This window comes from Amia ocellicauda, unplaced genomic scaffold, assembly GCF_036373705.1.
Source record: "Amia ocellicauda isolate fAmiCal2 unplaced genomic scaffold, fAmiCal2.hap1 HAP1_SCAFFOLD_84, whole genome shotgun sequence".
Lineage (NCBI taxonomy): Eukaryota > Metazoa > Chordata > Actinopteri > Amiiformes > Amiidae > Amia > Amia ocellicauda.
In genome coordinates this window covers 258,297-319,397 of record NW_027103010.1, presented here as the reverse complement: position 1 = coordinate 319,397, position 61,101 = coordinate 258,297, and the positions used below count along the sequence as shown (strand labels likewise).

Sequence of the window (61,101 nt, the reverse complement as noted above, 5' to 3'; positions counted from 1 at the left end):
AAGGCTGTAGAACACTGCTACATTATGCATCTTGCACTATGGTGTCGGTAATATAGTTTTTTCGTGCAATACTTATTTATATTGTATTCATAATTCGTTTTGTCACTTGTTTCTTGCATACTGTTTTTATTTTGTGTGTTTTTTTCTTGTTTCAAACATAAAGAAAATCTAAGACATGAAGCTATGCAGTTTCTGTGTAAGTGTATGAACACAATGATCGGTGGTGGAATTGGCTGCGATGCAAGGGGACCAGCTAAAATCTTGCCTAGGGCATCAAATTGGTCAGGGCCGGCCCAGGGCGGAATGACTGATGTGAGTAGATAGTAGGTTTTTTTGGGCGCGGCCTATTTTGTTATGACGTATGCCCTAAGCTTATTAATATTCCTACGTCATAATCGGGGGGCGTGATTTTAGAGTTATTTCCTTAATTATTCCTACGTCATATCCGTCAGAAAGTGTACACCCCTAAAACCCTGAACAACAAGGCCCCCCATAACCGGTTGTTCTTGTTGTTCTTGTAGGTCAACTGTAGAGTGTGAATGGGTCGGCTCTTCCTGTAGCGGTTGGGGGTCTTTTTTAAATATACATGTAAGGGGCCCAGGTCTTAACAATGCCATTTTGAATAGTGCGTTTATCATATTCACACTGTCTCTGTCTCTGTCTCTGTCTGTCTCTCTCTCTCTGTCTCTCTCGCCCAAGCATTTTATAAGATCAACAAGTTCTGTTGTCTGTAATGGTCCCAGGTCTTAACAATGCCATTTTGAATAGTGCGTTTATCATATTCACACTGGCTCTGTCTCTGTCTGTCTCTATATCTCTCTCTCTCGCCCAATCATTTTATAAGATCAACAAGTTCTGTTGTCTGTAATGGTCACAGGTCCTAACAATTCCTGTTATGCATAGGGTACTTATGTTAACCCCAATGTATATGGCTCTGTCTCTCCCCTCAAATTTAATTAAAAATAAAATTAAAAAAAAGAGGGTGTGTGTGTGTGTGGGTGTTTGTGGGTATAGGTTAATTGTATTTGTAAAAAAAAAAAAAAAAAAAAAAAAAAAAAAAAGCTGTGGTTATATTTTATCTCACACATAATGTGTTCATTCGTTTTACTTAAATACATTCTAGGGTCTTAAAGCTCATAAGAGTTAGACTTAAGATAAGGATATGTTTTTAAGGTATTTTTGCAGGCTCAATCCCTGATGATAAGGAATCATTTAAAAAATAAAAACAACTGATCACTCAATGCTAAATAGATCACAACACTCAAGGCTAAATCACTCACACCACGGGGGACGGGGGTGGGCTCAGACAAACGTAGGCATGGCGTGTGGTCTCAAAACATTCAGAATACTTTTAAACTATATAATTTATAAGCTTTGTAAAATAAACCCAAATATCTCTTTTGTGGGGATAAACGCTGTTCTGAGTAGTTTGTGACTTGTTTAATACCAAACAAAGCATCGCTATTAAAAAAAAAAAAAAAAAAAAAAAATCACTGTAAAAGCGCTACTTATTTTAGATCTTTATAGTTATTTTCTTGGCTCAGGTTGTTTTTTAGCGCGTATAAAGGCCTGAAATATTCTTAGTGTTTATTGACTATAGGTCTTGATGCTTAAAAATGTTTTTTTGAGAGACCAAAAGGTTCTAATAAAAGTTTAGAGTAGAGAGGAGAGAGATCGTCGCCATCTTGGTTTCTATTTGAAATTGATGCAGGGTCATTTTATTGGTTGGTTTTGATATGTTAATTGATAACAGGACGGCACAAAGGCCAGCCCAGAACAATGCCTTACAAGCAGATCCGGCATCCGGCCATCAGTATAAGTATGAAGGTCTGGTCTTCAGCTCGACAGACTCATACTGACCTTTCGATTTAAGCCTAAAGATCAACAATGTCCGGAAACAACATCAACGACTTCGATTTAAACGAGTTTTTAGGTAAGTCTTCAGATTATTTTCATTGACTCAGAGCGTGGGCATGTATTGTAAATAAGGTTATAACATCTGTTTTAAGTTCTGTAAAATTATTTTTCAGCCAGTCAACAGGAGTTAATTCCCAACGCTGAGGAGATCATCTGGAACAACGACGGTAAGATTTTTGTGTTTGCGCTCAAGGGTTCTTATGTATGGGTGTGTGGTTGTGTTTTGAAGCGGCTCATTAGAGTTATGAAAACGTTTTAATATATATTAATGGCGGTCTCTTTAATTACACAGAAACTATCGAAAGGCCTGTGATTAATGTCTCCGAGGATCAACCAAGAGAAGTGGTTGTCCCTAGACAGGCTGTCTGCCGACCGGGTAAGAACTAAACCCCTGTTTGTTTGTATAACGTTTCGGTAAGATGTTTGAGGCCCGTTTTGTTAATTTAAAAAAATATCCTTTCTAACAGTATTAAGAAACGTGGTTCGAGACAACGAAAGGCCTTCCACATCGAGGGATTGTTTCGTTTTACCTTCGAGAACCGTAACCTTTCAAGAATCTGAAAGGCCGTCAGCCCCTGTATCTGATAGCGGTGAGTATATATCTGCCGCTTGTAAGAGGTTAAAGCTTTTTATAAAGAGGGGTGGTTAAAGGTTAAACATGTCTCTTACCTTCACAGAAGTGCAAAAAGCTAAATCAGCTGAAAAACATAAGAAACGATTATTCTTTGGAGGTAAGTAAGATCTTTCAAACTTTAATGTTTTTAAAAGGGTTTTGTTTGCCCGTTGAGGGCTAATATTTAAGCGAGGGGTGTCCATTTCCTGTAGGTCTTGGGGGTTCTGGGAAAGATCTTTAGAAGTCCGGACAGGTCTAGGCTTGTTTCTGGGGCATGTGTTTAGAAATGACCGATTGCCCGACCGTCTGGTTAGGAAGTAAAGCTGTCCGAAAGGTTTTAGTAAGTTGTTTGGCTTATCTCCCGCAATTATACTTCTGTTTTAAAGTGGCTGTAGGAAAAGGCTTGAAGGTGTTCATTGTATTTAATATTTAAACAGATCGTGAAAACGTTTGTGAAACAGGAAGTCCCGGGATCAGGAAGCGTTTACACTTGGAAGGTTCGTTTAAAAATGAAATGTGGTGTGTGTGTGTATAAAAAGTGTTTTATTAACAATATTACATTTAAGAAACAGTTTATTTACAGAGGCTTCTCTGTTTTACATTTATTATCAAGTCCTAATAAATATATTGTCTGTAAATAATAAGGCGTTGTAGTGAATGTCTAAGCCTATTTTCAAAGGTCTAAAAAAGCTAAAGGTTTTGAAGGTCCTGGACATGTTGTTTTAAGTTTGATTTCTGTCGCCGTTTAAAGATGTAAATGTAATGTATATTTTTATTCTTCCCAAGACTCTTGGGATAGTCATTCTGTGGATGAGCTATTGAGGACAATTACCCCGTCTAAGTGGGATCAAACATCTTCCCTGGAGAGATCACCGAGAGGATCCCCCACGGTGGTCTTGGAGACCCCCCAACATCTACTCAGGCCACAGCCTTCTGGGGGTAATTCAACAATCCAGATTCAGCCCGCCGCATTGTCGGGCGGAACAAATACAGGCAACCAACAACCTCAGGGGTCGCCGTCAGTCAGGGTTGACACACCACCCAACGACGGACTGGTTTCAACATCGTCCCCCCAGCCCCGTTTCTTGGCTACAGAAACGCTGAACAGTACACCGCGATTGGCCAGGGTGTCACCGCAAAGGCCTTCTTGGTCTCCGTCCGTGAGTATACGCTCGCTCCCTGCCTCCTTCGACCGAGATTTACCGGAGCGACCATCCTTTGCAGCTGAGCCAGGACACCATCCCCCGGAGCTACTTCCTGAAGGTCGGCATGAGTTGCTACATACCTTGTTACTAAATCAAAGACTTGTGTTAGTGGGGCAAAACCTTGTGATAGAGAGTCAAAACACCCTTATTAATACCCTTACTAACGAATTGTACCGTATTTAATGTTTTAATAGATACAAAACGCCTTACTATTGTGGGTTGTTGGAAAAATAAAAAATAAAAAAAAATGTCCGGACTTGGTAAAAGAACTCACAAACTAAAGGATTATGAACAAGTTAGGGCCCCAAAAAGACCTTCCCGAGAGAACACCCCCGGCCCTGTTGTGAACTCCTCTGATGTCCCAATGAACCAGGAACTATTACAAATGATAAATGATTTAAATAACCCCCAATCACCACCGATATAATGTGAATTACCAGACTTACCGGTGAACCCCGACCTGTTACAGATGGTCAATGATCTAAATAACCACCTCCCAACGGTAGCGCTTATAGAGGTTCAACCCCTAGTTCACCCCGATTTGTTTGAAATGGTGGAGGCTTTGGAGACGCTACCCCGACCAAATTCTGCCCCTATTATAAATGATTTGAGACCATTAGAACACAGTACGGCGGCAGAAGCAGCCGTCACTATAGAGGAGGGTCTTGACATTAACCGGGTGGATATCTTTGAAGGACTTTTACAGGCTTTAAATGAGCCTCCTCAAAAAGGGGGTTTTGTAGATGTCAGCGGTGGGGGTGTTCGGAATGTGGAGGGTTCTGAGACTGATAAGGCTGTGGATGACATGCTCTGTGAGAATGTAGGGGTTGAAGGCTTTGTTCAAAATGATGATGTGTCCAAGAGTACCAGTGATCCCGTGATTATAGATAGACCGGCCTATAACAATTTTGAAATGATTCAGCGTTTTAATTTTGCAGAACTTTTAAATTGTGACAATTATGCAGAAATATTTGTCAACATACACGAGGCCTTGCAAAACATGCTTGAACAGGTTGCTGAAAGGGTCAGACCTCGAGATGTTGTACAGTTAGAACTCAGAGGGGATGATTTGTTTAGCAACCTATCTGTAATGCTGAGTGGAGATAATTTAGATGTTGATGAATTTCTGGCTAAAATCGAAGCGTTATTGCAAAGTAACGCATCCATCTTAGCTGATGAAAGTCTGTCTCTGGTAATGAATGTGGTTCGTAACCCTGAGGGTGTGGCGCTTAGAAGACTGTCGAAATGCTTGAAGAACGACATAATTAGGAACAAGCTCAGGCAATTAGTGGTGAGTTCCAATGGTGACAATAAGCTCTGTTTTGCTTACAGTTTAATAAAACTACTCACCCCCGACATGCCTGAACCCCAAGCTATGCAAGAGGCTTTAATGCTTCATCAGAGGGCCGGCTTAAACTCTCAACAGATGGTTGCCTTTTCAGACATTGCCATGTTTGAGGAGTTGTTGTCTTTAAAAATTGTTGTGTGGTACCGTTGTGAGGTAAAGGAAGTATTTGTGAAATTTCAGACACATCCTGAAACCCATACACAGACACTGTTTCTCTTCCTAAGTGATAGTCATTACTTTGGAATAAAGAGTTTGACGGCTTTTTTGGGTTGTTCGTATGTTTGTCATTGGTGTTATAAGGCCTTCAATGATAAGCTTAAGCACCGCTGTGACGGTTACTGTAACGTCTGTTTCAATCCGCAATGTCGTAAGGGTTTGGCCCCTACCATTCGATGTAAAGATTGCTTAAGGATTTGTCTCTCCGCGTTCTGTTTTTCCGAACATAAGGTGCAGAGGGCCGCTGCTGAGGGGGTTAAAAAACGGAGTTATTGTGATCAAACTAAATATTGCCCGCAGTGTTGCCTCCAGTACCGTTTTCATGAGGTTAAACCACACAAATGTCTGGAACCGAGATGTAGGATCTGTAATGCGGATTTAACCCCGGGGTCTGAACACCAGTGCTTTATTCAGCCGGTTAAAAAGGAGCCGCCGCACAACCGGTATGTCTTTTTTGATTTTGAATGCCGGCAAGAAAACGGGGTCCATGTTGCTAATTATATACACTGTATTGACATGTTGGATTGTGAGTGGTCAGCTAGCTAGTCCAAAATACCTCAATTACACATTTATTGCCCACAATGCTAAGGGTTATGATTCTTACATATTGATGAAGTATCTGGTGGAAAATGGGGTGACCCCAAAAATAATAGCTCAGGGTAGCAAGATCATGTGTTTCACCGACGAGGCTTTCAACCAACGTTACATAGACTCGTTAAATTTCCTCCCCATGAAATTGAGCGCTTTGCCTAAAGCTCTGGGTTTTGAGGCTCAGAAGAAAGGTTGGTTCTGCCATTTTTTTAATACTAAGGACACTCAAAATTATCGAGGGTCCTACCCGCCCGCCTCTTATTATGGGGTTGATACTATGATGTCTCATGAGAGGGAGGAATTCTTTAAATGGTACAATACGGTTAAGGGAGGTGTTTTTGATTTCCGAGAAGAGATGGCCGCTTATTGTAAAAATGATGTGGTGATCCTTAAAGAAGCCTGTTTGCGTTTCCGCGCCGAGGTTATCAACACGTCGGGTCTCGACCCTTTGCAAAGTGTGACCATAGCGTCTCTCTGCATGAAAATGTATCGATCCAATTTCTTGCAGAAAAACACTATAGCGGTCACCACTTCTGACAACTATCGTGCTAGACAAAAGAACTTTTCGACTGTCTCCATACAGTGGCTGGAATATCTGAGTGCCCGGGATAACATCTTCATCAGACATGCTTTAAATCAAGGGGAAGTCAAAATGGGTCCTTACTACTTAGACGGTTTTAGCGACGTGTCCGGGCGGCGTACCGCTTATGGGTTTGCTGTTTGTATTTACCAGGGCTGTCCTCAGTGCTTCGACCCAAACACCTTTAACCCCGTAACACAAAAACTCTGCGGTGATATGTACTATGATTTCCAGGAACGAATTGAAACTTTAAAAAACACCTATGGTTTGAATGTACTGGTGATTTGGGAACACGCGTGGATGACCCTGAAGCAACAGGATGTGGGGGTACAACGGTTTATGGAAACCTTGGACTTTCCTGAACGTCTAGAGCCCAGGGATGCGTTATTTGGGGGTCGTACCAACGCCCTCTGTTTACATTATGAGGTAAAGGAGGGTGAGAGAGTAGATTACTATGATTTCACCAGTCTGTACCCTTATGTCAACAAGACCAAAATGTACCCGGTGGGGCATCCAACCATTGTTTATCGTGACTTTCTCGAAATCGGACAGTACTTTGGTTTGATCAAAGTCAGCATGTACCCTCCTCGCGAGCTGTTCTTACCCGTGTTGCCTTACAGGTGTTCGGGAAAATTGATGTTCCCTCTGTGTAGAACGTGTGTGGAAACTGAAAATCAAAATACCTCTTGTCTGCACAGTGATGACGAGAGAGCGCTGACGGGTGTCTGGTGTAGCATTGAGCTTGACAAGGCGGTGGAGAAAGGTTACAGAGTCGGTAAGGTGTATGAGGTTTGGCATTTTTCTGAAAAATCTGATACTCTTTTTGCTGAGTACATTATGACCCATCTGAAAGGGAAACAGGAGGCATCGGGCTATCCCTCATGGTGTGTTGACTCCGCTGCCAAAGAGCGGTACGTTCAGCAATATTTTGAAAAGGAAGGGATCCGTCTAGAGCCGGGGAACATAACTGTAAACCCCGCCAAGAGACAAATGTCCAAACTGATTTTAAACAGTCTGTGGGGTAAGTTTGGGGAAAGAAATAACCGTCTAAACACAACCTTGATTAAAACCCCTGAACAGTTTATAGAATTTATGTTTTCCAAACAACATGCAGTATCACACTTTCAATTCTTAAATGACCACGTGGCACAGGTCCAGTGGAGGGCCCCTAAAGATTTCCCCACCAAACAGGGAAACGTTAATGTTTTCATAGCGGTTTTTACCACGGCTTACGCCCGGCTTGAACTGTACAACTTAATGGATCAGCTGCAGGAACGCACGCTCTATCATGATACTGACTCTGTAATCTTTGTCACCAGGCCAGGGGATTGGGTCCCTCCCCTCGGGGACTACCTTGGGGAGTTAACGAGTGAGCTAGATCCTCAGGACCACATAGTTGAGTTTGTTTCAGGGGGTCCTAAGACTTACGCATACAGAACGGCTGCGGGTAAGACCTGTATGAAAGTTAAGGGTTTCACTCTGAACCATTGTAACAACAAGCTCATTAACATCAAGTCTCTGACGACCCTGGTACAAAGTTTTGTAACCGAGAAAGACGCGCCTCCTCGCGAGATTATTACAGCCGGAAATCAGATCTATCGCAATAAAAAGGGGTACACATTGGAAAATAGATCACTAAACAAACGGTTCAGGGTGGTGTACAATAAAAGAGTGTTGAAGACTGATTATACCACTCTGCCTTATGGATATTAGCGGTGGTTTTGATAACAGACTTCAACACCCTTTCTCCTGTATTATAGCCGGTCCCTCCAATTCGGGTAAGAGCTATCTTATAAAGAACATCATAGAAGATGTGGACGCAACCGTGTCCCAAGCTCTTGACAACATAGTGTGGTGTTACTCTTGCTGGCAACCTCTCTACGATGATTTGGCATCAAAAAAAAATAATCTGAAATTTGTGCAAGGTCTCCCCGCCTCGTTGTGTGACGATGACCTGTTCCCGCCCGGACAAACTAATCTAGTGATCCTTGATGACCTGATGGAGCAGGCCGGTGACAACAGTGAAGTGGAAAAAGCTTTACAAAAGTACACTCATCATAGGAATTTAAGTATTATTTATTTAGTTCAAAATCTATTTTTTCAAGGTAAAAAAAGCCGCACTATTAATTTAAATGCCAATTATATAATTCTTTTTAAAAACCCCAGAGATAAACTACAGGTCACCGTCTTGGCTCGTCAAATGTACCCTAACCAGACCAAATTCTTTTTGGAGGCATTTGAGGATGCCACCAAAAAACCCTACGGGTACTTGATTGTGGACTTAAAAGCACAAACCCCAGAAGACTTTCGCCTCAGAACAGGTTTGTGCCCGCCCGATTGGCCGGCAGTGTATGTGCTAAAGAAAAGGAAATAAATAAGAATGTCTGTTCGGATTAAAAGAAATCTGCCGCTTTTGCAAATGTTATTTGAGGGGAGCCCGTGCCATAGGAAAGCTGTGCTGGCAGGGGCCCCCTCGGATTTGATCGAGACCCTGTGTGAAATAGCTTTTAACATCTTACGCGGTAATATACCCCTAACCCCTTCTCAACATTCTAAACTCAAAAAACAAAAAGCGGTTATCAAGATCATCGCTAATAAGAAGTATTCTATTAAAAGAAAAAGAAAGAAGATTAATCAAACCGGAGGTTTTATAGGACCGCTGTTGAGCATAGCCGTGCCTTTCCTAACCAGTCTTCTAGCTTCCAGAGTGGGTTAATAATGGAATATGCTCAGAAAATGTTTTTGATCCCTCAGGAGCAGCTTGAGAAACTGAGAAAAAATGTTGTCGGGCCAGAGCCCATTAGACAAACGGCCGAAAACAACCTGGACTCTGAAATGAAAGCTATACTGGCCAGGGCCGATTTAAATCAGTATTCCAAAGCCCAGATGTATAGCAACACGTTACAGCTCTACCTCCGTCTGGTTAGACAGGGTGAAAAAGATCAAAACATTTTAACTTTAACCATGGCCTCTCAAGAAAATGGTTCTGGGACTGATGCGGGGGGTACGGTTGATAAAGATGTTGCGGTGCCCGAACCTGTTGAGAGTTCAGAGGGAGATGTTGTAACGGATGTTTTGAGAAACATGCCGGCCAGAAGCAAAAGACATGCAGAATATATTCTGCACAAAATGGTTCAGAAACCGCGGGTAACGACTTGGAATGAACAGGGTGAATTTGCTTTTAAAGGACAACTGCTCAAAGGTTCACACATGTTTGATTTGTTGAAGAGTGTCACTAGCACTAATAAGGTACCCGATAGTCGCCGACCTGTAGGCTGGAATGCTTTCCTACAGGCGATGGCCTGTCTGAACATACCCCAATCAACAGTCCCTAACCAGGAAATGCGACAAAAAATCCGTCTGTGTAAAGAGGTGGTGACTGATCTGACGCCGATATCTCATTACTCTGACCGTGTTGAGCAACCCTCCTCAGGATCTATCCATCGTTGGGAAGCTTATTAATCTCATGTTTTTATTTGTCTCCCCTGTAAATAAGGAACCGACAAACCATTTTTTTATTTTTATTTTTTATTTTCAAATGTTGTACATTTATTTATAACATAACCCTGCTTTGTATAAGATTTGTGCTGAATAAAAACAAAACTAATGATTCAAAGGCTGTTTTCATTATTTTTTCACTTTAACACGCATGACATCTTTTAAAATCCTCACAAGAACACCCCATCTGTATACATGGCTGGCTAGGGTCGTAAGTAATTGTGTTATAAGGGGGGGTCCACAGTGTCCTGACAAACTCTGCCACTTTTTTATCATTTTGGCCTAAATCCTCACTGTACAAGGACATAATATCGGGGTATGACCTTCCTTTAGATCTATGATATAAGAAAAACACACAGTGTTGACCACAAGTGAAGGTCTGAAGACTTTGTACTTGACGACCGCTGTAAATGGTTTCTTGACAGTTGTTGAGCAGAAAGTTATTGATCTTCCGAGGGAAAGGTCTGAAATCCGGGGGGTTTCCATAGGAATCAAAAAATTCCCTTACGGCGGTCCTCCCTTAGATAAATAGCCAGCCAATGTTCTCCGGGCATATTTTTAGGGTGTGTGTTGATTATGTACATTGCAGGTAAATTCTTGATCTTAAATTTAGGCAGCTGGTCGCAGGCGTAGACTCCTTGAAACACTTTCCGTGAGCCGTCCAGGGCATTCATGATGTGGTTGAGCTCTCTGGTGTTCATTTTAATAATAATCATACAGAACGTTTCTCCTCTGATTCACCTCAATAATGTTGTCAAACACAGCATACACGACCATATTTACAGTGCGTGGTAGAGGCTGCTTGAAACGCATCTCCAAACGCATATTGCCCGTCTTCATCAGTGAAAAATGTTGTCCACACTCTTCGTCAGGGGTCAGGTTGAAACCGTACAGGGTGTAACCGCTGCAGTATTCCCGGCGATCGATCAGCAGAGGTTGATCCTTGAGATGGCGACCCGTAGCCAGTACTAGACTGTAATATTCACGAACCGCGTTGCCGTTTTCAAAGTCAGGTTGAAAAGGTCTGGATGGAACCTGCACACCATCGACGTACAGTGCTATAAATTCCGCGTTATAATGTTTAAAGTTAAAGGGGTTCTTGTTGTAAACCCCGGTAAATGCATCATTATCCACGAGACCTATAATAACCTGTTTTGGGAGCTGGCCTAGAAACAGATTTTCCTGGTTCATCACCCGTGTCCCTGCGGGGATACTGTGGACTTTCATATAGACTCTTTCGATCGGGTACTTGGCGTTTGCCGTCATTAAAGCCTGCGCATGTCCTAGTTTAACCGCCGGGGAGACGGATACTTTTTTCACAAACAGCGAGGCCGATAATATGGTCAGTTTATATTTTTCAGTATCAGGGGTCATCAGACAAAAAGCACTTTTACTACGGATCATTTTAATTTTAATGTCTACCCCGTTGAGCATGAGTTTTTCTTGGAAAAATATGTCTGCATGAATATGTCCCATTAGCTTAAAGGTCCTCCCTTCTGTTGAAAAGGCCGTTCTTTTTTGCAAACCCTTATTGAGTCCCTCTGGATCCTGGTCGTCCATAGCTTCCGGGGTGTCTTTGAAGAAAAGGCCGGGGCTGAACTGTTTGCTTAGGGTCTCCTCACTATAATTAAGGATACACTCCATCATGGCCCTATAGGGGTAAGTATTGCTGCTTTGACTAATGAGCCGATCTCCCAGGGTCACATCCACCTGTGAAAACATGGTGGCCACCGGGTAATTGATGACCCCAGCGTTGGCCGTCTTCTCGATTGCATCGCCATCCTCATCAGTCACTTTACAGTTCATTAAAATAAATGTGTTATTCAAATCAATATAATCCTCGCCATTGCCAGCTATAAAAAACTCCAGAGGGGCCGTATCTGAAATTGCGGAAAGAGGGGGTATCTCTACATATATGCTCTTATCTATACTCGTTTGAGTGTATGGAACTGTAAACAGATCCAGTTCTGATTTGACGCATTCTTCCGATAGACTGTGGACAAAAGACATTTTTAAAAGATGTATCCTGAGGCTCTATTTGTCTTTCTTTGAGACTTTCTTTTTGCAGGTTTTTTCTTGTGCTGCTTCCTTCTCCGAGTGTTTCCACGATATGTTGGAGAATGAGAGCTTCTTCGTTTTTTGTTAGCCACGGATCTTCGTCGCCCTGGTGGACACATACTGTTTCTTCTTTTACCCCCCCTCCTCGCCATTACCATGAGACCCGAACCCTCCTGCTGCTCATGGCTAGCTGCCCGGTTCATAACATTGGTGAACACGTCACTAACAATATTTTTAGCCGCTGATTTCAAGTGGGGTCTGGCTATAGCAAAGCCTCTCTTAAGCATGGGTACGGCCATTCTAAAGAGACCACGAAAGAGTCCTCCTAGACCGGCTCCATACATTGTGGGGGCTCCTACAAAACCGGGCAAGCCGTTCCCGGCTTGCATCTTGTAATAATCCACATAGGCGCTAGGATCTACATAACCCCTCGAGGTAGCCATTTTAATAATGTACACACTGTTTCAGGGGTCGAAAATGTAGTTTGACAATAACTTTACCGAAGCGGAAGGGTACGTTGATATTCTGATCCGATTTTACTTCGATCGTGATGTTGTCAAAGTGGGTCTTTGAGACTGGTACGTAGTGTGGCTTGTCATAAGTAATTGTGACCATGTCATTGCTTTTACCTTTAATAAGTACATTTCTCAAAAGGGGGACATAGCTATCCCCGACCCTCTGGTGTGTTATGATATCCGTATACACATAAAGAGTGTAAAAGCCGCCCCTGATGTCAGCCGGGAAGGGGGCCACCACTTCTGAGAACCTGCTCTCTGTGTCAGAATAGAACCCTAATATACGCCCCAGTTGTCCTTTGGTTTGAATGCTAATACCAGGTTTTGACACCTTGTACACTCTGTTTTTAATAGGGTTGTAATATAGCTTGATGTTGGGGGTGCCTTCTGAGAACTGTTTATGCATCTCATCTAATATTGTATCCACATTGTCATAATAACCTCCTTGCATCGTGAATGTCCATTGACTCTTTTTAACATCGTCAAAAATGGCGAAGGTGGCATCCTTATCTTGTAAAACAGCCCAAGTGTAAGGATACTGTATTTCCGCCAACCCCACTTCCCACGACCCCCTTAGATCTATAGATTTTCCAAATTGTACCGTGTAACTGGATATTTCATTTTTAGGGTATATATCGAGAGAGGCGTTACTGGGTAGAGTCACGTAGAAGCCTCCTGATTCCATCTTGAGTATCGAATGTAATGACCCACTCACACCGGCGGGCATGTTGTTATAAGGCTTGAATATCACAAACCTGTTGTTCAGGGACCCAACTATTGAACTTTTCAGGCCATCCAAGCCATTTCACCAACACATATTTTTTCCGGTTCTGGGTTTTCTCAGCTAATATCTTTTCAACTCTGTATACAATGTCTTTACCCACAATAATTTTTTGTAACTCGGCTTCGTAAAACGTTCCTTCTATATCCTCCCCGTCATAGTCTTTTAACCGGTACACGGGGGGGTCTCTAGCCACCTGTTCGGTAACTGTAAAATATTCGTCAGAAAATGTTTGTTCATAATCTTTGGCAAAAGTACTCCTTAGCTTTGAAACGCGAACCACATCGCCGATGTTGAACTTATAAGTAGTTTTCCCCTTCTTAATAAATGGGCCGTATAATTTTTTATAGACCTTAAAAGAATTACTTTGATCAACATCTATAGGCTTCATTTTAATACTGGCGTGATACCCTTGGTTGTAAGCATCGATAAAATCCTGAACTTTATCAAAATACTTGAACGTGTTGACCGCTGTAAAATATCTCCACATTTTGGTCTTTATGGTGCGGTTAAACCTCTCCACCACCGATGCCTTAAGCTCATTGCCGGTGGTGAAATGATGTATTTTGTGTCTCTTCAGTAGATTCTGAAATTCTCTGTTGAGAAACTCTTTTCCTTTATCAGTCTGCAGTTTTTTAGGACATCGTCCCTGGGACAATATATCCTCAAAGGCCCTTGTCACCGCCCGACCTGTTTTATTATGTAGAATGCGAGCCCAGGCATATTTTGATAACACATCGATACACATCAACATAAATTTGTGACCATTGTTATGTTTTGATAAATTTGACATATCGACTAGATCCATTTGCCATTGTGAGTCTATGTCAGTTGCATATACACGGTTTCTTTTAAAGTTAATCCTGAGAGGTTTATGTAAGGTATAGGCGTCTTGTTCCCGTAACCATTCTGAAACAACCACATCATTAACCTTCACACCGGCCTCAGCGAGTCCCCTTTGAAAACCCTTCTTACCCGCCAAACCCCCAATCGTGGCTGGGTTGTAGTATAGTTCATGCATTTGGGGAGCTTGCCGAGTCATTCTGCCAAATAAACACACAGACCCACACTATGCGCAAAGTTTTTATACAAGGTTTTTTATTCAACTTCAGGAGAGCAGATACCCCTTTTTAGACATTTGAGAAAAGTATAACATACACAACAATTTTTTCTACGGTCTAGACAAAAAGAAATCAGATGATTGGTTACTTGATCTATATCAACAAATACCTGTTTCTTTATCTTGTAGGCACACACCTCAGTTACATATGTAAATAAAACAACAATATGACCTATTTTAAAAGTAAACAGAGGGGTATTAAACATGCTCAGTAAAAGGTCATACAGATGTTGATGAAATGGCCTAATATCATTCTTGGCCCCCTTGAGCGCTTCATCCCAGTGTTCATACCCCCCGGTCTTTGTTACAGCAACCATTAACTTTTCCAGGTTTGAAAGTTGATCCTCATCGATGGTTAAATCTGTAGAGAAAAGGCTCGCGTTGGCTACTTTTCTGTCAAGCACATGGTGTAATAGCGCTCTCAGGTTAGCTGCAGAGTGTTGATGACAGAACCAGTTGCAGCAGCAGTCCAGAACATTCCCCATGTTCAAAGTCCCTTAGTTCAGGTCAGAGTCTGAATCAGTGGCGTAGATGTCGAATTCTTCGTCGCTGCCCCCAGCTTTAACTTCTTTACGGAAGAAATAAGCTTTTAGCTTGCCAGCGGTTTTTCTACTTGGCTCATCCAGGTCATTGAGCAGCTGCCCAAGTTTCTCTATTATAAACGGCTCCTTTTTCAGCTCCAGCAAAATCTCATCTATGATTTTCTGGACTTGTCCAGCAGTGACATGTATGTGGGAGTAAGACAGAGCCTTGATTAGTGCCGGTTTCAGCCACGGTTTGTTCAGTCTTCTGTAAAACACGTTGAAATAGAACAGGAAATAGTAACGGTCTGGTTCAAACAAACAACTGTGTCTCAACTGACTGGGGTGATTCACTTCACACCCCCGACAGACTTCTTTCAGAGCTCGGTCGATGAGAGCACTCAGAATATACACCAGGGTGCTTTTAACCACTCTGCTTACTTGGACACCTACCCCGGGCATAAATCCTGCGTCTTCATCACGCCCCCGAGACAGTCCGATGCTCATTGGGTCGCCTGGTGGTTTGTGGGGTGTTTCTACATCCATTGGACTGACCCCCTCCTGAGACGCACAGACGGTAGACAGTTTGGCAAAATCGAGGCCCTCCATGAGCTCCAGAGGCTGGGGATCCCCGAGACTCATTTGGACATCCATCGCTCCGCATGTTGTTTCGTCCTGAGGGACCGGGGTCTGAGGTCTTGGAGGGTAACCGCAGTCAGAGGGTTCCGGAGTGTATACAAAATCTGGGGAATAGAACCAGGGGTGATCCCGGGTTTGAAGAGGCCTGTAGAGCCTGTCGACGTCCGCAGCTTTCGGGTAAGACATTCTCTTTAATTTTAAACCATGAATGAATTGTTGCGCCTTTTATCCTATCTCTTCACTACGTCACGACACACCGCCCTCTTAGAAGAGAGTAGACCCTGAGCCGTCAGACCCCCCTCCAACCCCCCACAGGTCGTCTGTTTTATCATCGTCGTCGTCATTCAAGGGGGATATATAATCCATAATCCAGCATATTCAACTTCTAACAGAATCCAGTTGTGAACATTTGGTCAAGATGTCAAAACCATCATTTATACAGTTTATGACCTCTTTCAAGAACGGCCAGTCCACGGCGTCAAACATAATTTCAGTAACCTGTTTTTCTGGATCCTCCACAACCCCTTCAATAGGGTTTGTAATCAGGGTACTGCTAAACAAAACCTTACGATCAGTAGTTAGAGATAGACTCTTCACCACTGTACCGTAGTTCTGCAAGCTTTCCCATTCACACCTTTCAAAACTCTGAGTCGGAGACTCCGTTTCGCCTTCTCTTGGACCCTCTTGCAAGCCTTCTAGAGTCTTATCCACAAGCCCCAGGTCTCTCCATGCCATCACCTTCAACCAGTCCTCAAAAGAGTATTCAATCACCGTCTCAAAAGGTTCCAACGTACCCTCCTTCTCTCCCAAAGCAAAAAGCTCCACTCCAACATAGCTGGGATCCCTTTTAAAGCGGTAACCCCGTCGACCCCCCCAGAACAACACCCAGGAGCGTTCAATCTTCAAATTGGTGAGTACAGGAACCCTTGCCCGGGATTGTTTCTTGCGGGGTTTCATGTTGATGTCGCTGGACATGTTGAAGAAGCGGGATGTTTCAGATGCTGAGAATTAAAGAGGTATTGCCTAAAAGCAGCGCGGGGTCTTAAATAGAGAGGAGAGTTTCGGGGCGTTGCCTTCAGAGGGGGGGGGGGGGTCTTTATGGGTGGCCTTGTTGTTCAGGGTTTTAGGGGTGTACACTTTCTGACGGATATGACGTAGGAATAATTAAGGAAATAACTCTAAAATCACGCCCCCCAATTATGACGTAGGCATATTAATAAGCTTAGGGCATACGTCATAACAAAATAGGCCGCGCCCAAAAAACCCTACTATCTACTGATGTGCGGTCCTAATTAATCGGCTACGTAAATCATTCCTTTCCGACCGAACCTGTAACGCTCAAATAAATAATCTGTATAATTTATTTAGCCATCTAACTTCAAGTTAACCTGACACTGAGCAGGTTTGATTTTTGTTTGTCTGTGTTCCACCTCGGGGGGTAAATTCAATAAACTATGCGCTAAATAAAAACTGACCTTTAAATAAACAGTATTCATCTATCGAGAATCTATGTTCATGGTTTGTATAGAAGTATTTCCACATATGCATCTGGACACTCGGGCAAGCCAGCTGAGAAGTCGCTCAAGTCGCCGCAGCTAAGTATCGCCTTTTTCTCTCGCGTTTCCTAGTTTAGTTAAGAGTTACATTGATTGTTTACGTGGTTTGTTTAGCTAAGAATGATATATCTTGCACCTGTTTTGTAGTAAGAGCAGCGACTGTTTGTTAGTGAATTTAGCAAGTTACTTAGCACACTCAACACGCCCTGTCTGTAATCAGAAGCTTTACACTGTAGGCTGTGATTATTCGCATGTATCTAGTCAGATGAATGATCTGAAATGCATCAAAAGTCATGGAATGAGAGACTTTCTGGGCGTTGGTGGTATAGTGGTGAGCATAGCTGCCTTCCAAGCAGTTGACCCGGGTTCAATTCCCGGCCAACACAACGTTTTCTTTCTAGGCTTCCGCCAATAGCCATCATTCAAGCTATTGCGACCCTACTAAGCCTGCACTTACCGCTGTTTTCACTAACACACTTCTGGTGAACCGTTGCGCATGAACAGATGACGAATAAATGGCCTTACACTAGTATCCCACAGCACCAGCTTCGTCTGTAGAAAAACAAAGGTTCCTCTGCCTGCTGCAGGATACCCACATCACACTTGACTCGCAGACCTTTACTGCGCCCTCTTGCTTGACGTGGGCCGTGCTCCCAGAAGCGCTGTAACATACATGTGCACTTGCGTGCAAAAGTATTCGGTATTACATTTATTTGACGTGTTCATTGCTTGAATATACTTTAAAAGCTAATACACTCCTCTCCATGCTCACCAACAACAATGTTGGCGACGATGACGGCTAAAGTAAGGAGAAATAGAAATGCCACTTCCATTCACTCCAATTACTATTGTTGTTATTATTACAAGGGAAAACTATGACCCTTGGTCATCAGTGTCTTGGGCGGACAGTTATGTCATTTAACAACATCCAAGATACCCGAGCCATCAGTCATGGCGGCAGTCAGACACTCATGCAATGTTTGAAGGAGAAAGTGTTCAAATAGAGGAGCGCACAACTCTCTACGTGGCACCGATGTTAACTAGTTTTCACAGAAACCTGTGCTATGTGGCTCGTTGGTCTAGGGGTATGATTCAAAGGGTTCAAATCCCGGACGAGCCCTTTGTTTTAGTCTTCTCTCATTCATTTTCATTTTGACAGGGTACTTTTGCCAACATGAAAAACATTTCCTTCATGTATCATGACTTCATTATGGTAATATCTCATTTCGTATGTTTCCAAATAGGCCTCTTAACAATCATCTACAAGCCTACATATACCAGCATGATTTCATACAATGTGCACGATATGTAGTCCATGTCTGTCTCTCTGTCTCTCTAGATATATGTTTATAATTGAGTTGATGATAGTTGCATCTGTGCGCCAAACTGTGTCTGAGCAGCAGACTGTAACTTGAAATAATTGCATGAAAATGTCTGTATCTTCTTAATTTTATGCAGGTTAGTTCAGCTAGTAAGAAAGGTCACTATCTTTTTTTTATCTTTTTCTGTAACTAAACCATTCAGTCTTTCTACATGATGCCGTAAATCCAACATTTCCCCAATTCGCTCCCTGCGAGAAGACAATGCGGTGTGCAATGAAAGTGATAGCCTGTCACTTGGCACTTCAGTTCTGCGTACCACCAAGTCTTATTAGACTCCTTAGTTCTAACTGCAAGTTCCCTGCCATGTCCATGAAAGGGGATTAAATCCGTATTGAACCATTATCTAAAACACAAAACTATGAGAAAGCTTTCGTGATCTATTGGTGCGCATCGCTACCTTCCGAGTAGTGGCCAGTACTACTACTACTAAAGGTAATTATACTAAGGAACGAATGAACGAAAGAGAGAGTATCATTACTCAGTACACTTAGAGGCTATGTGTGTACTAGTAACTTGTTACTTGATTTAAGTCACGAAAAGTCGCATCCAACGTCAGTCCCATCCTATGTAATGTGTGATGTCCAGAGCCGGCCCTAGCCATTTGGGGGCCATATGCGAGATTTGATAGTAGCCCCAGAACCATCCCCCCTCTCGATGAAAAACATTTTAGTGGTGCCCATGTTTATGGCGTATAGAGAATGTTTAGTTAAAACTAAAATAAACACAAACATTTAAATAATGCACATCACAGAACATGTATTGCACTTTAACATACACTGTACTTGTTGAAGAAATTGATGTAATAATCAATACAAATGTAAATAGTGCACTATGCATATTGAAATCAGAGCAATAACTAATAAACTGTTTAGGTAAAATAACATCCACACCAAAAATACTCAATACTGAAAATACTGTAGTGCACAAAAAACTGAATTTAAATAATACAATACTATCAAAAATCATTAGCTGACAACTGGCAAACTACTGCAGTACTTAACTACTAGCTGATCATTATCATCATTTGGATGGCAACTGGCAGTAGGCTAGCTAGCAAAGTGAGCTGGATTATTACTTTATAATGATATATAATTTATAAAGACATGTAAATTCCTCACAAAGTTATGACTTAAAGTCCCACTGCTTGGAATTTAGAAAACACAGAATATCACTAAAGTTCACCTGACATTATGTTTATGAACTCCACCACAATATACATTATATCCATCATATTTACATTACATTTAGCATACATATCCCTGACGCGTGTATTGACCTCACTGGAGACAATATGCTCGAGTCACAGATTAAATGCCCCTCTCCCTCTCGGGTTTACATGGTCTTAGTTTATTGCACTAGAGACGAGTTGTTTACCCGCAGCACTGCACAGGGCAAAGGACTGTCTTGTGCATTGCGCCTTGTTTAATACTTTGTTTTAATGATCTTACCGAGTGGTTTTTTACGTCACTGGTGGGGCTACAAAGCCATGAATCGAAGTGTTTTATCAAGTTAGGATTAAAACACGATGTACAGTACTGAACAGTGTACAACAGACCCACAACAATTTAGAGAGCATAATGATAAAGGAAACCACTGATCCGCATTAACCATGAAACGTCCATCAGCAATGTACTTTACCTTGAAACCCACAATAAATGGACCAGACCGTTACCTTGCACTTTTAAAATGCGTCCATTTCGGGAATGTTACATGGATACCATCATCTCAGACATTAGATTTTGCACGTAAACTGTGGGCTTAGATCGTGGAAAATTGTGCGTGTTTTCAAAATTTCTACGCCATTAACTGGTGTTCTTGGGATGCTCCTTCTGTGTGACCGTATACCTCGAGTAAACGTTTACTCGGTCTGCTTGAGCAAGTGGGTTGAAATGACGTGTGTAAGCCGAAAGCCAGTAATGTATTTTGATACCAGACATTACAGCTTTCATGACCAGGGGCGCAGCGAGGATTTCAGGGCCCCATGAAAGTAAAAAAGGTAGCTACCGAAGTGTGACCCATCGGGAGGATAGCTAAACCCGGGGGTTATGCCTGTGAGGAGAGGTTGAGGGGTGGATGAGGAAGCTCGCCACTTGATAGGTCCGGTCGTTGAGGTAGGAGGAGAAACAAGTGAGAGCAGTCCCAGAGATTCCAAGGTCAGCGAGGCAGGAGAGGAGGATGGAGTGATCGACGGTGTCAAATGTTGCGGAGAGACCAAGGAGGATGAGGATTGAGGAGAGGGAGGCTGCCCGAGCACAGTTGAGGGAGTCAGTGACTGCCAGGAGAGCAGTCTCACTGGTGTGAGAGGTGTTTGGAAGGCGGATTGCAGAGGATCAAGAAGTGAGAGATGGGAAAGGAATGCAGAGAGCTGACAGTGGAAAGTGAATAAATAAAACAAAACAAGAAGCAATAAAAAACACACAAAACAAATACCAAAATAGGCTAACGCCCATTGCTTGTGATGCAATAAAGGGACACTGTTTGGAATGAATGAGAATTGTGCATTCTTACAGATGCCCCACAACGATCACACCTTTTGATCGATCAGCTATTTAACTCTTTCATCAACCTCCATTACCTATAACATAATTCTGAGAAATGTACTTTTTCTTTCAAGTGTGCTGCAGGAAACATCCACTTATTTATAATTCGTTTTATGTCACTTGTTTGCTGCAAGAAAGGCAAGGCGAGTAAGGCTGTAGAACACTGCTACATTATGCATCTTGCACTATGGTGTCGGTAATATTGTTTTTTCGTGCAATACTTATTTATATTGTATTCATAATTCGTTTTGTCACTTGTTTCTTGCATACTGTTTTTATTTTGTGTGGTTTTTTATTGTTTCAAAAATAAAGAAAATCTAAGACATGAAGCTATGCAGTTTCTGTGTGAGTGTATGAACACAATGATCGGTGGTGGAATTGGCTGCGATGCAAGGGGACCAGCTAAAATCTTGCCTAGGGCATCAAATTGGTCAGGGCCGGCCCAGGGCGGAATGACTGATGTGCGGTCCTAATTAATCGGCTACGTAAATCATTCCTTTCCGACCGAACCTGTAACGCTCAAATAATTAATCTGTATAATTTAAATCTATAATCTCTATGAATTATTCCTCGCAGAAAAGCTACTGGGTCTGGATCACAACTGGATCTGTTAGGAACGGCGCCGTCATTGTTGGGGGACACAGTCAGCTGTCATTTAACTGGGCAGATGAAATACAGTGAGATTGTTAGCCATCTAACTTCAAGTTAACCTGACAGGGAGCAGGTTTGAGATGCTGGACATGCTGCTCTGGAAACATAGCTGGCTGAACTTTAAACTCGCTACGGAGAATGGAAAATCCCGAGTTAATGCCAAGTTATCCTGAAACTTAGCCGGCTAACCTACTTATCCAAGTAGGAAGAACACATCCAGGTGCCTATATGTTGTTGGTTTCTTTACAATGCTTGTGTAACTTAATAATATATATAATTTTCCTTGTGCAGAAAACATATCGGCACAATTCGAACTTATGCAAGTTTTATTGTAGAATACTACTACTAATAATAATAATTACAATTATTATGATAATAAACACGAAACAGAGACTGATTAGCATACGTTGAGGTTATCAACAAAGCTATTAACTCTTTACCATAATGCATTTTTACTATTAAGTTGTATCTGAAGCATATCATCTTTCGTGAAACTTGATTTGATTGTGTACTTACCCAGCGTTACTTTTCACTTTTCTGTATGTGCACATATTCCTGTTATCCACAAACCACTGTAGTTATTTAAAGCAACTAAACGCAATAACTTCATCGTCACTCTTGTAACTTTAAAACCCAATATTCACTGGCGCTGTTTAAACTGTGAATAACTAGGTGAGTGCATGTTTTTTTCAGATAATGGCCAATTCTACCTGTTCACCAAAAGCAAGCATGTGCAAATATGTACATTTATTATTTGGACCTTATTATATTAAACCTATTGTAAAATAAATTACAATATTAGTAAAGGCAAATACACTCACCTAAAGGATTATTAGATACACCTGTTCAATTTCTCATTAATGCAAATATCTAACCAACCAATCACATGGCAGTTGCTTCAATGCATTTAGGGGTGTGGTCCTGGTCAAGACAATCTCCTGAACTCCAAACTGGATGTCTGAATGGGAAAGAAAGGTGATTTAAGCAATTTTGAGCGTGGCATGGTTGTTGGTGCCAGACGGGCCGTTCTGAGTATTTCACAATCTGCTCAGTTACTGGGATTTTCACGCACAACCATTTCTAGGGTTTACAAAAAATGGTGTGAAAAGGGAAAAACATCCAGTATGCGGCAGTCCTGTGGGCGAAAATGCCTTGTTGATGCTAGAGGTCAGAGGAGAATGGGCCGACTGATTCAAGCTGATAGAAGAGCAACTTTGACTGAAATAACCACTCGTTACAACCGAGGTATGCAGCAAGGCATTTGTGAAGCCACAACACGTACAACCTTGAGGCGGATGGGCTACAACAGCAGAAGACCCCACCGGGTACCACTCATCTCCACTACAAATAGGAAAAAGAGGCTACAATTTGCACAAGCTCACCAAAATTGGACAGTTGAAGACTGGAAAAATGTTGCCTGGTCTGATGAGTCTCGATTTCTGTTGAGACCTTCAGATGGTAGAGTCAGAATTTGGCGTAAACAGAATGAGAACATGGATCCATCATGCCTTGTTACCACTGTGCAGGCTGGTGGTGGTGGTGTAATGGTGTGGGGGATGTTTTCTTGGCACACTTTAGGCCCCTTAGTGCCAATTGGGCATCGTTTAAATGCCACGGCCTACCTGAGCATTGTTTCTGAGCATGTCCATCCCTTTATGACCACCATGTACCCATCCTCTGATGGCTACTTTCAGCAGGATAATGCACCATGTCACAAAGGTCGAATCATTTCAAATTGGTTTCTTGAACATGACAATGAGTTCACTGTACTAAACTGGCCCCCACAGTCACCACATCTCAACCCAATAGAGCATCTTTGGGATGTGGTGGAACGGGAGCTTCGTGCCCTGGATGTGCATCCCACAAATCTCGATCAACTGCAAGATGCTATCCTATCAATATGGGCCAACATTTCTAAAGAATGCTTTCAGCACCTTGTTGAATCAATGCCACGTAGAATTAAGGCAGTTCTGAAGGCGAAAGGGGGTATTAGTATGGTGTTCCTAATAATCCTTTAGGTGAGTGTATAAGCGGAATATATTTGTTATAAATACAGCAAATATAGTTTTATATTCACTGTATTTTCCATTTCATGGGATTCCAGAATAATTTCTGTATCAAATTTAAACTACTGAGATATCATATTAAAGATATAGGAAAGACCAAACATATGTGCAGTGTCCGGTTTTCTTTTTTTTCTTTCTTTCTGTAATTTCTGCTTTAAGTTTAACTTGGTATTCACGTCATGCCATGTGTTCTGTGTCATGCTCACTGTCACTATCTCTTTAGCATTCTGTTTAACTTCTTCATCACGTCAATGCTTCAGTTGCCCATTCATTAACCTAATGGTCACTAGCAAAACATCACCATAGTTCCCAATATTTTTCCTTGACGTCCTGTGTTAACTGAAGTTTAAGGACCTCGTGGCGCAACGGTAGCGCGTCTGACTCCAGATCAGAAGGTTGTGTGTTCAAATCACGTCGGGGTCAGTCTTTTACTCAACATTCCCTGTAATATCACTCAATAATTCCTGCTCTGGAGAGTGTTATTAATATCCTAGAATGCAAACGTTGTTAGTCTAAGTAACATGCATCTACACCCGAGGGGATGCATAAAAGTCAGTCTGGTCTCCTGCACGTTGAAATTATATTTGATTTTAAGAATCCGTATCGTTTGTTATATTTTAATCTGCCTTGTTATAGGCTATTAACAGTGGACTGTCACAATCCGTGTTTTATTCACCTGCTGTATAGCTCCCTTTTATGTATTTCTTGTGCTTTCGATTACCGCCTACCCTATACTGTCTCACTTTCTGATCCCTGGTCGACACAATTCATACACTAATAAAAACGTATAGAAATACTTTAGATAACATCAACACTACTAGGTAATAATAGTAGATGGGATTCAATGTTCATTTCTCGGTTCATGTTTGAGCGATTCCGAGGCCTCGCTAAGGTGCCTTTTAGTGATGCGCTAAGGTCGCTGCACTGTGGCGCGGCACACCGACCCCCCAGGATGTTGCCATATTATTAGGAATATTATTAGGGTTCCACTGTACAAGATCTGCTGCCGTGCTCGGCATTACCAGCAGCTTATCCAGACGGAGGCGCCGGGTGTCACAGAGAGATGCAGGTCGGTGCTGCTAGTGGAGCGAGTCACTCATACTTTGACAATCACTCTTTGGGTGCATCGGGGTGTGTATATTGAAGTCACTAGACTTTCATTGACGTACACGGAGTAGCCTACACAGCATCAGCTGAGTTTGCGCCTGTAGAAAAGCCTGGCTGAATTTCTGCCAGCCCCAGCTCCTCTAGTCCAATAGTGCTATTAGTCAGCAACATTAGATGGCAGTCACACACAAGGTGCTTGAACTTGAGACTGAGAAAGTTTCCAGTTGTTGGAGCGCACCGCTTTCTACGTGGCACTAGTGTAAAGATGTCACTAATGTAAGTTTGTTCGAGATATGATTCTCTCTTAGAGTGCGAGAGGTCCTGGTTTAAAATGCCTTTCTTTTACGGTTTTCTTAATTTCTCATTGTATAAAACACATTATTATTATTTTTATTTCTTGGCAGACGCCCTTATGCAGGGCGACTTGCAACATAAGTGCAAGAATACAGTTAAGTACAAGGCATCAAACATTACAAATTCAAATTTACATTAAACAAAGCAATTCAAGATAATACATTTTACAACTTCCAATGTATACAGTTAAGTACAGTAAGTGCAGTCATACATTGTGAAAAGTAAAGCTAAGTGCCGTCAAGATGTACGACAATTGTCGAAATCATGTATTTGTCCAGTGAATAAGATCTCTTCTCCTCTCATCAGCATTTTATTATGGTATTACCCCTTTTCTGTAAAGATTAGTTGATAATACACATGCATATACTACATATACTATTATCATTTAAAATATTGTAGACAGACGCCATCCGACTGTCTATCCGTCTATTTTTAAATCCATCTAGTTTTGTCCATTTGTCCAAAATGTGGCTAGAGACAGTGGCTTGCTTTCTACCTAGTTCCCCCAGTAAAAGCCATTAACCACTGAAGAAACTCAATTCATTTCTGACAGTCATTTAAGGTAAGGTACATCCTTGCCATTCTTAACAATGACTGTGATGTCATCTACGTAAGCCACCGCTTTGAAAAGTTTCATTAATACACCAGGAACAATCAGCCCAAATAGTCTGTAGGTTATGTAAATGCATCACTACCAGCAGGTGACACACACACACACACACACACACACACACACACACACACACTTTTTTCTCGAGTTTGTTTTTCCATTCCAATGGGTGTCCAAGTTACTCCAACAGTCCAAGTTACACTGTCAATCAAATACATCATTGTCCGTGTTCCACCTTGGTGGGTAAATTCAATAAACTATGCGCTAAATAAAAACTGACCTTTAAATAAACAGTATTCATCTATCGAGAATCTATGTTCATGGTTTGTATAGAAGTATTTCCACATATGCATCTGGACACTCGGGCAAGCCAGCTGAGAAGTCGCTCAAGTCGCCGCAGCTAAGTATCGCCTTTTTCTCTCGCGTTTCCTAGTTTAGTTAAGAGTTACATTGATTGTTTACGTGGTTTGTTTAGCTAAGAATGATATATCTTGCACCTGTTTTGTAGTAAGAGCAGCGACTGTTTGTTAGTGAATTTAGCAAGTTACTTAGCACACTTAACACGCCCTGTCTGTAATCAGAAGCTTTACACTGTAGGCTGTGATTATTCGCATGTATCTAGTCAGATGAATGATCTGAAATGCATCAAAAGTCATGGAATGAGAGACTTTTTGGGCGTTGGTGGTATAGTGGTGAGCATAGCTGCCTTCCAAGCAGTTGACCCGGGTTCGATTCCCGGCCAACGCAACGTTTTCTTTCTAGGCTTCCGCCATCACATTTGTGATGCTTCGGGGGAGTTCGACACCATTCAAGCTATTGCGACCCTACTAAGCCTGCACTTACCGCTGTTTTCACTAACACACTTCTGGTGAACCGTTGCGCATGAACAGATGACGAATAAATGGCCTTACACTAGTATCCCACAGCACCAGCTTCGTCTGTAGAAAAACAAAGGTTCCTCTCCCTGCTGCAGGATACCCACATCACACTTGACTCGCAGACCTTTACTGCGCCCTCTTGCTTCACGTGGGCCGTGCTCCCAGAAGCGCTGTAACATACATGTGCACTTGCGTGCAAAAGTATTCGGTATTACATTTATTTGACGTGTTCATTGCTTGAATATACTTTAAAAGCTAATACACTCCTCTCCATGCTCACCAACAACAATGTTGGCGACGATGACGGCTAAAGTAAGGAGAAATAGAAATGCCACTTCCATTCACTCCAATTACTATTGTTGTTATTATTACAGGGGAAAACTATGACCCTTGGTCATCAGTGTCTTGGGCGGACAGTTATGTCATTTAACAACATCCAAGATACCCGAGCCATCGGTCAGTCAGCACCGCTAGATGGCGGCAGTCAGACACTCATGCAATGTTTGAAGAAGGAAGTGTTCAAATAGAGGAGCGCACAACTCTCTACGTGGCACCGATGTTAACTAGTTTTCACAGAAACCTGTGCTATGTGGCTCGTTGGTCTAGGGGTATGATTCAAAGGGTTCAAATCCCGGACGAGCCCTTTGTTTTAGTATTCTCTCATTCATTTTCATTTTGACAGGGTACTTTTGCCAACATGAAAAACATTTCCTTCATGTATCATGACTTCATTATGGTAATATCTCATTTCGTATGTTTCCAAATAGGCCTCTTAACAATCATCTACAAGCCTACATATACCAGCATGATTTCATACTATGTGCACGATATGTAGTCCATGTCTGTCTCTCTGTCTGTCTAGATATATGTTTATAATTGAGTTGATGATAGTTGCATCTGTGCGCCAAACTGTGTCTGAGCAGCAGACTGTAACTTGAAATAATTGCATGAAAATGTCTGTATCTTCTTAATTTTATGCAGGTTAGTTCAGCTAGTAAGAAAGGTCACTATCTTTTTTATCTTTTTCTGTAACTAAACCATTCAGTCTTTCTACATGATGCCGTGAATCCAACATTTCCCCAATTCGCTCCCTGCGAGAAGACAATGCGATGTGCAATGAAAGTAATAGCCTGTCACTTGGCACTTCAGTTCTGCGTACCACCAAGTCTTATTAGACTCCTTAGTTCTAACTGCAAGTTCCCTGCCATGTCCATGAAAGGGGATTGAGTCCGTATTGAACCATTATCTAAAACACAAAACTATGAGAAAGCTTTCGTGATCTATTGGTGCGCATCGCTGCCTTCCGAGTAGTGGCCAGTACTACTACTACTAAAGGTAATTATACTAAGGAACGAATGAACGAAAGAGAGAGTATCATTACTCAGTACACTTAGAGGCTATGTGTGTACTAGTAACTTGTTACTTGATTTAAGTCACGAAAAGTCCCATCCAACGTCAGTCCCATCCTATGTAATGTGTGATGTCCAGAGCCGGCCCTAGCCATTTGGGGGCCATATGCGAGATTTGATAGTAGCCCCAGAACCATCCCCCCTCTCGATGAAAAACATTTTAGTGGTGCCCATGTTTATGGCGTATAGAGAATGTTTAGTTAAAACTAAAATAAACACAAACAATTAAATAATGCACATCACAGAACATGTATTGCACTTTAACATTCACTGTACTTGTTGAAGAAATTGATGTAATAATCAATACAAATGTAAATAGTGCACTATGCATATTGAAATCAGAGCAATAACTAATAAACTGTTTAGGTAAAATAACATCCACACCAAAAATACTCAATACTGAAAATACTATAGTGCACAAGAAACTGAATTTAAATAATACAATACTATGAAAAATCATTAGCTGACAACTGGCAAACTACTGCAGTACTTAACTACTAGCTGATCATTATCATCATTTGGATGGCAACTGGCAGTAGGCTAGCTAGCAAAGTGAGCTGGATTATTACTTTATAATGATATATAATTTATAAAGACATGTAAATTCCTCACAAAGTTATGACTTAAAGTCCCACTGCTTGGAATTTAGAAAACACAGAACATCACTAAAGTTCCCCTGACATTATCTTTATAAACTCCACCACAATATACATTATATCCATCATATTTACATTACATTTAGCATACATATCCCTGACGCATGTATTGACCTCACTGGAGACAATATGCTCGAGTCACAGATTAAATGCCCCTCTCCCTCTCGGGTTTACATGGTCTTAGTTTATTGCACTAGAGACGAGTTGTTTACCCGCAGCACTGCACAGGGCAAAGGACTGTCTTGTGCATTGCGCCTTGTTTAATACTTTGTTTTAATGATCTTACCGAGTGTTTTTTTACATCACTGGTGGGGCTACAAAGCCATGAATCGAAGTGTTTTATCAAGTTAGGATTAAAACACGATGTACAGTACTGAACAGTGTACAACAGACCCACAACAATTTAGAGAGCATAATGATAAAGGAAACCACTGATCCGCATTATCCATGAAACGTCCATCAGCAATGTACTTTACCTTGAAACCCACAATAAATGGACCAGACCGTTACCTTGCACTTTTAAAATGCGTCCATTTCGGGAATGTTACATGGATACCATCATCTCAGACATTAGATTTTGCATGTAAACTGTGGGCTTAGATCGTGGAAAATTGTGCATGTTTTCAAAATTTCTACGCCATTTACTGGTGTTCTTGGGATGCTCCTTCTGTGTGACCGTATACCTCGAGTAAACGTTTACTCGGTCTGCTTGAGCAAGTGGGTTGAAATGACGTGTGTAAGCCGAAAGCCAGTAATGTATTTTGATACCAGACATTACAGCTTTCATGACCAGGGGCGCAGCCAGGATTTCAGGGCCCCATGAAAGTAAAAAAGGTAGTTACCGAAGTGTGACCCATCGGGAGGATAGCTAAACCCGGGGGTTATGCCTGTGAGGAGAGGTTGAGGGGTGGATGAGGAAGCTCGCCACTTGATAGGTCCGGTCGTTGAGGTAGGAGGAGAAGCAAGTGAGAGCAGTCCCAGAGATTCCAAGGTCAGCGAGGCAGGAGAGGAGGATGGAGTGATCGACGGTGTCAAATGTTGCAGAGAGACCAAGGAGGATGAGGATTGAGGAGAGGGAGGCTGCCCGAGCACAGTTGAGGGAGTCAGTGACTGCCAGGACAGCAGTCTCAGTGGTGTGAGCGGTGTTTGGAAGGCGGATTGCAGAGGATCAAGAAGTGAGAGATGGGAAAGGAATGCAGAGAGCTGACAGTGGACCGCACGCTCGAGGGTCTTTGAGAGGAAGGGGAGTAGGGCGACAGGGCAGAGACAGGTGCCTCTGAGGAGAGGTGGGGTCAAGGGTAGGTTTCTTGAGGAGTGGGATGACCGCAGCTTGTTTAAATGCAAGAGGGGAAACAGCCAGAGAGGAGTGAGGAGTTGAGGAGGGAGGTGAAGAAGGGGAGTTGAAATGGAGCAGACGTTTGCAGGAGGCGAGTAGAGAGAGGGTCCAGGGGACATATTATGGGTTTGTGACCTAGGAGGAGAGAGGAAAGTTCAGAGTCTGAGAGAGGAGAGAATGAAGAAATGGAAGCTTGATCGGTGGGAGACTTGGGCAGGGTGGGAGTGGAGAGGAGACTGTTGAAGAGCTTGTGGATGTCTGTGATCTTGTAGAAGAATGAGGCAAAATGATGAGGTGAGATGAGATGAGGGAGGAGGGGGGAGATGAGAGAGAAGGTGGAGTAAAGCTTGCAGGGGTTGTGGACAGTGGATTCAAAGAATGACTGGAAGTAAGACTGAGGTGAGCGAGGAGGGGAATGTGGGCAGTAGAGAGTGGTAGAGTGCGAGGGTCGTTGGGAGTTTGGATCTCTTCCACTTGTGCTCAGTGGTGCGCAGACTGGATCAGGTCGAGCGGAGAACAGAAGAGATCCAAGGCTGAGGAGGGGAGGGACGGACAGAACGAGACGGTGTAAATGAAGAACTTTTTCCTGAATCAGGAGCGATTCAAACTTCCGGTTTGAAATAGCTGTAGAACTGTCGCTATTTCAGTTGGAATTTCATGAATAAATTAATATAGGGACAACCTATGGACTGCCTACAAGACGCACAATCCCAAGAAAAAGGGAGCAAAGTCGATCCACGAATTGTTTATGAAGGCAAAAAAAAAATAGGCAATTAACCAATCGTGAAGCATGAACCGATTCCAAAGTACAACAACCCTGCTAGCACATTGCCTCAATGCTGTAGCAATATAAATGATATTGCTACAATGTTATTGGCAATGTTGTGTGTTAGCAGGGAATACCTGTACAGTTTTTTTCCAACAATCTGCAAAGTTAAATACTGGTGCTGAAAAATTAGGTACTAATAAAACAGAAGTATTTGGCACACACAAGTAATGTGTGTTGGTTCGGCAGTTACTGCTCTCAGGAAGGTAATGTGACTGCCTCCCGTCTCCCCAAAGCTCCCGTCATTGATGAAGCAGGCATGACCGCACCTTCCCAAGCTCTTCACTATGACTTCACATCTTGTCGCTATTAAAATCTAGGATGTGTCACAGAGTGGAAGTTATACAGTACCACTGGGGGGTAAAACTTATGGAAGCACGACTACACCACCTAGCGGTTGTCTACAGCCGCTAGGACCCATTGGGAGGTTGTCGATTGCCCAAATATGCCCATTTTGCATTTACTACCTCTCAATTCTCCCTTCGATTTAGGTTATTTAAATTGGGGAATCTCAAGCCAGGAGCACACCACAGACCACACAAGACAGGTATACAATTAACTGGATTACAAATCTCTAATATAAAATCCATCAGACTTCCTCTTTATGTTAAAAAGACAAAAGTTCAAACTAAAAAATGCATTCGTGGAGGGTTCTGTTGGTCTCCTCCGGCAGCACCAGGAGCTGGAATGGGGCAGGCAATAGTCCACGTGTCCTAGTACAAATTAATGAGGGGCTCCGACAAAAATTCAGCTTCTGCTCTGGTCCGGGTTTGGCAATACAAAGAAATTACAATGTCCATGTACAGTCCAAGAAAACAATGGCCGAGTAAAAAAAAAAAAAAAAACAGGTTGTTTGTTGTTATCCTTTGAAACACTACTGTAGTTCAAAAAGCCTGTACGCTATCCCTTCTCTGGATACTCTCGCTAGCGTTGCAGAGGTCGCCTCAGCTCTCCTCTGGGTCTCTTAGCCCTTTCCGTTACTTGTCCATCAAGTCCTTCGTTCGCCTTTGGCTCCACGTTTCGTTCCCGTTGCTCTGCAATCCCGTCCCCCCCAGCTCCACCCCGGGAGCATTTTATCTCCAGCCTAACAGGTGCTCCTCATGGTCAATTATTGAATTTCGTAGAACCTGGCGAATAAGCGGGTACTCTCATGAATGCGTGATTAGCCATGTGTATATTTAAATCAATCAATCGTAAATAAAACTCGTGCATTTCCGTGAAGTGGGGCGGGACATTCAAAGTAAACAAACGTGATTTTAATGGGAATAATGTGATAATATAAGAGGTTTAAAGTGAATTAATAAAACAAAACAAAAAGCAATAAAAAACACACAAAACAAATACCAAAATACCATTGCTAGTGATGCAGTAAAGGGACACTGTTTGGAATGAATGAGAATTGTGCATTCTTACCGATGCCCCACAACGATCACACCTTTTGATCGATCAGCTATTTAACTCTTTCATCAACCTCCATTACCTATAACATAATTCTGAGAAATATACCTTTTCTTTCAAGTGTGCTGCAGGAAACATCCACTTATTTATAATTCGTTTTATGTCACTTGTTTGCTGCAAGAAAGGCAAGGCGGTAAGGCTGTAGAACACTGCTACATTATGCATCTTGCACTATGGTGTCGGTAATATAGTTTTTTCGTGCAATACTTATTTATATTGTATTCATAATTCGTTTTGTCACTTGTTTCTTGCATACTGTTTTTATTTTGTGTGTTTTTTTCTTGTTTCAAACATAAAGAAAATCTAAGACATGAAGCTATGCAGTTTCTGTGTAAGTGTATGAACACAATGATCGGTGGTGGAATTGGCTGCGATGCAAGGGGACCAGCTAAAATCTTGCCTAGGGCATCAAATTGGTCAGGGCCGGCCCAGGGCGGAATGACTGATGTGAGTAGATAGTAGGGTTTTTTGGGCGCGGCCTATTTTGTTATGACGTATGCCCTAAGCTTATTAATATTCCTACGTCATAATTGGGGGGCGTGATTTTAGAGTTATTTCCTTAATTATTCCTACGTCATATCCGCCAGAAAGTGTACACCCCTAAAACCCTGAACAACAAGGCCCCCCATAACCGGTTGTTCTTGTTGTTCTTGTTGGTCAACTGTAGAGTGTGAATGGGTCGGCTCTTCCTGTAGCGGTTGGGGGTCTTTTTTAAATATACATGTAAGGGGCCCAGGTCTTAACAATGCCATTTTGAATAGTGCGTTTATCATATTCACACTGTCTCTGTCTCTGTCACTGTCTGTCTCTCTCTCTCTGTCTCTCTCGCCCAAGCATTTTATAAGATCAACAAGTTCTGTTGTCTGTAATGGTCCCAGGTCTTAACAATGCCATTTTGAATAGTGCGTTTATCATATTCACACTGGCTCTGTCTCTGTCTGTCTCTATATCTCTCTCTCTCGCCCAATCATTTTATAAGATCAACAAGTTCTGTTGTCTGTAATGGTCACAGGTCCTAACAATGCCTGTTTTGCATAGGGTACTTATGTTAACCCCAATGTATATGGCTCTGTCTCTCCCCTCAAATTTAATTAAAAATAAAATTAAAAAAAAGAGGGTGTGTGTGTGTGTGGGTGTTTGTGGGTATAGGTTAATTGTATTTGTATATAAAAAAATAAATAAAAAATAAAAAAAATAAAAGCTGTGGTTATATTTTATCTCACACATAATGTGTTCATTCGTTTTACTTAAATACATTCTAGGGTCTTAAAGCTCATAAGAGTTAGACTTAAGATAAGGATATGTTTTTAAGGTATTTTAGCAGGCTCAATCCCTGATGATAAGGAATCATTTAAAAAATAAAAACAACTGATCACTCAATGCTAAATAGATCACAACACTCAAGGCTAAATCACTCACACCACGGGGGACGGGGGTGGGCTCAGACAAACGTAGGCATGGCGTGTGGTCTCAAAACATTCAGAATACTTTTAAACTATATAATTTATAAGCTTTGTAAAATAAACCCAAATATCTCTTTTGTGGGGATAAATGCTGTTCTGAGTAGTTTGTGACTTGTTTAATACCAAACAAAGCATCGCTATTAAAAAAAAAAAAAAAAAAAAAAAATCACTGTAAAAGCGCTACTTATTTTAGATCTTTATAGTTATTTTCTTGGCTTAGGTTGTTTTTTAGCGCGTATAAAGGCCTGAAATATTCTTAGTGTTTATTGACTATAGGTCTTGATGCTTAAAAATGTTTTTTTGAGAGACCAAAAGGTTCTAATAAAAGTTTAGAGTAGAGAGGAGAGAGATCGTCGCCATCTTGGTTTCTATTTGAAATTGATGCAGGGTCATTTTATTGGTTGGTTTTGATATGTTAATTGATAACAGGACGGCACAAAGGCCAGCCCAGAACAATGCCTTACAAGCAGATCCGGCATCCGGCCATCAGTATAAGTATGAAGGTCTGGTCTTCAGCTCGACAGACTCATACTGACCTTTCGATTTAAGCCTAAAGATCAACAATGTCCGGAAACAACATCAACGACTTCGATTTAAACGAGTTTTTAGGTAAGTCTTCAGATTATTTTCATTGACTCAGAGCGTGGGCATGTATTGTAAATAAGGTTATAACATCTGTTTTAAGTTCTGTAAAATTATTTTTCAGCCAGTCAACAGGAGTTAATTCCCAACGCTGAGGAGATCATCTGGAACAACGACGGTAAGATTTTTGTGTTTGCGCTCAAGGGTTCTTATGTATGGGTGTGTGGTTGTGTTTTGAAGCGGCTCATTAGAGTTATGAAAACGTTTTAATATATATTAATGGCGGTCTCTTTAATTACACAGAAACTATCGAAAGGCCTGTGATTAATGTCTCCGAGGATCAACCAAGAGAAGTGGTTGTCCCTAGACAGGCTGTCTGCCGACCGGGTAAGAACTAAACCCCTGTTTGTTTGTATAACGTTTCGGTAAGATGTTTGAGGCCCGTTTTGTTAATTTAAAAAAATATCCTTTCTAACAGTATTAAGAAACGTGGTTCGAGACAACGAAAGGCCTTCCACATCGAGGGATTGTTTCGTTTTACCTTCGAGAACCGTAACCTTTCAAGAATCTGAAAGGCCGTCAGCCCCTGTATCTGATAGCGGTGAGTATATATCTGCCGCTTGTAAGAGGTTAAAGCTTTTTATAAAGAGGGGTGGTTAAAGGTTAAACATGTCTCTTACCTTCACAGAAGTGCAAAAAGCTAAATCAGCTGAAAAACATAAGAAACGATTATTCTTTGGAGGTAAGTAAGATCTTTCAAACTTTAATGTTTTTAAAAGGGTTTTGTTTGCCCGTTGAGGGCTAATATTTAAGCGAGGGGTGTCCATTTCCTGTAGGTCTTGGGGGTTCTGGGAAAGATCTTTAGAAGTCCGGACAGGTCTAGGCTTGTTTCTGGGGCATGTGTTTAGAAATGACCGATTGCCCGACCGTCTGGTTAGGAAGTAAAGCTGTCCGAAAGGTTTTAGTAAGTTGTTTGGCTTATCTCCCGCAATTATACTTCTGTTTTAAAGTGGCTGTAGGAAAAGGCTTGAAGGTGTTCATTGTATTTAATATTTAAACAGATCGTGAAAACGTTTGTGAAACAGGAAGTCCCGGGATCAGGAAGCGTTTACACTTGGAAGGTTCGTTTAAAAATGAAATGTGGTGTGTGTGTGTATAAAAAGTGTTTTATTAACAATATTACATTTAAGAAACAGTTTATTTACAGAGGCTTCTCTGTTTTACATTTATTATCAAGTCCTAATAAATATATTGTCTGTAAATAATAAGGCGTTGTAGTGAATGTCTAAGCCTATTTTCAAAGGTCTAAAAAAGCTAAAGGTTTTGAAGGTCCTGGACATGTTGTTTTAAGTTTGATTTCTGTCGCCGTTTAAAGATGTAAATGTAATGTATATTTTTATTCTTCCCAAGACTCTTGGGATAGTCATTCTGTGGATGAGCTATTGAGGACAATTACCCCGTCTAAGTGGGATCAAACATCTTCCCCGGAGAGATCACCGAGAGGATCCCCCACGGTGGTCTTGGAGACCCCCCAACATCTACTCAGGCCACAGCCTTCTGGGGGTAATTCAACAATCCAGATTCAGCCCGCCGCATTGTCGGGCGGAACAAATACAGGCAACCAACAACCTCAGGGGTCGCCGTCAGTCAGGGTTGACACACCACCCAACGACGGACTGGTTTCAACATCGTCCCCCCAGCCCCGTTTCTTGGCTACAGAAACGCTGAACAGTACACCGCGATTGGCCAGGGTGTCACCGCAAAGGCCTTCTTGGTCTCCGTCCGTGAGTATACGCTCGCTCCCTGCCTCCTTCGACCGAGATTTACCGGAGCGACCATCCTTTGCAGCTGAGCCAGGACACCATCCCCCGGAGCTACTTCCTGAAGGTCGGCATGAGTTGCTACATACCTTGTTACTAAATCAAAGACTTGTGTTAGTGGGGCAAAACCTTGTGATAGAGAGTCAAAACACCCTTATTAATACCCTTACTAACGAATTGTACCGTATTTAATGTTTTAATAGATACAAAACGCCTTACTATTGTGGGTTGTTGGAAAAAAAAAAAAAAAAAAAAAATGTCCGGACTTGGTAAAAGAACTCACAAACTAAAGGATTATGAACAAGTTAGGGCCCCAAAAAGACCTTCCCGAGAGAACACCCCCGGCCCTGTTGTGAACTCCTCTGATGTCCCAATGAACCAGGAACTATTACAAATGATAAATGATTTAAATAACCCCCAATCACCACCGATAGAATGTGAATTACCAGACTTACCGGTGAACCCCGACCTGTTACAGATGGTCAATGATCTAAATAACCACCTCCCAACGGTAGCGCTTATAGAGGTTCAACCCCTAGTTCACCCCGATTTGTTTGAAATGGTGGAGGCTTTGGAGACGCTACCCCGACCAAATTCTGCCCCTATTATAAATGATTTGAGACCATTAGAACACAGTACGGCGGCAGAAGCAGCCGTCACTATAGAGGAGGGTCTTGACATTAACCGGGTGGATATCTTTGAAGGACTTTTACAGGCTTTAAATGAGCCTCCTCAAAAAGGGGGTTTTGTAGATGTCAGCGGTGGGGGTGTTCGGAATGTGGAGGGTTCTGAGACTGATAAGGCTGTGGATGACATGCTCTGTGAGAATGTAGGGGTTGAAGGCTTTGTTCAAAATGATGATGTGTCCAAGAGTACCAGTGATCCCGTGATTATAGATAGACCGGCCTATAACAATTTTGAAATGATTCAGCGTTTTAATTTTGCAGAACTTTTAAATTGTGACAATTATGCAGAAATATTTGTCAACATACACGAGGCCTTGCAAAACATGCTTGAACAGGTTGCTGAAAGGGTCAGACCTCGAGATGTTGTACAGTTAGAACTCAGAGGGGATGATTTGTTTAGCAACCTATCTGTAATGCTGAGTGGAGATAATTTAGATGTTGATGAATTTCTGGCTAAAATCGAAGCGTTATTGCAAAGTAACGCATCCATCTTAGCTGATGAAAGTCTGTCTCTGGTAATGAATGTGTTTCGTAACCCTGAGGGTGGGGCGCTTAGAAGACTGTCGAAATGCTTGAAGAACGACATAATTAGGAACAAGCTCAGGCAATTAGTGGTGAGTTCCAATGGTGACAATAAGCTCTGTTTTGCTTACAGTTTAATAAAACTACTCACCCCCGACATGCCTGAACCCCAAGCTATGCAAGAGGCTTTAATGCTTCATCAGAGGGCCGGCTTAAACTCTCAACAGATGGTTGCCTTTTCAGACATTGCCATGTTTGAGGAGTTGTTGTCTTTAAAAATTGTTGTGTGGTACCGTTGTGAGGTAAAGGAAGTATTTGTGAAATTTCAGACACATCCTGAAACCCATACACAGACACTGTTTCTCTTCCTAAGTGATAGTCATTACTTTGGAATAAAGAGTTTGACGGCATTTTTGGGTTGTTCGTATGTTTGTCATTGGTGTTATAAGGCCTTCAATGATAAGCTTAAGCACCGCTGTGACGGTTACTGTAACGTCTGTTTCAATCCGCAATGTCGTAAGGGTTTGGCCCCTACCATTCGATGTAAAGATTGCTTAAGGATTTGTCTCTCCGCGTTCTGTTTTTCCGAACATAAGGTGCAGAGGGCCGCTGCTGAGGGGGTTAAAAAACGGAGTTATTGTGATCAAACTAAATATTGCCCACAGTGTTGCCTCCAGTACCGTTTTCATGAGGTTAAACCACACAAATGTCTGGAACCGAGATGTAGGATCTGTAATGCGGATTTAACCCCGGGGTCTGAACACCAGTGCTTTATTCAGCCGGTTAAAAAGGAGCCGCCGCACAACCGGTATGTCGTTTTTGATTTTGAATGCCGGCAAGAAAACGGGGTCCATGTTGCTAATTATATACACTGTATTGACATGTTGGATTGTGAGTGGTCAGCTAGCTAGTCCAAAATACCTCAATTACACATTTATTGCCCACAATGCTAAGGGTTATGATTCTTACATATTGATGAAGTATCTGGTGGAAAATGGGGTGACCCCAAAAATAATAGCTCAGGGTAGCAAGATCATGTGTTTCACCGACGAGGCTTTCAACCAACGTTACATAGACTCGTTAAATTTCCTCCCCATGAAATTGAGCGCTTTGCCTAAAGCTCTGGGTTTTGAGGCTCAGAAGAAAGGTTGGTTCTGCCATTTTTTTAATACTAAGGACACTCAAAATTATCGAGGGTCCTACCCGCCCGCCTCTTATTATGGGGTTGATACTATGATGTCTCATGAGAGGGAGGAATTCTTTAAATGGTACAATACGGTTAAGGGAGGTGTTTTTGATTTCCGAGAAGAGATGGCCGCTTATTGTAAAAATGATGTGGTGATCCTTAAAGAAGCCTGTTTGCGTTTCCGCGCCGAGGTTATCAACACGTCGGGTCTCGACCCTTTGCAAAGTGTGACCATAGCGTCTCTCTGCATGAAAATGTATCGATCCAATTTCTTGCAGAAAAACACTATAGCGGTCACCACTTCTGACAACTATCGTGCTAGACAAAAGAACTTTTCGACTGTCTCCATACAGTGGCTGGAATATCTGAGTGCCCGGGATAACATCTTCATCAGACATGCTTTAAATCAAGGGGAAGTCAAAATGGGTCCTTACTACTTAGACGGTTTTAGCGACGTGTCCGGGCGGCGTACCGCTTATGAGTTTGCTGGTTGTATTTACCAGGGCTGTCCTCAGTGCTTCGACCCAAACACCTTTAACCCCGTAACACAAAAACTCTGCGGTGATATGTACTATGATTTCCAGGAACGAATTGAAACTTTAAAAAACACCTATGGTTTGAATGTACTGGTGATTTGGGAACACGCGTGGACGACCCTGAAGCAACAGGATGTGGGGGTACAACGGTTTATGGAAACCTTGGACTTTCCTGAACGTCTAGAGCCCAGGGGTGCGTTATTTGGGGGTCGTACCAACGCCCTCTGTTTACATTATGAGGTAAAGGAGGGTGAGAGAGTAGATTACTATGATTTCACCAGTCTGTACCCTTATGTCAACAAGACCAAAATGTACCCGGTGGGGCATCCAACCATTGTTTATCGTGACTTTCTCGAAATCGGACAGTACTTTGGTTTGATCAAAGTCAGCATGTACCCTCCTCGCGAGCTGTTCTTACCCGTGTTGCCTTACAGGTGTTCGGGAAAATTGATGTTCCCTCTGTGTAGAACGTGTGTGGAAACTGAAAATCAAAATACCTCTTGTCTGCACAGTGATGACGAGAGAGCGCTGACGGGTGTCTGGTGTAGCATTGAGCTTGACAAGGCGGTGGAGAAAGGTTACAGAGTCGGTAAGGTGTATGAGGTTTGGCATTTTTCTGAAAAATCTGATACTCTTTTTGCTGAGTACATTATGACCCATCTGAAAGGGAAACAGGAGGCATCGGGCTATCCCTCATGGTGTGTTGACTCCGCTGCCAAAGAGCGGTACGTTCAGCAATATTTTGAAAAGGAAGGGATCCGTCTAGAGCCGGGGAACATAACTGTAAACCCCGCCAAGAGACAAATGTCCAAACTGATTTTAAACAGTCTGTGGGGTAAGTTTGGGGAAAGAAATAACCGTCTAAACACAACCTTGATTAAAACCCCTGAACAGTTTATAGAATTTATGTTTTCCAAACAACATGCAGTATCACACTTTCAATTCTTAAATGACCACGTGGCACAGGTCCAGTGGAGGGCCCCTAAAGATTTCCCCACCAAACAGGGAAACGTTAATGTTTTCATAGCGGTTTTTACCACGGCTTACGCCCGGCTTGAACTGTACAACTTAATGGATCAGCTGCAGGAACGCACGCTCTATCATGATACTGACTCTGTAATCTTTGTCACCAGGCCAGGGGATTGGGTCCCTCCCCTCGGGGACTACCTTGGGGAGTTAACGAGTGAGCTAGATCCTCAGGACCACATAGTTGAGTTTGTTTCAGGGGGTCCTAAGACTTACGCATACAGAACGGCTGCGGGTAAGACCTGTATGAAAGTTAAGGGTTTCACTCTGAACCATTGTAACAACAAGCTCATTAACATCAAGTCTCTGACGACCCTGGTACAAAGTTTTGTAACCGAGAAAGACGCGCCTCCTCGCGAGATTATTACAGCCGGAAATCAGATCTATCGCAATAAAAAGGGGTACACATTGGAAAATAGATCACTAAACAAACGGTTCAGGGTGGTGTACAATAAAAGAGTGTTGAAGACTGATTATACCACTCTGCCTTATGGATATTAGCGGTGGTTTTGATAACAGACTTCAACACCCTTTCTCCTGTATTATAGCCGGTCCCTCCAATTCGGGTAAGAGCTATCTTATAAAGAACATCATAGAAGATGTGGACGCAACCGTGTCCCAAGCTCTTGACAACATAGTGTGGTGTTACTCTTGCTGGCAACCTCTCTACGATGATTTGGCATAAAAAAAAAAAAATCTGAAATTTGTGCAAGGTCTCCCCGCCTCGTTGTGTGACGATGACCTGTTCCCGCCCGGACAAACTAATCTAGTGATCCTTGATGACCTGATGGAGCAGGCCGGTGACAACAGTGAAGTGGAAAAAGCTTTCACAAAGTACACTCATCATAGGAATTTAAGTATTATTTATTTAGTTCAAAATCTATTTTTTCAAGGTAAAAAAAGCCGCACTATTAATTTAAATGCCAATTATATAATTCTTTTTAAAAACCCCAGAGATAAACTACAGGTCACCGTCTTGGCTCGTCAAATGTACCCTAACCAGACCAAATTCTTTTTGGAGGCATTTGAGGATGCCACCAAAAAACCCTACGGGTACTTGATTGTGGACTTAAAAGCACAAACCCCAGAAGACTTTCGCCTCAGAACAGGTTTGTGCCCGCCCGATTGGCCGGCAGTGTATGTGCTAAAGAAAAGGAAATAAATAAGAATGTCTGTTCGGATTAAAAGAAATCTGCCGCTTTTGCAAATGTTATTTGAGGGGAGCCCGTGCCATAGGAAAGCTGTGCTGGCAGGGGCCCCCTCGGATTTGATCGAGACCCTGTGTAAAATAGCTTTTAACATCTTACGCGGTAATATACCCCTAACCCCTTCTCAACATTCTAAACTCAAAAAACAAAAAGCGGTTATCAAGATCATCGCTAATAAGAAGTATTCTATTAAAAGAAAAAGAAAGAAGATTAATCAAACCGGAGGTTTTATAGGACCGCTGTTGAGCATAGCCGTGCCTTTCCTAACCAGTCTTCTAGCTTCCAGAGTGGGTTAATAATGGAATATGCTCAGAAAATGTTTTTGATCCCTCAGGAGCAGCTTGAGAAACTGAGAAAAAATGTTGTCGGGCCAGAGCCCATTAGACAAACGGCCGAAAACAACCTGGACTCTGAAATGAAAGCTATACTGGCCAGGGCCGATTTAAATCAGTATTCCAAAGCCCAGATGTATAGCAACACGTTACAGCTCTACCTCCGTCTGGTTAGACAGGGTGAAAAAGATCAAAACATTTTAACTTTAACCATGGCCTCTCAAGAAAATGGTTCTGGGACTGATGCGGGGGGTACGGTTGATAAAGATGTTGCGGTGCCCGAACCTGTTGAGAGTTCAGAGGGAGATGTTGTAACGGATGTTTTGAGAAACATGCCGGCCAGAAGCAAAAGACATGCAGAATATATTCTGCACAAAATGGTTCAGAAACCGCGGGTAACGACTTGGAATGAACAGGGTGAATTTGTTTTTAAAGGACAACTGCTCAAAGGTTCACACATGTTTGATTTGTTGAAGAGTGTCACTAGCACTAATAAGGTACCCGATAGTCGCCGACCTGTAGGCTGGAATGCTTTCCTACAGGCGATGGCCTGTCTGAACATACCCCAATCAACAGTCCCTAACCAGGAAACGCGACAAAAAATCCGTCTGTGTAAAGAGGTGGTGACTGATCTGACGCCGATATCTCATTACTCTGACCGTGTTGAGCAACCCTCCTCAGGATCTATCCATCGTTGGGAAGCTTATTAGTCTCATGTTTTTATTTGTCTCCCCTGTAAATAAGGAACCGACAAACCATTTTTTTATTTTTATTTTTTATTTTCAAATGTTGTACATTTATTTATAACATAACCCTGCTTTGTATAAGATTTGTGCTGAATAAAAACAAAACTAATGATTCAAAGGCTGTTTTCATTATTTTTTCACTTTAACACGCATGACATCTTTTAAAATCCTCACAAGAACACCCCATCTGTATACATGGCTGGCTAGGGTCGTAAGTAATTGTGTTATAAGGGGGGGTCCACAGTGTCCTGACAAACTCTGCCACTTTTTTATCATTTTGGCCTAAATCCTCACTGTACAAGGACATAATATCGGGGTATGACCTTCCTTTAGATCTATGATATAAGAAAAACACACAGTGTTGACCACAAGTGAAGGTCTGAAGACTTTGTACTTGACGACCGCTGTAAATGGTTTCTTGACAGTTGTTGAGCAGAAAGTTATTGATCTTCCGAGGGAAAGGTCTGAAATCCGGGGGGTTTCCATAGGAATCAAAAAATTCCCCACGGCGGTCCTCCCTTAGATAAATAGCCAGCCAATGTTCTCCAGGCATATTTTTAGGGTGTGTGTTGATTATGTACATTGCAGGTAAATTCTTGATCTTAAATTTAGGCAGCTGGTCGCAGGCGTAGACTCCTTGAAACACTTTCCGTGAGCCGTCCAGGGCATTCATGATGTGGTTGAGCTCTCTGGTGTTCATTTTAATAATAATCATACGGAACGTTTCTCCTCTGATTCACCTCAATAATGTTGTCAAACACAGCATACACGACCATATTTACAGTGCGTGGTAGAGGCTGCTTGAAACGCATCTCCAAACGCATATTGCCCGTCTTCATCAGTGAAAAATGTTGTCCACACTCTTCGTCAGGGGTCAGGTTGAAACCGTACAGGGTGTAACCGCTGCAGTATTCCCGGCGATCGATCAGCAGAGGTTGATCCTTGAGATGGCGACCCGTAGCCAGTACTAGACTGTAATATTCACGAACCGCGTTGCCGTTTTCAAAGTCAGGTTGAAAAGGTCTGGATGGAACCTGCACACCATCGACGTACAGTGCTATAAATTCCGCGTTATAATGTTTAAAGTTAAAGGGGTTCTTGTTGTAAACCCCGGTAAATGCATCATTATCCACGAGACCTATAATAACCTGTTTTGGGAGCTGGCCTAGAAACAGATTTTCCTGGTTCATCACCCGTGTCCCTGCGGGGATACTGTGGACTTTCATATAGACTCTTTCGATCGGGTACTTGGCGTTTGCCGTCATTAAAGCCTGCGCATGTCCTAGTTTAACCGCCGGGGAGACGGATACTTTTTTCACAAACAGCGAGGCCGATAATATGGTCAGTTTATATTTTTCAGTATCAGGGGTCATCAGACAAAAAGCACTTTTACTACGGATCATTTTAATTTTAATGTCTACCCCGTTGAGCATGAGTTTTTCTTGGAAAAATATGTGTGCATGAATATGTCCCATTAGCTCAAAGGTCCTCCCTTCTGTTGAAAAGGCCGTTCTTTTTTGCAAACCCTTATTGAGTCCCTCTGGATCCTGGTCGTCCATAGCTTCCGGGGTGTCTTTGAAGAAAAGGCCGGGGCTGAACTGTTTGCTTAGGGTCTCCTCACTATAATTAAGGATACACTCCATCATGGCCCTATAGGGGTAAGTATTGCTGCTTTGACTAATGAGCCGATCTCCCAGGGTCACATCCACCTGTGAAAACATGGTGGCCACCGGGTAATTGATGACCCCAGCGTTGGCCGTCTTCTCGATTGCATCGCCATCCTCATCAGTCACTTTACAGTTCATTAAAATAAATGTGTTATTCAAATCAATATAATCCTCGCCATTGCCAGCTATAAAAAACTCCAGAGGGGCCGTATCTGAAATTGCGGAAAGAGGGGGTATCTCTACATATATGCTCTTATCTATACTCGTTTGAGTGTATGGAACTGTAAACAGATCCAGTTCTGATTTGACGCATTCTTCCGATAGACTGTGGACAAAAGACATTTTTAAAAGATGTATCCTGAGGCTCTATTTGTCTTTCTTTGAGATTTTCTTTTTGCAGGTTTTTTCTTGTGCTGCTTCCTTCTCCGAGTGTTTCCACGATATGTTGGAGAATGAGAGCTTCTTCGTTTTTTGTTAGCCACGGATCTTCGTCGCCCTGGTGGACACATACTGTTTCTTCTTTTACCCCCCCTCCTCGCCATTACCATGAGACCCGAACCCTCCTGCTGCTCATGGCTAGCTGCCCGGTTCATAACATTGGTGAACACGTCACTAACAATATTTTTAGCCGCTGATTTCAAGTGGGGTCTGGCTATAGCAAAGCCTCTCTTAAGCAGGGGTACGGCCATTCTAAAGAGACCACGAAAGAGTCCTCCTAGACCGGCTCCATACATTGTGGGGGCTCCTACAAAACCGGGCAAGCCGTTCCCGGCTTGCATCTTGTAATAATCCACATAGGCGCTAGGATCTACATAACCCCTCGAGGTAGCCATTTTAATAATGTACACACTGTTTCAGGGGTCGAAAATGTAGTTTGACAATAACTTTACCGAAGCGGAAGGGTACGTTGATATTCTGATCCGATTTTACTTCGATCGTGATGTTGTCAAAGTGGGTCTTTGAGACTGGTACGTAGTGTGGCTTGTCATAAGTAATTGTGACCATGTCATTGCTTTTACCTTTAATAAGTACATTTCTCAAAAGGGGGACATAGCTATCCCCGACCCTCTGGTGTGTTATGATATCCGTATACACATAAAGAGTGTAAAAGCCGCCCCTGATGTCAGCCGGGAAGGGGGCCACCACTTCTGAGAACCTGCTCTCTGTGTCAGAATAGAACCCTAATATACGCCCCAGTTGTCCTTTGGTTTGAATGCTAATACCAGGTTTTGACACCTTGTACACTCTGTTTTTAATAGGGTTGTAATATAGCTTGATGTTGGGGGTGCCTTCTGAGAACTGTTTATGCATCTCATCTAATATTGTATCCACATTGTCATAATAACCTCCTTGCATCGTGAATGTCCATTGACTCTTTTTAACATCGTCAAAAATGGCGAAGGTGGCATCCTTATCTTGTAAAACAGCCCAAGTGTAAGGATACTGTATTTCCGCCAACCCCACTTCCCACGACCCCCTTAGATCTATAGATTTTCCAAATTGTACCGTGTAACTGGATATTTCATTTTTAGGGTATATATCGAGAGAGGCGTTACTGGGTAGAGTCACGTAGAAGCCTCCTGATTCCATCTTGAGTATCGAATGTAATGACCCCCTCACACCGGCGGGCATGTTGTTATAAGGCTTGAATATCACAAACCTGTTGTTCAGGGACCCAACTATTGAACTTTTCAGGCCATCCAAGCCATTTCACCAACACATATTTTTTCCGGTTCTGGGTTTTCTCAGCTAATATCTTTTCAACTCTGTATACAATGTCTTTACCCACAATAATTTTTTGTAACTCGGCTTCGTAAAACGTTCCTTCTATATCCTCCCCGTCATAGTCTTTTAACCGGTACACGGGGGGGTCTCTAGCCACCTGTTCGGTAACTGTAAAATATTCGTCAGAAAATGTTTGTTCATAATCTTTGGCAAAAGTACTCCTTAGCTTTGAAACGCGAACCACATCGCCGATGTTGAACTTATAAGTAGTTTTCCCCTTCTTAATAAATGGGCCGTATAATTTTTTATAGACCTTAAAAGAATTACTTTGATCAACATCTATAGGCTTCATTTTAATACTGGCGTGATACCCTTGGTTGTAAGCATCGATAAAATCCTGAACTTTATCAAAATACTTGAACGTGTTGACCGCTGTAAAATATCTCCACATTTTGGTCTTTATGGTGCGGTTAAACCTCTCCACCACCGATGCCTTAAGCTCATTACCGGTGGTGAAATGATGTATTTTGTGTCTCTTCAGTAGATTCTGAAATTCTCTGTTGAGAAACTCTTTTCCTTTATCAGTCTGCAGTTTTTTAGGACATCGTCCCTGGGACAATATATCCTCAAAGGCCCTTGTCACCGCCCGACCTGTTTTATTATGTAGAATGCGAGCCCAGGCATATTTTGATAACACATCGATACACATCAATATAAATTTGTGACCATTGTTATGTTTTGATAAATTTGACATATCGACTAGATCCATTTGCCATTGTGAGTCTATGTCAGTTGCATATACACGGTTTCTTTTAAAGTTAATCCTGAGAGGTTTATGTAAGGTATAGGCGTCTTGTTCCCGTAACCATTCTGAAACAACCACATCATTAACCTTCACACCGGCCTCAGCGAGTCCCCTTTGAAAACCCTTCTTACCCGCCAAACCCCCAATCGTGGCTGGGTTGTAGTATAGTTCATGCATTTGGGGAGCTTGCCGAGTCATTCTGCCAAATAAACACACAGACCCACACTATGCGCAAAGTTTTTATACAAGGTTTTTTATTCAACTTCAGGAGAGCAGATACCCCTTTTTAGACATTTGAGAAAAGTATAACATACACAACAATTTTTTCTACGGTCCAGACAAAAAGAAATCAGATGATTGGTTACTTGATCTATATCAACAAATACCTGTTTCTTTATCTTGTAGGCACACACCTCAGTTACATATGTAAATAAAACAACAATATGACCTATTTTAAAAGTAAACAGAGGGGTATTAAACATGCTCAGTAAAAGGTCATACAGATGTTGATGAAATGGCCTAATATCATTCTTGGCCCCCTTGAGCGCTTCATCCCAGTGTTCATACCCCCCGGTCTTTGTTACAGCAACCATTAACTTTTCCAGGTTTGAAAGTTGATCCTCATCGATGGTTAAATCTGTAGAGAAAAGGCTCGCGTTGGCTACTTTTCTGTCAAGCACATGGTGTAATAGCGCTCTCAGGTTAGCTGCAGAGTGTTGATGACAGAACCAGTTGCAGCAGCAGTCCAGAACATTCCCCATGTTCAAAGTCCCTTAGTTCAGGTCAGAGTCTGAATCAGTGGCGTAGATGTCGAATTCTTCGTCGCTGCCCCCAGCTTTAACTTCTTTACGGAAGAAATAAGCTTTTAGCTTGCCAGCGGTTTTTCTACTTGGCTCATCCAGGTCATTGAGCAGCTGCCCAAGTTTCTCTATTATAAACGGCTCCTTTTTCAGCTCCAGCAAAATCTCATCTATGATTTTCTGGACTTGTCCAGCAGTGACATGTATGTGGGAGTAAGACAGAGCCTTGATTAGTGCCGGTTTCAGCCACGGTTTGTTCAGTCTTCTGTAAAACACGTTGAAATAGAACAGGAAATAGTAACGGTCTGGTTCAAACAAACAACTGTGTCTCAACTGACTGGGGTGATTCACTTCACACCCCCGACAGACTTCTTTCAGAGCTCGGTCGATGAGAGCACTCAGAATATACACCAGGGTGCTTTTAACCACTCTGCTTACTTGGACACCTACCCCGGGCATAAATCCTGCGTCTTCATCACGCCCCCGAGACAGTCCGATGCTCATTGGGTCGCCTGGTGGTTTGTGGGGTGTTTCTACATCCATTGGACTGACCCCCTCCTGAGACGCACAGACGGTAGACAGTTCGGCAAAATCGAGGCCCTCCATGAGCTCCAGAGGCTGGGGATCCCCGAGACTCATTTGGACATCCATCGCTCCGCATGTTGTTTCGTCCTGAGGGACCGGGGTCTGAGGTCTTGGAGGGTAACCGCAGTCAGAGGGTTCCGGAGTGTATACAAAATCTGGGGAATAGAACCAGGGGTGATCCCGGGTTTGAAGAGGCCTGTAGAGCCTGTCGACGTCCGCAGCTTTCGGGTAAGACATTCTCTTTAATTTTAAACCATGAATGAATTGTTGCGCCTTTTATCCTATCTCTTCACTACGTCACGACACACCGCCCTCTTAGAAGAGAGTAGACCCTGAGCCGTCAGACCCCCCTCCAACCCCCCACAGGTCGTCTGTTTTATCATCGTCGTCGTCATTCAAGGGGGATATATAATCCATAATCCAGCATATTCTCCTTCTAACAGAATCCAGTTGTGAACATTTGGTCAAGATGTCAAAACCATCATTTATACAGTTTATGACCTCTTTCAAGAACGGCCAGTCCACGGCGTCAAACATAATTTCAGTAACCTGTTTTTCTGGATCCTCCACAACCCCTTCAATAGGGTTTGTAATCAGGGTACTGCTAAACAAAACCTTACGATCAGTAGTTAGAGATAGACTCTTCACCACTGTACCGTAGTTCTGCAAGCTTTCCCATTCACACCTTTCAAAACTCTGAGTCGGAGACTCCGTTTCGCCTTCTCTTGGACCCTCTTGCAAGCCTTCTAGAGTCTTATCCACAAGCCCCAGGTCTCTCCATGCCATCACCTTCAACCAGTCCTCAAAAGAGTATTCAATCACCGTCTCAAAAGGTTCCAACGTACCCTCCTTCTCTCCCAAAGCAAAAAGCTCCACTCCAACATAGCTGGGATCCCTTTTAAAGCGGTAACCCCGTCGACCCCCCCAGAACAACACCCAGGAGCGTTCAATCTTCAAATTGGTGAGTACAGGAACCCTTGCCCGGGATTGTTTCTTGCGGGGTTTCATGTTGATGTCGCTGGACATGTTGAAGAAGCGGGATGTTTCAGATGCTGAGAATTAAAGAGGTATTGCCTAAAAGCAGTGCGGGGTCTTAAATAGAGAGGAGAGTTTCGGGGCGTTGCCTTCAGAGGGGGGGGGGGGTCTTTATGGGTGGCCTTGTTGTTCAGGGTTTTAGGGGTGTACACTTTCTGACGGATATGACGTAGGAATAATTAAGGAAATAACTCTAAAATCACGCCCCCCAATTATGACGTAGGAATATTAATAAGCTTAGGGCATACGTCATAACAAAATAGGCCGCGCCCAAAAAACCCTACTATCTACTGATGTGCGGTCCTAATTAATCGGCTACGTAAATCATTCCTTTCCGACCGAACCTGTAACGCTCAAATAAATAATCTGTATAATTTATTTAGCCATCTAACTTCAAGTTAACCTGACACTGAGCAGGTTTGATTTTTGTTTGTCCGTGTTCCACCTCGGGGGGTAAATTCAATAAACTATGCGCTAAATAAAAACTGACCTTTAAATAAACAGTATTCATCTATCGAGAATCTATGTTCATGGTTTGTATAGAAGTATTTCCACATATGCATCTGGACACTCGGGCAAGCCAGCTGAGAAGTCGCTCAAGTCGCCGCAGCTAAGTATCGCCTTTTTCTCTCGCGTTTCCTAGTTTAGTTAAGAGTTACATTGATTGTTTACGTGGTTTGTTTAGCTAAGAATGATATATCTTGCACCTGTTTTGTAGTAAGAGCAGCGACTGTTTGTTAGTGAATTTAGCAAGTTACTTAGCACACTCAATCAGAAGCTTTACACTGTAGGCTGTGATTATTCGCATGTATCTAGTCAGATGAATGATCTGAAATGCATCAAAAGTCATGGAATGAGAGACTTTCCGGGCGTTGGTGGTATAGTGGTGAGCATAGCTGCCTTCCAAGCAGTTGACCCGGGTTCGATTCCCGGCCAACGCAACGTTTTCTTTCTAGGCTTCCGCCATCACACTTGTGATGCTTCGGGGGAGTTCGACACCATTCAAGCTATTGCGACCCTACTAAGCCTGCACTTACCGCTGTTTTCACTAACACACTTCTGGTGAACCGTTGCGCATGAACAGATGACGAATAAATGGCCTTACACTAGTATCCCACAGCACCAGCTTCGTCTGTAGAAAAACAAAGGTTCCTCTGCCTGCTGCAGGATACCCACATCACACTTGACTCGCAGACCTTTACTGCGCCCTCTTGCTTGACGTGGGCCGTGCTCCCAGAAGCGCTGTAACATACATGTGCACTTGCGTGCAAAAGTATTCGGTATTACATTTATTTGACGTGTTCATTGCTTGAATATACTTTAAAAGCTAATACACTCCTCTCCATGCTCACCAACAACAATGTTGGCGACGATGACGGCTAAAGTAAGGAGAAATAGAAATGCCACTTCCATTCACTCCAATTACTATTGTTGTTATTATTACAAGGGAAAACTATGACCCTTGGTCATCAGTGTCTTGGGCGGACAGTTATGTCATTTAACAACATCCAAGATACCCGAGCCATCGGTCAGTCAGCACCGCTAGATGGCGGCAGTCAGACACTCATGCAATGTTTGAAGGAGAAAGTGTTCAAATAGAGGAGCGCACAACTCTCTACGTGGCACCGATGTTAACTAGTTTTCACAGAAACCTGTGCTATGTGGCTCGTTGGTCTAGGGGTATGATTCAAAGGGTTCAAATCCCGGACGAGCCCTTTGTTTTAGTCTTCTCTCATTCATTTTCATTTTGACAGGGTACTTTTGCCAACATGAAAAACATTTCCTTCATGTATCATGACTTCATTATGGTAATATCTCATTTCGTATGTTTCCAAATAGGCCTCTTAACAATCATCTACAAGCCTACATATACCAGCATGATTTCATACAATGTGCACGATATGTAGTCCATGTCTGTCTCTCTGTCTCTCTAGATATATGTTTATAATTGAGTTGATGATAGTTGCATCTGTGCGCCAAACTGTGTCTGAGCAGCAGACTGTAACTTGAAATAATTGCATGAAAATGTCTGTATCTTCTTAATTTTATGCAGGTTAGTTCAGCTAGTAAGAAAGGTCACTATCTTTTTTATCTTTTTCTGTAACTAAACCATTCAGTCTTTCTACATGATGCCGTAAATCCAACATTTCCCCAATTCGCTCCCTGCGAGAAGACAATGCGGTGTGCAATGAAAGTGATAGCCTGTCACTTGGCACTTCAGTTCTGCGTACCACCAAGTCTTATTAGACTCCTTAGTTCTAACTGCAAGTTCCCTGCCATGTCCATGAAAGGGGATTGAGTCCGTATTGAACCATTATCTAAAACACAAAACTATGAGAAAGCTGGTGCGCATCGCTACCTTCCGAGTAGTGGCCAGTACTACTACTACTAAAGGTAATTATACTAAGGAACGAATGAACGAAAGAGAGAGTATCATTACTCAGTACACTTAGAGGCTATGTGTGTACTAGTAACTTGTTACTTGATTTAAGTCACGAAAAGTCGCATCCAACGTCAGTCCCATCCTATGTAATGTGTGATGTCCAGAGCCGGCCCTAGCCATTTGGGGGCCATATGCGAGATTTGATAGTAGCCCCAGAACCATCCCCCCTCTCGATGAAAAACATTTTAGTGGTGCCCATGTTTATGGCGTATAGAGAATGTTTAGTTAAAACTAAAATAAACACAAACATTTAAATAATGCACATCACAGAACATGTATTGCACTTTAACATACACTGTACTTGTTGAAGAAATTGATGTAATAATCAATACAAATGTAAATAGTGCACTATGCATATTGAAATCAGAGCAATAACTAATAAACTGTTTAGGTAAAATAACATCCACACCAAAAATACTCAATATTGAAAATACTGTAGTGCACAAAAAACTGAATTTAAATAATACAATACTATCAAAAATCATTAGCTGACAACTGGCAAACTACTGCAGTACTTAACTACTAGCTGATCATTATCATCATTTGGATGGCAACTGGCAGTAGGCTAGCTAGCAAAGTGAGCTGGATTATTACTTTATAATGATATATAATTTATAAAGACATGTAAATTCCTCACAAAGTTATGACTTAAAGTCCCACTGCTTGGAATTTAGAAAACACAGAACATCACTAAAGTTCCCCTGACATTATCTTTATAAACTCCACCACAATATACATTATATCCATCATATTTACATTACATTTAGCATACATATCCCTGACGCGTGTATTGACCTCACTGGAGACAATATGCTCGAGTCACAGATTAAATGCCCCTCTCCCTCTCGGGTTTACATGGTCTTAGTTTATTGCACTAGAGACGAGTTGTTTACCCGCAGCCCTGCACAGGGCAAAGGACTGTCTTGTGCATTGCGCCTTGTTTAATACTTTGTTTTAATGATCTTACCGAGTGGTTTTTTACGTCACTGGTGGGGCTACAAAGCCATGAATCGAAGTGTTTTATCAAGTTAGGATTAAAACACGATGTACAAAACTGAACAGTGTACAACAGACCCACAACAATTTAGAGAGCATAATGATAAAGGAAACCACTGATCCGCATTAACCATGAAACGTCCATCAGCAATGTACTTTACCTTGAAACCCACAATAAATGGACCAGACCGTTACCTTGCACTTTTAAAATGCGTCCATTTCCGGAATGTTACATGGATACCATCATCTCAGACATTAGAATTTGCACGTAAACTGTGGGCTTAGATCGTGGAAAATTGTGCGTGTTTTCAAAATTTCTACGCCATTTACTGGTGTTCTTGGGATGCTCCTTCTGTGTGACCGTATACCTCGAGTAAACGTTTACTCGGTCTGCTTGAGCAAGTGGGTTGAAATGACGTGTGTAAGCCGAAAGCCAGTAATGTATTTTGATAACAGACATTACAGCTTTCATGACCAGGGGCGCAGCGAGGATTTCAGGGCCCCATGAAAGTAAAAAAGGTAGTTACCGAAGTGTGACCCATCGGGAGGATAGCTAAACCCGGGGGTTATGCCTGTGAGGAGAGGTTGAGGGGTGGATGAGGAAGCTCGCCACTTGATAGGTCCGGTCGTTGAGGTAGGAGGAGAAACAAGTGAGAGCAGTCCCAGAGATTCCAAGGTCAGCGAGGCAGGAGAGGAGGATGGAGTGATCGACGGTGTCAAATGTTGCGGAGAGACCAAGGAGGATGAGGATTGAGGAGAGGGAGGCTGCCCGAGCACAGTTGAGGGAGTCAGTGACTGCCAGGACAGCAGTCTCAGTGGTGTGAGCGGTGTTTGGAAGGCGGATTGCAGAGGATCAAGAAGTGAGAGATGGGAAAGGAATGCAGAGAGCTGACAGTGGACCGCACGCTCGAGGGTCTTTGAGAGGAAGGGGAGTAGGGCGACAGGGCAGAGACAGGTGCCTCTGAGGAGAGGTGGGGTCAAGGGTAGGTTTCTTGAGGAGTGGGATGACCGCAGCTTGTTTAAATGCAAGAGGGGAAACAGCCAGAGAGGAGTGAGGAGTTGAGGAGGGAGGAGAAGAAGGGGAGTTGAAATGGAGCAGACGCTTGCAGGAGGCGAGTAGAGAGAGGGTCCAGGGGACATATTATGGGTTTGTGACCTAGGAGGAGAGAGGAAAGTTCAGAGTCTGAGAGAGGAGAGAATGAAGAAATGGAAGCTTGATCGGTGGGAGACTTGGGCAGGGTGGGAGTGGAGAGGAGACTGTTGAAGAGCTTGTGGATGTCTGTGATCTTGTAGAAGAATGAGGCAAAATGATGAGGTGAGATGAGATGAGGGAGGAGGGGGGAGAAGAGAGAGAAGGTGGAGTAAAGCTTGCGGGGGTTGTGGACAGTGGATTCAAAGAATGACTGGAAGTAAGACTGAGGTGAGCGAGGAGGGGAATGTGGGCAGTAGAGAGTGGTAGAGTGCGAGGGTAGCTGGGAGTTTGGATCTCTTCCACTTGTGCTCAGTGGTGCGCAGACTGGTTGAGCAGAGAACAGAAGAGATCCAAGGCTGAGGAGGGGAGGGACGGACAGAACGAGACAGTTCTTTATTTACACCTTTTCCTGAAATCAGGAGCGATTCAAACTTCTGGTTTGAAATAGCTGTAGAACTGTCGCTATTTCGGTTGGAATTTCATGAATAAATTAATATAGGGACAACCTATGGACTGCCTACAAGACGCACAATCCCAAGAAAAAGGGAGCAAAGTCGATACACGAATTGTTTATGAAGGCAAAAAAAAAAAATAGGCAATTAACCAATCGTGAAGCATGAACCGATTCCAAAGTACAACAACCCTGCTAGCACATTGCCTCAATGCTGTAGCAATATAAATTATATTGCTACAATGTTATTGGCAATGTTGTGTGTTAGCAGGGAATACCTGTACAGTTTTATTCCAACAATCTGAAAAGTTAAATACTGGTGCTGAAAAATTAGGTACTAATAAAACAGAAGTATTTGGCACACACAAGTAATGTGTGTTGGTTCGGCAGTTACTGCTCACAGGAAGGTAATGTGACTGCCTCCCGTCTCCCCAAAGCTCCCGTCATTGATGAAGCAGGCGTGACCGCACCTTCCCAAGCTCTTCACTATGACTTCACATCTTGTCGCTATTAAAATCTAGGATGTGTCACAGAGTGGAAGTTATACAGTACCACTGGGGGGTAAAACTTATGGAAGCACGACTACACCACCTAGCGGTTGTCTACAGCCGCTAGGACCCATTGGGAGGTTGTCGATTGCCCAAATATGCCCATTTTGCATTTACTACCTCAATTCTCCCTTCGATTTAGGTTATTTAAATTGGGGAATCTCAAGCCAGGAGCACACCACAGACCACACAAGACAGGTATACAATTAACTGGATTACAAATCTCTAATATAAAATCCATCAGACTTCCTCTTTATGTTAAAAAGACAAAAAAGTTCAAACTAAAAAATGCATTCGTGGAGGGTTCTGTTGGTCTCCTCCGGCAGCACCAGGAGCTGGAATGGGGCAGGCAATAGTCCACGTGTCCTAGTAAAAAGTAATGAGGGGCTCCGACAAAAATTCAGCTTCTGCTCTGGTCCGGGTTTGGCAATACAAAGAAATTACAATGTCCATGTACAGTCCAAGAAAACAATGGCCGAGTTGAAAAAAAAAAAAAACAGGTTGTTCGTTCTTATCCTTTGAAACACTACTGTAGTTCAAAAAGCCTGTACGCTATCCCTTCTCTGGATACTCTCGCTAGCGTTGCAGAGGTCGCCTCAGCTCTCCTCTGGGTCTCTTAGCCCTTTCCGTTACTTGTCCATCAAGTCCTTCGTTCGCCTTTGGCTCCACGTTTCGTTCCCGTTGCTCTGCAATCCCGTCCCCCCCAGCTCCACCCCGGGAGCATTTTATCTCCAGCCTAACAGGTGCTCCTCATGGTCAATTATTGAATTTCGTAGAACCTGGCGAATAAGCGGGTACTCTCATGAATGCGTGATTAGCCATGTGTATATTTAAATCAATCAATCGTAAATAAAACTCGTGCATTTCCGTGAAGTGGGGCGGGACATTCAAAGTAAACAAACGTGATTTTAATGGGAATAATGTGATAATATAAGAGGTTTAAAGTGAATTAATAAAACAAAACAAAAAGCAATAAAAAACACACAAAACAAATACCAAAATAGGCTAACGCCCATTGCTAGTGATGCAGTAAAGGGACACTGTTTGGAATGAATGAGAATTGTGCATTCTTACCGATGCCCCACAACGATCACACCTTTTGATCGATCAGCTATTTAACTCTTTCATCAACCTCCATTACCTATAACATAATTCTGAGAAATATACCTTTTCTTTCAAGTGTGCTGCAGGAAACATCCACTTATTTATAATTCGTTTTATGTCACTTGTTTGCTGCAAGAAAGGCAAGGCGGTAAGGCTGTAGAACACTGCTACATTATGCATCTTGCACTATGGTGTCGGTAATATAGTTTTTTCGTGCAATACTTATTTATATTGTATTCATAATTCGTTTTGTCACTTGTTTCTTGCATACTGTTTTTATTTTGTGTGTTTTTTTCTTGTTTCAAAAATAAAGAAAATCTAAGACATGAAGCTATGCAGTTTCTGTGTAAGTGTATGAACACAATGATCGGTGGTGGAATTGGCTGCGATGCAAGGGGACCAGCTAAAATCTTGCCTAGGGCATCAAATTGGTCAGGGCCGGCCCAGGGCGGAATGACTGATGTGCGGTCCTAATTAATCGGCTACGTAAATCATTCCTTTCCGACCGAACCTGTAACGCTCAAATAAATAATCTGTATAATTTAAATCTATAATCTCTATGAATTATTCCTCGCAGAAAAGCTACTGGGTCTGGATCACTACTGGATCTGTTAGGAACGGCGCCGTCATTGTTGGGGGACACAGTCAGCTGTCATTTAACTGGGCAGATGAAATACAGTGAGATTGTTAGCCATCTAACTTCAAGTTAACCTGACAGGGAGCAGGTTTGAGATGCTGGACATGCTGCTCTGGAAACATAGCTGGCTGAACTTTAAACTCGCTACGGAGAATGGAAAATCCCGAGTTAATGCCAAGTTATCCTGAAACTTAGCCGGCTAACCTACTTATCCAAGTAGGAAGAACACACCCAGGTGCCTATATGTTGTTGGTTTCTTTACAATGCTTGTGTAACTTAATAATATATATACTTTTCCTTGTACAGAAAACATATCGGCACAATTCGAACTTATGCAAGTTTTATTGTAGAATACTACTACTACTAATAATAATTACAATTATTATGATAATAAACACGAAACAGAGACTGATTAGCATACGTTGAGGTTATCAACAAAGCTATTAACTCTTTACCATAATGCATTTTTACTATTAAGTTGTATCTGAAGCATATCATCTTTCGTGAAACTTGATTTGATTATGTACTTACCCAGCGTTACTTTTAACTTTTCTGTATGTGCACATATTCCTGTTATCCACAAACCACTGTAGTTATTTAAAGCAACTAAACGCAATAACTTCATCGTCACTCTTGTAACATTAAAACCCAATATTCACTGGCGCTGTTTAAACTGTGAATAACTAGGTGAGTGCATGTTTTTTCAGACAATGGCCAATTCTACCTGTTCACCAAAAGCAAGCATGTGCAAATATGTACATTTATTATTTGGACCTTATTATATTAAACCTATTGTAAAATAAAATACAATATTAGTAAAGGCAAATACACTCACCTAAAGGATTATTAGATACACCTGTTCAATTTCTCATTAATGCAATTATCTAACCAACCAATCACATGGCAGTTGCTTCAATGCATTTAGGGGTGTGGTCCTGGTCAAGACAATCTCCTGAACTCCAAACTGGATGTCTGAATGGGAAAGAAAGGTGATTTAAGCAATTTTGAGCGTGGCATGGTTGTTGGTGCCAGACGGGCCGGTCTGAGTATTTCACAATCTGCTCAGTTACTGGGATTTTCACGCACAACCATTTCTAGGGTTTACAAAAAATGGTGTGAAAAGGGAAAAACATCCAGTATGCAGCAGTCCTGTGGGCGAAAATGCCTTGTTGATGCTAGAGGTCAGAGGAGAATGGGCCGACTGATTCAAGCTGATAGAAGAGCAACTTTGACTGAAATAAACACTCGTTACAACCGAGGTATGCAGCAAGGCATTTGTGAAGCCACAACACGTACAACCTTGAGGCGGATGGGCTACAACAGCAGAAGACCCCACCGGGTACCACTCATCTCCACTACAGATAGGAAAAAGAGGCTACAATTTGCACAAGCTCACCAAAATTGGACAGTTGAAGACTGGAAAAATGTTGCCTGGTCTGATGAGTCTCGATTTCTGTTGAGACATTCAGATGGTAGAGTCAGAATTTGGCGTAAACAGAATGAGAACATGGATCCATCATGCCTTGTTACCACTGTGCAGGCTGGTGGTGGTGGTGTAATGGTGTGGGGGATGTTTTCTTGGCACACTTTAGGCCCCTTAGTGCCAATTGGGCATCGTTTAAATGCCACGGCCTACCTGAGCATTGTTTCTGACCATGTCCATCCCTTTATGACCACCATGTACCCATCCTCTGATGGCTACTTCCAGCAGGATAATGCACCATGTCACAAAGGTCGAATCATTTCAAATTGGTTTCTTGAACATGACAATGAGTTCACTGTACTAAACTGGCCCCCACAGTCACCAGATCTCGACCCAATTGAGCATCTTTGGGATGTGGTGGAACGGGAGCTTCGTGCCCTGGATGTGCATCCCACAAATCTCGATCAACTGCAAGATGCTATCCTATCAATATGGGCCAACATTTCTAAAGAATGCTTTCAGCACCTTGTTGAATCAATGCCACGTAGAATTAAGGCAGTTCTGAAGGCGAAAGGGGGTAAAACACAGTATTAGTATGGTGTTCCTAATAATCCTTTAGGTGAGTGTATAAGCGGAATATATTTGTTATAAATACAGCAAATATAGTTTTATATTCACTGTATTTTCCATTTCATGGGATTCCAGAATAATTTCTGTATCAAATTTAAACTACTGAGATATCATATTAAAGATATAGGAAAGACCAAACACATGTGCAGTATCCGTTTTTTTTTCTTTCTTTCTGTAATTTCTGCTTTAAGTTTAACTTGGTATTCACGTCATGCCATGTGTTCTGTGTCATGCTCACTGTCACTATCTCTTTAGCATTCTGTTTAACTTCTTCATCACGTCAATGCTTCAGTTGCCCATTCATTAACCTAAATGGTCACTAGCAAAACATCACCATAGTTCCCAATATTTTTCCTTGACGTCCTGTGTTAACTGAAGTTTAAGGACCTCGTGGCGCAACGGTAGCGCGTCTGACTCCAGATCAGAAGGTTGTGTGTTCAAATCACGTCGGGGTCAGTCTTTTACTCTACATTCCCTGTAATATCACTCAATAATTCCTGCTGTGGAGAGTGTTATTAATATCCTAGAATGCAAACGTTGTTAGTCTAAGTAACATGCATCTACACCCGAGAGGATGCATAAAAGTCAGTCTGGTCTCCTGCACGTTGAAATTATATTTGATTTTAAGAATCCGTATCGTTTGTTATATTTTAATCTGCCTTGTTATAGGCTATTAACAGTAGACTGTCACAATCCGTGTTTTATTCACCTGCTGTATAGCTCCCTTTTATGTATTTCTTGTGCTTTCGATTACCGCCTACCCAATACTGTCTCACTTTCTGATCCCTGGTCGACACAATTCATACACTAATAAAAACGTATAGAAATACTTTAGATAACATCAACACTACTAGGTAATAATAGTAGATGGGATTCAATGTTCATTTCTCGGTTCATGTTTGAGCGATTCCGAGGCCTCGCTAAGGTGCCTTTTAGTGATGCGCTAAGGTCGCTGCACTGTGGCGCGGCACACCGACCCCCCAGGATGTTGCCATATTATTAGGAATATTATTAGGGTTCCACTGTACAAGATCTGCTGCCGTGCTCGGCATTACCAGCAGCTTATCCAGACGGAGGCGCCGGGTGTCACAGAGAGATGCAGGTCGGTGCTGCTAGTGGAGCGAGTCACTCATACTTTGACAATCACTCTTTGGGTGCATCGGGGTGTGTATATTGAAGTCACTAGACTTTCATTGACGTACACGGAGTAGCCTACACAGCATCAGCTGAGTTTGCGCCTGTAGAAAAGCCTGGCTGAATTTCTGCCAGCCCCAGCTCCTCTAGTCCAATAGTGCTATTAGTCAGCAACATTAGATGGCAGTCACACACAAGGTGCTTGAACTTGAGACTGAGAAAGTTTCCAGCTGTTGGAGCGCACCGCTTTCTACGTGGCACTAGTGTAAAGATGTCACTAATGTAAGTTTGTTCGAGATATGATTCTCTCTTAGAGTGCGAGAGGTCCTGGTTTAAAATGCCTTTCTTTTACGGTTTTCTTAATTTCTCATTGTATAAAACACATTATTATTATTTTTATTTCTTGGCAGACGCCCTTATGCAGGGCGACTTGCAACATAAGTGCAAGAATACAGTTAAGTACAAGGCATCAAACATTACAAATTCAAATTTACATTAAACAAAGCAATTCAAGATAATACATTTTACAACTTCCAATGTATACAGTTAAGTACAGTAAGTGCAGTCATACATTGTGAAAAGTAAAGCTAAGTGCCGTCAAGATGTACGACAATTGTCGAAATCATGTATTTGGCCAGTGAATAAGATCTCTTCTCCTCTCATCAGCATTTTATTATGGTATTACCCCTTTTATGTAAAGATTAGTTTATAATGCACATGCATATACTACATATACTATTATCATTTAAAATATTGTAGACAGACGCCATCCGACTGTCTATCCGTCTATTTTTAAATCCATCTAGTTTTGTCCATTTGTCCAAAATGTGGCTAGAGACAGTGGCTTGCTTTCTACCTAGTTCCCCCAGTAAAAGCCATTAACCACTGAAGAAACTCAATTCATTTCTGACAGTCATTTAAGGTAAGGTACATCCTTGCCATTCTTAACAATGACTGTGATGTCATCTACGTAAGCCACCGCTTTGAAAAGTTTCATTAATACACCAGGAACAATCAGCCCAAATAGTCTGTAGGTTATGTAAATGCATCACTACCAGCAGGTGACACACACACACACACACACACACACACTTTTCTCTCGAGTTTGTTTTTCCATTCCAATGGGTGTCCAAGTTACTCCAACAGTCCAAGTTACACTGTCAATCAAATACATCATTGTCCGTGTTCCACCTTGGTGGGTAAATTCAATAAACTATGCGCTAAATAAAAACTGACCTTTAAATAAACAGTATTCATCTATCGAGAATCTATGTTCATGGATTGTATAGAAGTATTTCCACATATGCATCTGGACACTCGGGCAAGCCAGCTGAGAAGTCGCTCAAGTCGCCGCAGCTAAGTATCGCCTTTTTCTCTCGCGTTTCCTA

General features: G+C 42.3%; 5 non-coding genes across 5 annotated transcripts; all 5 read left to right on the top strand.

The window, feature by feature from the left end:
* Window positions 1-17,472: 17,472 nt before the first annotated feature.
* Window positions 17,473-17,544, top strand: trnag-ucc (transfer RNA glycine (anticodon UCC)). Its single transcript has one exon. It is a non-coding gene; the product is annotated as a tRNA-Gly (tRNA).
* Window positions 17,545-24,148: 6,604 nt separating this feature from the next.
* On the top strand, window positions 24,149-24,220 carry trnaw-cca (transfer RNA tryptophan (anticodon CCA)). Its single transcript has one exon. It is a non-coding gene; the product is annotated as a tRNA-Trp (tRNA).
* A 2,323-nt stretch (window positions 24,221-26,543) lies between these two features.
* On the top strand, window positions 26,544-26,615 carry trnag-ucc (transfer RNA glycine (anticodon UCC)). Its single transcript has one exon. It is a non-coding gene; the product is annotated as a tRNA-Gly (tRNA).
* A 23,409-nt stretch (window positions 26,616-50,024) lies between these two features.
* Window positions 50,025-50,096, top strand: trnag-ucc (transfer RNA glycine (anticodon UCC)). The gene has a single exon. It is a non-coding gene; the product is annotated as a tRNA-Gly (tRNA).
* An 8,867-nt stretch (window positions 50,097-58,963) lies between these two features.
* On the top strand, window positions 58,964-59,035 carry trnaw-cca (transfer RNA tryptophan (anticodon CCA)). Its single transcript has one exon. It is a non-coding gene; the product is annotated as a tRNA-Trp (tRNA).
* Window positions 59,036-61,101: the final 2,066 nt, after the last annotated feature.